At 42.9% G+C, this 72089-nt stretch overlaps 1 protein-coding gene across 1 annotated transcript; it reads left to right on the top strand.

Annotated features, from left to right (window-relative positions):
* Positions 1-40577: 40577 nt before the first annotated feature.
* Positions 40578-55064, top strand: LOC126203872 (endocuticle structural glycoprotein ABD-4-like). The gene is made up of 3 exons (XM_049938251.1): positions 40578-40706; positions 45970-46103; positions 53296-55064. The coding sequence occupies exons 1-3, from the start codon at positions 40692-40694 to the stop codon at positions 53606-53608; spliced, it is 462 nt and encodes a 153-aa protein (XP_049794208.1). The 5' UTR covers positions 40578-40691; the 3' UTR covers positions 53609-55064.
* Positions 55065-72089: the final 17025 nt, after the last annotated feature.

Genomic DNA, 72089 nt, shown 5'->3' with positions numbered 1-72089 from the left:
GATCAAAAATCGCCACAGAGCCGGAGGAGCCATTTTGTTTCATAACCACTACCAGGGGTGAGGCCCAAGCACTGGTTTTGACAGGTTCAACTACCCCACCTTCGTGAAGGTGATATAATTCGAGTGTAACAGCCCTCTGTAGAGAGATCGGAGGCAGATGTGCCCATTAGAAACGCAGTACTACATCTGCACGTATAGAAATATGCGCCTCGAAATTTGTGGCACACCCCAGACCAGGTTCGAACGGAGGCATGAGGCACATATTTGGATCATCAAGGTCCTGGAAGGGAACCATACTCTAGATTGCGTGAACTACCTCAGCGATGGAGAAATGAAACAGCAAGTATAGCTCATTCTCCTGTAAGTCTTGAACGAAGTATTCGATATTACTAGCTAATAATTATTACAAAACTCAGTCAGTCTTTCTCCTCTCTCATTCCTTGTCCGAAGTCCATATTCTTCCGTAACCCTTTCTAGTCCTTCCCTTATAACCGAATTCCATTCCCCTTGACAATTATATTTTCAGCTCCTTTTACATACTTAATTACTCATTCAATGCCGTCATCGTCATATATTTCCTTTATGTCTCCACCGTTAGCCTGAACTATCGTTGTCGGTGTTGGTTAGCTGTCGATTCTGATTTCAACAACCCAATCACTGAAATGTTTACAGTAAATCACTCTCTGGCCCACCTTCCTATTAACAACGAATCCTACCCCGTATTATATTATTTTCCGCTGCTGATGATACTACCGTACAATCCTTCGATCATAAATGTCGCCTTTCCATTTCACTTCACTGACCTTTTCAGATTTTCTAGTTTCTCTACCACGTTCAAACTTCAAACATTCCACGCCTCGACTCGTAAAACGCAATCCTTTCGTTGGTAATTCAATCTCGGGCAGTCACCTCTCCATTGGCACACCCTCTTGGAGATTCGAATGAGAGTCCATAATCTTTTGCCAAAGAATAGATCTCATACACTTTGTCATTTACAGGCAGCATGTCCTATGGCTACATATTGTGTGTCTTTAAATGAAGTGGTTTCCATTGCCTTCTGCTATTCTTCTGCCTTCTTCCGTCATGTTACTGCCAACGGAAACAATGAGGTTTCTTGTAAGCTATTGACCTCTCTGGTCGGCAGTTGCTGGTTTAACACCTCAGTGTTTCAGAATTACGTCGCAACATCTATCGCAATATGACTTTGTTCAAATTATAGTATGTTTTGGCGAAAGGAGCTAAATTAAATATTTCAAGAGAAAAGTAGCCGTTTTCATAATTGGTGATGTTGCTTCAGATGAGAAAAGTATAGTAATTCAGACAAAAGAGCTCTCCTATTCTGTTTCACTTCTAATAGAATCCCATTACTCATTGTATATTTAATAGTGAGCAACTGGGAAGGAAACTTAGTTACTGAATCCCTTCCTGTCCTTCATCTAATAAATATGTAAGCAGTTCGCAGGAAATAGTGTTTCACCTTTTTGTTCCTATCCCATTCAGAGTGAAGTGGTGACCTTCTTCACTTTAATTGTCTTTTGATGTGTTAAAGATAGATATATGTATAATGTTATTGTTTATTTATTTATAACCTATTTTTACTTGAATGAGTAGCCTAAGGTGGTTCATAATGTAATGACTATCAAGTTTTTGTAACCCTGTTATACACAGATATACAGCCAGTAAATGTATTATTTCTAGAAGAACGACGCTGCATTTTTGCTGCAGGATAGAACTGATTTCACTAAAAGTCCTTCGTAACTCTGGAGCTGTGAACACAATGGCGACATATAGAATCTTGCCAACTTTTCGTGAGAGTCAATACCACTAACTGATTGAAAGACAACTTTGTAAGAAGAGTCACTCCCTCACTCTTTACGGGGACAGGAATGAAAAGATTTTACGTTATTTGCTGTAATTTTTCATATGTCAAATATAACTGAGCTGTAGAATGAGAATCACTAGGGAAGTGGCAGATCAGATTAAAGATACACTGGATTACAGGATTCCCCTGAAATTGTAACATAATAGGCGATTCGTTTTCATGTGAGTAACGCATGCGTTCATCTAAATGACACATTAATTTCTTTCCGAAATACAATATAAATTACAAAAGTTCACCTTGCAATAGCTATTGCGACTTAATCTCGAAACACAGTGTCTTATTAAACAAGCTATAGGTTATCAGAGAAGTAAATACCTTATGAAAAATGTCATCGTGTCGGTTTTCTGTAACATAAGAGAATATATTCCATGTTTATTTTTGTACTAACAAATTTGCTTTACACTAGCTATCAATAACGTCTCAAAAATTAAATAATAAAATTAAATACAAACTGTAGTTTTGGCTACATCGAGATAAATAAGGACGTTCCGTATGTTAACCATGTGGTAAAATACTCTCTGCAATGTGTGCTCTCATTTGCCAAAATCTCGTTTGAACACACTGACCAGTTTAGGACATATATTATGAATATTTCATGCTCGCACCAGTGCAGTAGGGTATGAACTTGCTACATGAATTCCATTTTCTCGAGATTGTAGACAAATACAGACCTCCCACGTCTAAAGAAAAATTCTGTATGAAGGTAAGTTTCATTTGCTACAACATATGGTGTAATATGCACCAAACGCAAAATCATAACGGCCCATTTTTTCATTGCAAACTTCTTCGAATTTCGGGCAGTGCGTTACTTAAATACATATTTCACAATAATATAACCATTAGCAAAATGATGGGCGCTTCGCCACGAACCTTACAGGTAAAGCTCTACGTAACGTACAGGTGTTTTTTTTTTAATGAGTAGTTTCTGCAGAATCGCGTGAGACAGACTATAAAGCCAATGGGGTGCGTATGACGTTCTTCTGGTAAAACACATATTCACATTTAAATATCATCTAAGAGAACAAATCTGAGGTTCTCTTCACAGTTCTGAATTGTGCATTGTTGTCGCAACATTGGTACTGTGACTTACGAAAGGAAACCAAAAGAAACCTCACGGCCGACCTTTGAAAATTACTGTGAAAACCGGTGACCGTGTCTGAGTGACCTTTGTATTGCGCTGTATGGAGGGTTAGCCAATCAACTGTGTGGGCGGCTCGTGAATATGAGTTGCGGACAACGCGTCACCCGTAGCGAAAGCCGTACGGAGAAATTGAAGCCCTGTTGCAAAACACGTAAGTCCCTCGGCTTCGGCAGCGCCAAACGTTCGCTCATTCATTATCACAATGGTGCAGGTGTGAAGTAACAAGCAGCTTCCTTTCGTAAGCCAAACTTTTCTATTCAGCTCTGGAAAGGAGTTGGAAGACCAGCAGAAAAGAATGGCTAGTCCCCTGACAGGAGTTTATGAGTTAATCGTCAACAAATATAAATCTTTAGTAATGGAGAGTAGATTTACTAAATCAGGCGAACCTGGCGATAATAGATCAGGATACGAGGCAAACAACTTTTAGATTTGCCGTTTTGGTAGCTAATTATTTAAAACTTTCGTTGTTTTTTTATTTTTTTTCCCCCGTAAATAACTTGCCTGTACTGTACTGGAACAAAGCTGAATGAGCGCGCCCCACGACTAGTGACTAAGATCCTTGACTCAGTGTTATCTTTGGTTCAATTGGTCGCCAGTTAGTTGTGCAACGTTGTGGCATTCTATTGGAGGCATAGTAGTGAGCAGCTGGTTTTTAGAGAGGGAGATTTGATGTTTGTGAATCTATAGAAATTAGCTGGAATACTGTATTACGGAGATGAGCATTTGTTTAAAAATGTTTTTTTTTTTGTCATCAGTCTACTGACTGGTTTGATGCTGCCCGCCACGAATTCCTTTCCTGTGCTAACCTCTTCATCTCACAGTAGCACTTGCAACCAACGTCCTCAATTATTTGCTTGACGTATTCCAATCTCTGTCTTCCTCTACAGTTTTTGCCCTCTACAGCTCCCTCTACTACCATGGAAGTCATTCCCTCATGTCTTAGCAGATGTCCTATCATCCTGTCCCTTCTCCTCATCAGTGTTTTCCACATATTCCTTTCCTCTCCGATTCTGCATAGAACCTCCTCATTCCTTACCTTATCAGTCCACCTAATTTTCAACATTCGTCGATAGCACCACATCTCAAATGCTTCGATTCTCTTCTGTTCCGGTTTTCCCACAGTCCATGTTTCACTACCATACAATGCTGTACTCCAGACGTACATCCTCAGAAATTTCTTCCTCAAATTAAGGCCGGTATTTGATATTAGTAGACTTATCTTGGCCAGAAATGCCTTTTTTGCCATAGCGAGTCTGCTTTTGATGTCCTCCTTGCTCCGTCCGTCATTGGTTATGTTACTGCCTAGGTAGCAGAATTCCTTAACTTCATTGACTTCGTGCCCATCAATCCTGATGTTAAGTTTCTCGCTGTTCTCATTTCTACTACTTCTCATTACCTTCGTGTTTCTCCGATTTACTCTCAAACCATACTGAGTACTCATTAGACTGTTCATTCCGTTCAGAAGATCATTTAATTCTCCTTCACTTTCACTCAGGATAGCAATGTCATCGGCAAATCGTATCATTGATATCCTTTCACCTTGTATTGTAATTCCACTCCTGAACCTTTCTTTTATTTCCATCATTGCTTCCTCGATGTACAGATTGAAGAGTAGGGGCGAAAGGCTACAGCCTTGTCTTACACCCTTCTTAATACAAGCACTTCGTTCTTGATCGCCCACTATTATTATTCCCTCTTGGTTGTTGTACATATTGTATATGACCCGTCTCTCCCTATAGCTTACCCCTACTTTTTTCAGAATCTCGAACAGCTTGCACCATTTTATATAGTCGAACGCTTTTTCCAGGTTGACAAATCCTATGAAAGTGTCTTGATTTTTCTGTAGTCTTGCTTCCATTATTAGCCGTAACGTCAGAATTGCCTCTCTCGTCCCTTTACTTTTCCTAAAGCCAAACTGATCGTCACCTAGCGCATTCTCAATTTTCTTTTCCATTCTTCTGTATATTATTCTTGTAAGCAGCTTCGATGCATGAGCTGTTAAGCTGATTGTGCGATAATTCTCGCACTTGTCAGCTATTGCCGTCTTCGGAATTGTGTGGATGATGCTTTTCCGAAAGTCAGATGGTATGTCGCCAGACTCATATATTCTACACACCAACGTTAATAGTCGTTTTGTTGCCACTTCCCCCAATGATTTTAGAAATTCTGATGGAATGTTATCTATCCCTTCTGCCTTATTTGACCGTAAGTCCTCCAAAGCTCTTTTAAATTCCGATTCCAATACTGGATCCCCTATCTCTTCTAAATCGACTCCTGTTTCTTCTTCTATCACATCAGACAAATCTTCACCCTCATAGAGGTTTTCAATGTATTCTTTCCACCTATCTGCTCTCTCCTCTGCATTTAACAGTGGAATTCCCGTTGCACTCTTAATGTTACCACCGTTGCTTTTAATGTCCCCAAAGGTTGTTTTGACTTTCCTGTATGCTGAGTCTGTCCTTCCGACAAACATATCTTCTTCGATGTCTTCACATTTTTCCTGCAGCCATTTCGTCTTAGCTCCCCTGCACTTCCTATTTATTTCATTCCTCAGCGACTTGTATTTCTGTATTCCTGATTTTCCCGGAACATGTTTGTGCTTCCTCCTTTCATCAATCAACTGAAATATATCTTCTGTTACCCATGGGTTCTTCGCAGCTACCTTCTTTGTACCTATGTTTTCCTTCCCAAATTCTGTGATGGCCCTTTTTAGAGATGTCCATTCCTCTTCAACTGTACTGCCTACTGCATTATTGCTTGTTGCTTTATCTATAGCGTTAGAGGACTTCAAACGTATCTCGTCATTCCTTAGTACTTCCGTATCCCAATTCTTTGCGTATTGATTCTTCCTGACTAATGTCTTGAACTTCAGCCTACTCATCATCACTACTATATTGTGATCTGAGTCTATATCTGCTCCTGGGTACGCCTTACAATCCAGTATCTGATTTCGGAATCTCTGTCTGACCATGATGTAATCTAATTGAAATCTTCCCGTATATCCCGGCCAAGTATACCTCCTCCTCTTGTGGTTCTTGAACAGGGTATTCGCTATTACTAGGTGAAACTTGTTACAGAACTCAGTTAGTCTTTCTCCTCTTTCATTCCTTGTCCCAAGCCCATATTCTCCTGTAACCTTTTCTTCTATTCCTTCCCCTACAACTGTATTCCAGTCGCCCATGACTATTAGATTTTCGTCCCCCTTTACATACTGCATTACCCTTTCAATATCCTCATACACTTTCTCTATCTGTTCATCTTCAGCTTGCGACGTCGGCATGTATACCTGAACTATCGTTGTCGGTGTTGGTCTGCTGTCGATTCCGATTAGAACAACCCGGTCACTGAACTGTTCACAGTAACACACGCTCTGACGTACCTTCCCATTCATAGCGAATCCTACACCTGTTATACCATTTTCTGCTGCTGTTGATATTACCCGATACTCTTCTGACCAGATATCCTTGTCTTCCTTCCACTTCACTTCACTGACCCCTACTATATCTAGATTGAGCCTTTGCATTTCCCTTTTCAGATTTTCTAGTTTCCCTACCACGTTCAAGCTTCTGACATTCCACGCCCCGACTCGTAGAACGTTATCCTTTCGTTGATTATTCAATCTTTTTCTCATGGTAACCTCCCCCTTGGCAGTCCCCTCCCGGAGATCCGAATGGGGGACTATTCCGGAAACTTTTGCCAATGGAGAGATCATCATGACACTTCTTCAATTACAGGCCACATGTCCTGTGGATACACATTACGTGACTTTAATGCAATGGTTTCCATTGCCTTCTGCATCCTCATGTCGTTGATCATTGCTGATTCTTCCGCCTTTAGGGGCAATTTCCCACCCTCAGGACAAGAGAGTGCCCTGAACCTCTATCCGCTCCTCCGCCCTCTTTGATAAGGCCGTTGGCAGAATGAGGCTGACTTCTTATGCCGGAAGTCAAAATTTAGGCAGGGGCGGGGATCGAACACGAGACCGAAGACGTTTCGATTATGAGTCAAAGACGCCACCCCCCCCCTTTTTTTTTTTTTTTTTTTTAGGTTGAAATGATGATGAAAGACCCACAACACCCAGTCATTTTTTTTGTAGTGTAATTGCCGCGCGGGATTAGCCGAGCGGTCTTTTGTTTTGTTTTTTTTTTAATAAAGAAAGAAAATTACCTCTTCCACTTCAGGCGTTGGCCCCTATCACCCATACTACCCCCAAAAACCTATCTAGCCTATAAACAAAAACAAATTTATTTATTTATTTATGCATTTATTTTACCTGGCAAGATTAGGGCCTTCAGGCCCTCTCTTACACCTAACCAGGCATACTCAGATTCAACAAATTTCAGTTTCTACAGAACATTAAGGACATATTACATGTTATACAGTATTAATGTTAAGAAAAAAAATAGAGATTATAAACGTAGTACAATGATAATTATAACAATCATAAATTAATTATAACAATCAAGAATAATAATAATAGTAATAATAATAATAATAATAATGACTATGTATATGAAAGTAAACATATTTTTCTTTTATGAATGTCAGTCCTATTGCTAGTTGGGAATTTTCTCGTTATATTCTTGCAGCTTGTGAGTTATTCTCATCAAGCAGAGACATAAGACGATAGAATGGGGTGAAAGAGATATAGAAGAGGTAGATAGGTTAGAGGAAGAGAAATAGAATGGTAAAATTCGAAGCTATGGTGGAGAGGAGAAAGAAAGAGAGGGGCCCAACAATGGTGGCTATACCGTCCCTAATATGTAAGTCTTGAGTTCCCTCTTGAATGTTGAGTGGTTCCGGATAAGACGCAGATCACAGGGGAGCGCGTTCCACAGTCGTATGGCTGAGATGGAGAATGAAATGGAGAAAGATTTTGTGTTATGTAAAGGTACAGCCAAGATGCTAGACGTATCCGATCTGGTATTGCGGTTGTGGAATGATGATAGGTGTTTAATGTGAGAAGATAAGTATTGGGGGCACCAGTGGCTAAGAAATCGATGAAGTAAGCACATCGTGTGGAGATCGCGTGCCTTATGTGGGCGTATCCAACCTAGCTGGGAGTATGAAGGACTGATATGATCATACAACCGTATATTGCATACGTATCTAACGCAAGCGTTCATCGCTAGCTCGAGGCGTCTCGAATTTTCACTATTTGTGCCGTGTTGAACTACATCACAGTAGTAAAGATTAGGCAAGACTAGTGTTTGGACTAATTTTTGTTTAACATGGGTTGGAAATATTTTTCTAAATTTCTGAATTGCATGTAGGGAGGAGAGCGATTTCCGGCAAGCTGTAACTGTTTGTTCTTCCCAGTTTAGGTGTTCATCCAAGATTATTCCAAGGTCTTTTACTGTTTTTTGGTATGGTAGTTGGGTACCATTGAGGTGTATTTGAGGGACTGTTTCGTGAAAGTGCCGACTGATTAACTTTGGATGAGATATAAGTATGACCTGGGATTTCTTGGGGTTTAGTTTCAGACCTAGGTTCTGTGCCCATCGAGAAACAGAGCAAAGATCCGCGTTCATACTCGCTACTGCGTCAGCAATGTTCTTGGGGCTTGCACTTATGTACAGTTGGATGTCGTCGGCATATAGATGGTAGTTGCAGGAGTGAATCACTGAAGAAATATCATTAATGTACAGTGAGAAGAGTAATGGACCAAGGACGGAGCCTTGGGGAACTCCAGAGCGCACGTTTTTCCATGATGACTTTTCCGACCCACAAATGACTTGTTGACTTCTGTTTTTGAGGTAGCTGTCGAACCAGTGTATTGCGCTGTTTGAGAAATTCAGCTGCTTCATTTTAATTAGTAATATATCAAAGTCAACTGTATCAAAAGCCTTGCTAAAGTCAAGCAGTGTTAGGATGGTAGCTTCACGTCTGTCCATAGCATGTTTAATGTCATCAGTTACTTTGATTAGTGCAGTTGCTGTACTATGGTGCTTTCGAAAGCCTGACTGATATTTGTCATGGATGTTATGAGTTTTGAGGTAATCCGTCAGCTGTTCATGGACGATGTATTCTAGGGCTTTAGATATTGCAGGTAGTATGCTGATCGGCCTGTAGTCACCTGGCGACTTAGGGTTGTCAGTCTTGGGTATAGGTTGAACTAAACTTTGCTTCCACTCAGTAGGATATGTACTACTGACAAGAGACAGGTTGAAGATGTCTGTGATAACTGGGGTAATAGTGTCTACGACGTTCTTGATCATGCCAATGCTCACTCCATCATTTCCTACTGCCTCGGAAGAGATTCTCGTAATTGCCTTGTGTACTGTGCCGGTAGTGACATGTTTTAGGAAAAACTTGTCTCTCGAGAGATTGATATCTTGGGGCTGGTAATTTGTCGCTGCGTTGCAGTTTACAGCTGTTGAGAAGAAATCGTTTAATTCTTCTGCAGACACTTGATAAACAGCGTCAGATCTTCGCTTCCCTATACCGAAACTGCGCAGCTTTTTCCACAGTGCAGCAGGTTTAGATATGCCGCATACGACAGAGCGGGCATGTCTGATTTTGGCATTCCTCACGCTCTGCTTGGTTCTATTTCGGAGTTTTCTATAAGCTTCGTACGCCTCGGGAGTTGGGTTACGCTTGAAGGCCCTATGTGCAGCATCACGTTTATTCATTAACTGGCGTAATGCAGTGGTGAGCCACGGAGCGGGAGCTCTCTTTACCTTGACAGTGCGTTGAGGAGCATGTTTATCATACAGTGCAATGATTTTGCGACATAATTCCCGAATTTTTCCGTCTAAAGTCGGTTCATTGCTTATATCATACCAAGGGATGTCTGAGCAATCCTTTTGAAGAGCGTCATGGTTAACATTTTTTAGGTTTCTGTAGGTTACCAGGTGAGATTTTTCTTTGGTAGTATGCACTGAGTAATTTATGAATATCACGTCATGAGCAGAGAGTCCTGGAGCGGATGTCTGATTGGCGCGAATTATTTTATCTGGTCGCTTTGTTGCCATTATATCTATGAGTGTATGGCTGTGTGGCGTGTGATGAGTTGGGTCCAGCGGTGTTAAACTCATATCATTGGAGTGGAACAGTCTCCTTAGTTTTTCTGCAGAGGGAGATTTTAACTGTAAGTCGATGTTTGTGTCGCCCATAATGATTATGTGTTCATACAGTGTCACGAGCGAGGACAGGGCAGACTGAAAGGAGGACATAGCACCGACGTTTGGAGGTTTATAGATTACTCCAATTAGCAGTTTCTGATTTGATGTATTTATTTCGAAAAACAAGAACTCTGCTTCTCCTTCGCACTTTGCATCCGATGTGCATAGTATAGTAGGTCTCAGATCAGAGCGAACATAGGCACCCACACCACCCCCGCGTCGTGTTTCACGATCTGCCCTTAGGAGAGTGTAACCAGTGATTCGGATAGCGTCGGAAGAGATGTTTGGTTTCAACCAAGTTTCAGAGACGAGGATAATATGGAACAGCGATTGGCAGAACAGGTTACAGAACTCGTCGAAGTGAGCCGTTAGCGACTGAGCGTTCGCGTGGGCCACAAAGAGCCCGCCGCCGGAACCGGTCCGTCCCATTGTGGCCGCCTGTAGGACCGAGCGCGCTCCGTCTACCTGCTGGCCGGAAGAGGGACAAAAGCTGGATTTCGCGGGGGAAGACATATTTACAGGTGTGTCCAAGGTCGTGACTGACTCAAGCGTCTGTGGGCTAAAGGTGAAAGACAAGCTGGAGGTATCGGAGAAGGGAGCGAAAAGAAAGATGGAAAGTGGCAGTGGTGCTTACGAAAAAGATAATAGTAGTAGTAGTGGTAGCGACGAGGATGAAAATAACAGATATAGAAAGGCGGTTTTAGGGAGATTCCTGTTAAAGGTGAATGTTAATTCCCGTTTGACTGACAATATGAATATACATGAGCACTTATGATACACAAATAAAGAAGCAATATCTATGTGAAACAATTGACTGATTTTAAATAGAGTACTTATGGTACTTATAGAATTAACGAAGCAATATTTACGTAAAAAAAATGAAAATAAAGAATACTAATTAACTTATATTAGACAGAGTACAATATGAGACTTTGTGTCTCGCGAGATTTCGCTCAGTCTTTCAGTTCGGACATGTTCGTCACCGTTTTCCTCCCTCCTTCCATCTTGACTACGATCCTGCCATCCTGGGTCCATACATTTTGAAGGCCGAACTGTGTGATCGCAGTGTTCAAAATTTTTAGTCTTTCGCGCGTCAGATCTTCCCTCAGGGTAACCCCACTCTTGGCGAGTTTTCTTTTCTGAGCAAACACTTCAGCTCTTTTCCGATATGACACAAATTTAATTATTATGGGCCTGGGTTTCATGACACCTGGTATCCTGCGCCCAACACGGTGGCTTCTGTCAATATCGGTCACGTCGATTCGCACGCCAAGTTTTTCACGCACGAGGCTAATGACCAGGTCGTCGGTGTTTTCGCGATCGTTTTCAGCTACCCCGAACAAGCGCAAGCTGTTCCTTCGCTGATACTGCTCAAGTTCATCGGTGGCCGCAGACAGTTTGGCTTCTAGGTCGGCGGCTTTTTTCTCTTGTGCGGCCAGGGACTTTTTGAGAGACTGGATTTCGGTGCCAAAGGTAGTGCCACCGCCACTTTCATCCTAAAGCTAACTAGGACGGCCGTTCGCCGCCACTTCAGGTTTCGCCAACGAACAAAAATTAAATATGCCTCTGAACTTTGTATGAAAAAATAAAATAAAAGGAGAAAGGAAAGGGTATAATACTTTATTAAATTTTATTTGTTGTTCATTTTGTTCTTTTTTTGTTCTTGTATATTTATTTGGATTCGAACGCAGGTCTCCTGCCCACGTCTTAATATTTTTGTTTTTTGTTTTTTTGTTTTTATATCAATGTGCGAACAGTCACAGTTAACTAAGCCTGGAAAACTAAAACAGAATGAAGACGCCATCGTAGATATGAAACATAAATAGCATGAAAAGAAAGCTACCACGTCGTAGTGAGGCTTCCCAGCGACTGCGCCCACTGATAAGATTGTTCAATATATGGTCGTTTGCAGTTCGTTCTGACCTCATCTGCCACTGCCTGGAACATTCCAGCTACACGGCGGCCTGTGAAAGGCACTCCATAGGTAGTTTGCGAAGCACTGTCGATATCTGGTATGCCCGGAAATAGCATGATGTCTTTCTTGCAAATAGAGCCAGAAGTCAAGGAAATCCTTGTGTCCGTCACGACAGAGGTAATGGACTGCATGTCCACGTATCCAGGTGACAGAGTTGGTTCGAGTCTTGGGGTAAAATGTCTCATCCGGAAACAATAACGTGCGTGCAGATATATGCTCCGGCCTAACTCGCAAGAGATAAGCCAGCATCTGCCGCACTAGGTGCTAAACCGGTTCCGCCTCTCCACAGCTGAGGCGCTTCTCGTCAGAATCTACTGTATTACAACCCACACAATTGGGAGATTCTGCCATGTGAATATTGTAGAGACGTTCTTGCGTCACGAGCTTCCCATTAACGACGACGTAGCATTGAGAAACAATATCGGAATCAAGCATGGCATCGTGTACAGTCTTCCACACCACGCGCCACCGTACGTCAGGATATTTTGGTTCGACCACATTTAGGGGGCGGCGTTGCAACATGTCATGATATAGGCGTCGAGTTGTGGCCATTTGTGGTGTCGTGAGCGCGACACTGCAATAACTTTGTTCTAAATAGAAACGTCCTATATAAAAGAGGGGCGCTGGGATGTCCTGTAGTGGCACCGGCGCTCTTAGTGAAGCAGGGCGTAGCGCCGTCAGAAGCAGACTCGTGAGGCTCGTAGGACAATGGCGCAGCAGACATAAATGTGATCTAACATAGAGGGCAATGGCCCTATCATGGACGTTAACTAGGCCGAGACCACCTTTTTCCTTGGGGATGGTAAGAGATGCGTATCTGATCTTCAGTAACATACCAGCGGTGACAAAGTATCCCAGCGCTGCCATAATGCTACGAGCCAAGGGCTTCGGAATGGGTAGCGTTTGGGCGACATGCGGTATGCGGGACGCAAGGTATACATTGGCATAATACGCCCGCTGAACGATGTTGAGGGATCGCAAGCACTGATTTGCAATTCCGGCCCTAATTTGGTTAAGAAGGCGTCGATAATTGAGCGTCGTCGCGCATCGCGTGTCGTTCATGAAATCTAAGCCCAAGCAGCGTACAGTATCACTGAATCGTAAGGGGGCAATGTGTTCCTGCGGTAGCCCAATCCCGATGCTCAAGGCGACGGACTTGTCAACGTTGATTTGGCTACCAGAAGCTGTACGTAGGTTTCAATCCAGTCCAAAGCCACGGCCATATCGTCAGCTCCTCGTATGACGATCATCAAATCATCCGCATATGCGGTGCAGCGATAGATGGAGCCGCCGAACTGTATCCCAGTGAGCCTGTCTCGGAGACCACACAACAAGGGTTCTAAGGCCAATGCAAATAACAATGTTGATAATGGACATCCCTGTCGTACTGATCGGCGGATCGGCATGGGTGCCGTCAGTCTTCCATTGACAAGAACTCGAGAAGTTGCACCATGTAGTAGGCGTGTCAACACTGTGATAAAGGGGTCGGGGTATTCCATGCGCCGTAGAACGGCCGTGAGGAAAGTGTGGCCCACACGGTCAAAAGCCTGGCTAAAGTCGATAGACGCGAGGTCTGCCGGCAAACGTCTCACCCGTGCAAGGGAGATGAGATCTCTGTAACGACATAACGCAGTTCTGATGTTGTTGGGTCCCCCCAAGGACGTCTGATCGCCAGACAAGACGTGCAATAGTGTGCCGCGAATACGTTCCGATAGCAGCCTCGAAAAGATCTTGAAGTCGCTGTTCAATAACGTTAAGGGACGAAAGTCGCGGACACGATTCCGTCCCTTCGGCTTATGGATGGGGACAATCATACCTTCTAAGAATGGGGCAGGCAATGTTATACCCGGGGACATCAATTCCTGGCAAATTTCAATCAAACACGGTAGCAACAGTTGTTTAAAGGCTCGATAGAACTCTAATGGTAACCCATCGATTCCTGGTGATTTATGGGGAGCACCTTTACCAATGGCGTCGATCACTTCCTCTTCTGTCACTTCTCCCAGTAAAGTCTGTACCATGTATGGTGGAACTGTACCGTGGACATGTGCTGTAACGGTGTCTACCGTCGCCATATCAGGGAGCACTCCTGAATAAAGTTGAGCGTAATGCCCATAGAAGGCTTCTGCTATATCTGCTTGTTCTACCACGTGTCGACCGTCGTCGGTTATCATGTCGGTTACCAGTGCCCTACGGCGCCTCCTGCGTTCTATGAGCACGTGGTGCATAGATGGCCTTTCTGATTGTATCATGTCTGGAGCACGCGACCGTATAACAGCGCCTTGTAAATGATGGCGTGCTAAGGAGAAGAGCTGCGCTTTCGCGCGATTGACTGTGATCTGCCTGTCAGGTGAGGGCTCCATAGCAAGACATTCCCGTAGGACGGTGTAATAAAAGTTTCCCGTGCTTCTCCTCCATGCCGCTGCTTCCCGGCCGTAAGCCATGAAGGTGCGTCTAAGAGCAGGCTTCGCACATTCAATCCACCAACTGAGAGTCGATCGGTAACGACCACGACGCCGTAAGGACGCATTCCACGACTCTTCGACACCACCTTTACATGCTGGCTCGTCCAGATGGGCGACGTTCAGTTTCCAGGGGGGCCTACTGCGCCACACACGTGCAGGTTGGAGGGCAATGGTGCAAATATAGGCTGTGTGGTCGGTGAATGCAGTGGGCCAGAGCTCTGCTCCTCTCGTCGCCGTCGAAAGGGTGCTTGTCACGTAAATCCTGTCCAACCGACTTGATGAATGGCTTGTATAATGGGTGTAACCAGGAGCTGGGCCATGGATGTGGCGCCACGTGTCAATCAGGTGGAGGTCACGCACTAGCATTTCCAATTCCGCACACGGGACGTGATGTGGCTGCTGATCAGATGGAGATAATGTACAGTTAAAATCTCCTCCGATCACCATATCGTCTATGTGGGCCATAAATAGACGCGTAATATCTTCCGAAAAAAAGCGGGCCCGATCTCTCCGTCTCCCTGATCCTGAAGGGCATATACATTGATGAGTCGTACACCGTTGACAGTTAGTGCCATGGCTCTTGCACTCGGTAAGTACAGTACGTCCGTAGCCGCCAAACCGTCCCGTAGCAGAACAGCCACACCACAATCGATAGAAAAGGCGTGGGAGATGTGGGCGGTATATCCGTAGAAGTCAGGGAAACTAGCGACACATACTTCCTGTAAGAGGGCCACGTCGATGTCCACCGCATCAAGCATGCGTTGGAGCATTGTCAGTTTGTGTGGTGCCCTTATCGCGTTGATATTGATTGTGGCAAGGCGAAAGGTGTGCTGCCTAGCCTCTTCACCTAGGGTAGACGCCATGGCAATAAAAGCTAACCGCAAGAGATGCCGGACTCACCAAACCCGTTACAAATTATGAGTCTTTCACGCTAGGAGTGGCATCCCCAATGCCGCCCCCTCCCCTGTCACCCGTGCCCTCGTCAGGAAGTTCCTCAACATCGTCCGACCACAGTGGGTGCAACACGATGCTGTGTAGCTGATCGGCACCTAAATCTCTCTCACGTACGTCGTCTTTGGTAGAGGTAGACGGAGCGCCATCCATCGACGCGACCTGCCGCGTTTGTGGTGCAAGAAGTAACTGGGCACTCGTAGTATGGGCAAGTGAACCGTCTACACCACTTAGATCCTCAGCAGGCGCAGCATCCATGCTGTCTGATGAGATGTCACCTTCTTGACCGGCCGTGTGTAGGAGGCAATCGTCAGAAGGGGTCCACCGACGTCGCTTGCGTCGTCGGGGCGAACGTTGCTTTCGAACGTGGACATCCGTATCCGAATGTGGGAGGCAATCCAGCGTCGTATCACCTTCCGCTAGGAAAGCCGCGGTCGGGACAGTGTTCGCGTCCACGTCCATCGCGTTCTGAATGTTATGTTGCGTCTGGAGTCCGTGGGACTGTTGCTGCTGTTGTTGCTGTGGAGGGGGCGACAGATGGGTTGGCACCGAGGGTCCTTCCTCTTCCTCCCTTGGTACTTCTGGCGTCGATGGATGTGTCTGATCGCCCGTTTCGTCCTCAACTATGGTGCGCATCGTCGTCTGAGCGTACGTGAGGGGCAGGATTGTCGTCCCCGCCGGGGAAACGGAGTCTCCCACTGGTATCTGCGTAATTCTACGTTGTAAGCAGCTCGATCGAACATGGCCTTCCTGCCCACATCCGGAACAGGTACGCGGTTGACCGTCGTACATGATGATTGCACGACAGCCACCGATGTTCAAATAGGACGGCACATGTTTCTTGAGCTCAAGTTTAATTTGGCGCACACCGTTGTAGACCTTATACGTCGAGAAAGTTTGCCACTTTTCTGCAACGTGGCTGATAACATTGCCATATGGTCGGAAGGCGTCCTTGACAACTTCCTCTGGGACCTCGAAAGGGAGCTCAAAAACTCTTACAGTCCTTAGGCCCATGTCTGCATGATCCACCGTCACTGCACCGATATGCCCGTCAGAATGTTTGAATCGGAGAGAGTTTGAGTATTTAGAAACCACTGTCGCGCAGACCTCTGCACTGGTCATTTTAACATAAACCACGCTCGCCGTTATAGAAAAATGTATTTCGACGACAGTCGCCGGATCTAAACGTAGATCGTCGCGAATGAACTGTTCTATTTCATAGGCTCGAGGACGCGCGTGATCTGGTTGGAAAGTAACTTTGATCGTATCGTGGCGCCATGTGTGTGCCATAATCGCACTGAACTTGGAACAAATACAACTCGCGCCGCGAGAAGGTAAACACAAGGAAGCGCTCACGGTCGCGCACGGCGGGGCGCAGCGGACGTCCTCGCCCCACCGCAGCCGAAAGCAGACTGATAGACCACGGGTAAACATGTGTTTTTGATTCTATTGACGGAATAGATTTTTTGGAGGATTTTTTCAAGGTAACCAGCGCATGCGCAAGAATGAAATGTTTGTCAGAACTATTAATTCAAGAAAATCTTTGTTCCTCAGATAACTAATAATATTCACGATTAGTGTTAATTTGGTCTCTTTCTGTTCATTATGTCACAAATAACGCAATCACTGTAAGTCAGTATATTGAGAGAATCTCGACATTGTTAGGGTATTCTTACGTTGCACCGTCATTTTTGCCAATAATCACAGATTTATTTAAAGTAAAGGACGATTTTCTTTAAAGTAAAGCCCACATTCATCAATCTTAGTAAAGTATTCAAATATTTTGTCGTGTGTGTATTGCATCCTGCGACACACGCAGTCACAGATTGTTTGTGACAAGCATAAACAAATTTTGTAATGAGTAATTTATTTTTCTTTACTTGCTGCATCTGCCTATTTCTTTTTGCGCTTCTGCTCTTCTGAGCAGAGCAGTATTTTATTTTTGAGAGTATTTCCAGTCGACATCGCAGTTCATGTTATGCAACTTGCATAACAAACTTCAGTATTGAGCTTCAGTTGGTATTTAGTGAGCACAGGATTTGTTTCTTTTGGAATTTAGTTAGATTCATTTTCATTATTTTAAATTCATTATTTCAATAAGCTTAAAGTTTTGTTTCACGACACTGTTCACACGCGTAACGTAAGGTCAATGAATAATTAGTACTGCTCCGCAGTTGAAATATCTGAATTACACGTTACACGAAGAGAAAGTGTTTGAGAAAAGAATATTCAGCATTTTCATATACAGGTAAAATTTTTATAGAAAGACTACAAGTAAATCAATTGATACTCAAACCTAGTTCCAGACTAGAACTCGATCTCCAAAATGTTAAAGGTATCCGTAAATTTTTGAAAGTAGGAGTCAGGTGCTGACAGAAGTGAAGAAGGACTGTTAGCGGTACTTGGATAGCTGAGTCGGTGGAGCATTTGCCCTCGAAAGTCGAGGGTTTTGGGTTCGAGTTCCGGCCGAGATGCAGTTTTAGTCCACCAATACGTTTCCGCTCCAGAGTGAAACTTCATCCAAGAAAATAATTGACAAAGGCTGAAGAAGAGTGGCGCGTAAAATGCAGACAGAGAAGAAAATCATTTCTTAACAAAGAAAGTTGTTAACATCTAATTAAATTTAGTGTTACTGTCTTTCCTGAAGTCTTTGGTGCGTACCTTTTCACGGAAGTGAAACGTGGAGCGTAAATAGTTCAGACAAAAACGGTTTTGAGATTCTTGAATTGTGGCGTTACAGAAGCGTACTGAATATGGGTAGAAGTGCTAACTCGAATTCTGGAGAAAAGACATTTATGCTACTTGCTCTGAGGCATGAAGTGATCGTTAATTCGAGAATGGAGGGAAGTGTGTAGGAGTAGGAGTGTGGTATCAACCACATGTAAGAGGATCATGGCTTGACAACCAATAAGCAGATTCAGCTGGGTTTAGTTATGAAGATACTCGAACAAAATAGACGAGCGTGAAAAGCTAAGTATAAAGCGAATCACGAATCTTGTCATTTACCAAAGCAGTAATGCAGGCATTTAGAGCTATTGAACTATATCCCGTAGACGTAACCATGTCTTCTGTTGGCGCTCGTCCACCACCGATCATACATGGACGGATAGTATCATGTTTCCACCTTGACTGTAAGGAAAAAATTGGCCAATCATGCGAAACTTAATGACACTGTCCTTTAACATATCCACAGCTGTAGTACTCTACATGAATAAAATGATTGGTAAATGTCTCATTTCCATAGCCGTTACGGACGTTTCAAATCGCTAGAGTACATCGTAATATTAAGTTTTATCTCTAGAGGCAACACATACTTCATTTCACATTCAGTTTGCTCTTAGAATTGCAGTTATGACCGTGCATAGTGGTAAAGTGGCTAATGTACACCACAGCAAATAAACTTTATTCCGTGAATGAATAGTATTTGTAACGCATAATATTACAACGTAAGCCTGAATCCGAAGGTCATTGCGTGAACATATGCGATGATAAAAAAAAATTTAACTGTTATGTTCGAATGAATTAAGAATTACTCAGCAGCCGAGTAGTACTTCATTCAAACACACACGAAGTTTTACATAGCTGACTGCTATATTTCAGCAGATATCACGAACATTATCAGTAATTCAGTATTCATTACTTACCACAAATTTCGAATTTTTTTTTCACTGACGCTTGTACATTTTCGAGGGAAAATGTCTCGTTTCTCGTATGTTAGTGTGTTATCTCATTATTCCTCCTGTATGTTATATCTGAAGTTTATTTTAAAAAAGAAAAGAACTATCAGGAGCTTTGTACAGGGTGGTCCAATGATCGTGACTGGGCAAAATATCTCACAAAATAAGCGTCAAACGAAAAAACTACAAAAAACGAAAGTTGTCTAGCTTGAAGAGGGAAACCAGATGGCGCTATGGTTGGCCCACTAGATGGCGCTGTCATAGGTCAAACGGATATCAACTGCGTTTTTTTTTTAAATAGGAACCCCCATGTTCGTGTAGTACGTAAAGAAATATGAATGTTTTAGTTGGGCCACTTTTATGCTTTGTGATAGATGGCGCTGTAATAGTCACAAACGTATAAGTATATGGTATCACGTAACATTCCGCCATTGCGGACGGTATTTGCTTCGTGATACGTTACCCGCGTTAAAATTGAACGTTTACCAATTGCGGAAAAGGTCGATATCGTGTTGATGTATGGCTGTTGTGATCAAAATGCCCAACGGGCGTGTGCTATGTATGCTGCTCGGTATCCGTTCGCCGGATAGTTACGCCATTTAAGGAAACAGGAGGTGTTGAGCTACATGTGAAACGTCAACCACGACCTGCAACAAATGATGATGGCCAAGTAGGTGTTTTAGCTGCTGTCGCGGCTAATCCGCAGATCAGTAGCCGACAAATTGCGCGAGAATCGGTAATTTCATAAATGTCGGTGTTGATAATGCACCACGAATTACATTACGACGACTTTGAACGCCTTGTACAGTTCTGCCACTGGGCACAATAGAAATTACGGGACGATGACAGATTTTTTGCACTTTTTCTATTTAGCCACGAAGCGTCATTCACCAACAGCGGTAATGTAAACCGGCATAAAATGCACTATTGGGCAACGGAAAATCCACGATGGCTGCGACAAGTGGAACATCAGCGACCTTGGCGGGTTAATGACTGGCACATATCTGGCGTGCTGTTGAAGCGGTATTGAATAGCATATTTCATGACAGGTGGATCGGTCGTAGAAGCATCATACTACGGCCCGTACGTTCACCGCGTCTGACGTCCCCAGATTTCTTTCTGTGGGGATATTTGCTGTCGTGATCCACCGACAATGCCTGACAACATGCGTCAGCGCATTATCAATGCATGTGCGAACATTACGGAAGGCGAACTACTCGCTGTTGAGAGGAATGTCGTTACACGTATTGCCAAATGCATTGAGGTTGACGGACATCATTTTGAGCATTTATTGCATTAATGTGGTATTTACAGGTAATCACACTGTAACAGCGTGCGTTCTCAGAAATGATAAGTTCACAAAGGTACTTGTATGAAATTGGAACAACCGAAATAAAATGTTCAAACGTACCTACGTTCTGTATTTTAATTTAAAAAACCTACCTGTTACCAACTGTTCGTCTAAAATTGTGAGCCATAAGTTTGTGACTATTACAGCGCCATCTATTACAAAGCGAAAAAAGTGGTCCAACTAAAACATTCATATTTCTTTACGTACTACACGAATATGTAACAAATATGGGGGTTCCTATTTAAAGAAAACGCAGTTGATATCCGTTTGACCTATGGCAGCGACATCTAGCGGTCCAGCCATAGCGCCATCTAGTTTCCCCCTTCAAGCTAGACAATTTTCGTTCTTTGTAGTTCTTTCGTTTGATGCTTATTTCGTGAGATATTTGGTCCGGTCATGATCAATGGACCACCCTGTAGTTTGAATTGTGAGGAAGTCTTTTCTGAAAGGATTTGTATGGAATATGGCCCGGTATGGAAGTGAAATATGGACGATTAACAGTCTAAACAAAAAGAGAAAAGAACCTTTTGAAATTTGGTCCTTCAAATCATACGGGATAACGCTGAAGATAAAAGGTATTTGTGGGGCAACCTGACAAGAAGAAGGGATCGATTGGCGGCACACATTGTGAAACATCGAGGATCACCAATTTAGTACTGGGGGGGGGGGGGGGGGTGGAAGGCAAAAATCGTATAGGGAGCCCAAGTGATATGGTTCAAACGGTTCAAATGGCTCTGAGCACTAAGGGATTTAACATCTGAGGTCATCAGTCCACTAGAACTTAGAACAACTTAAACCTAACTAACCTAAGGACATCACACATCCTGTCCGAGGCAGGATTCGAAGCTGCGACTGTAGCGGTGTCGTGGTTCCATACTGAAGCGCCTAGAACCGCTTGGCCACACCGGCAGGCCCCCAAGAGATAAATACAGTACGCAGATTCAGAAGGATGTATGTTGCAGAGGAGATAAATACAGCACGCTGATTCAGAAAACGTGTAGGTTGCAGTAGTTATTCGGAGATGAAGAGATTTGGACAGGATAGAGTAGCATAGGGAGCTGCGTCAAACTCCGATGCCACTATATGGCAGAACCACAGACCGAGCCTTTACCCCTGCAGCTGTGAAATTTCAGTGATCTGAAATGCTCCTCGTACCTGCTGCTTATTCACATTGCCTAGTGTGCTAAGCACCACAGTTCACGATATTATTGTCAGAACGGTAATCGTAGGAAAAAATTATTCATCCTTAGTGCTTCTGCATCTTGAGGGCAGTATGGGTGGAATTTTTAGTGATTGCGGAGATTTTCAGCGAACACACTCCCAAGAAAAGCTGACTGTAGCATCTCCCTTGTTATTATAAATATCCTGAAAGGGAAACATTACGTCTCCGCGCTCTGAGGAGTACATGCCCGCTTCTCAGTCGTTCTGTTAGATAGATTTTCACACTTGAAGTAGTCGATATCCCTCATGTGTTATTCCAGATTCTCCAGCCTTGTCATTTTAACAGAAAACAAACATTCACACTCTCTTCGTTTCTCGTAACATATGAATAGTGCCAGCACGTTTTTGTTTGATGCTATGCTCAAAGGTCACTAAAAGGCGATGTTGTAAGTATCGCACGTTCCATGTTTCACAATAACTGCCACAAACACATCTCAAGTACTCCTTCCTGCGTCACATTCTATAAGCCTACCATATCTTGGAACAATTTAACTGAATGTTCAGATGTAATGTTGACAAGTTTCAACCTGATTTATACACTTAATTTTTGAATATGAATCCTTGGATCCTCGGAAAAAGCTCTGCTGGCGTGATAGAACCTTCGCCAGCGTAATAGAGTTTTTTTCATTAAGCATTTCAGACTAGCATAGATTATACATTAAATACTCGCACTGCTAAACCACTAATATTGCAAAGAACCTTCCTTTATAGATGCAGCTCATGCAGGGCAAATGGGTTCCTCATCCGTTAAATTTGCTACTTGAAAAATTAATAAACAGTGAGCTGTGGCGGTGGAACTGAAATTCATCAAACTACTGCTCCGAGCTGCATCTCAGGAATTGCGTCACGTCGTTCTTACATGACTACCTAAAATTAGTAAGAATGGCAGCTGGCGGACGCACTACGAAGTTTAATAGGTGCCTCTGTAAGCAAAAAGTATATGCCAATGCGGCCAAATCCCACAAGTTAACCCATTATGAACGGGAGTGCACAAGACCATGATGTTGACGTGTGGTCAAAGGATATTCTCAAATATAAGCAGTATGTGTACACAAAATGTTATACAAGAACGTCATAATGTTTGAAATAGCTGTACAGAAATAGTAGTCCCACTTGGACAACGTAAGTAGTCACTACCGGTGCCGCACAAGATGGGGTGATAAGACAGGAGATGTTGAGAGAGAGAGAGGGAACGGGAAAGGGAGAGGGAGGGAAAGGAAGAGAGAGAGAGAGAGAGAGAGAGAGAGAGAGAGAGAGAGAGTGATGTTGCAAGCCACCGTTATTCACAGATGGATTGCTTATGTGTGCACGTGGATTCGAACAGATCACAAAAGAATATCGTAGTCCCGCTGCGAATGGAACAAATACTCGACCAGAAGGCGCCCTGAATAAACACTGCTTGAAAATACACTTGAAATGTAAGAAACGTAACTGGAACGCGAGTGAGGGTTGGGTTGTTTGGGGAAGGAGACCAGACAGCAAAGGCATCGGTCTCATCGGATTAGGGAAGTACGGGGAAGGAAGTCGGCCACGCCCTTTCAACGGAACCATCCCGGCATTTGCCTGGAGCGATGTAGGGAAATCAAGGAAAACCTAAATCAGGATGGTCGGACGCGGGATTGAACCGTCGTCCTCCCGAATGCGAGTACGCGAGTGACATGCACAGATAAAACTGAAAGCAGGCATAAATCTGATCCATTTATAACAAGCAGCGAGCTCAGACAATGGAACAGTCACGTCGTCCACACAAAGCAAGAGCAGCGCCAGAATCTGCTATAGCACACGAATTTCACAGAGGGAATTTCCTGGTTCAGGGCATAATGGTTCAACTGAATTTTGGCGGTCTGTGCTCTCACTGAGTCATGGAGGTCACAGTCGCTAAAGTGTCCAAGGTACGTTGCACCAGAAGACACATAGACTGCGTGCTCCGCTCTGGCGATGCGTGTTTGCGCGCAGTTTGTACCAGGGAGGCGCGCTCTGTGCTGACCTGTTCCAGCTCTTAACTTTAATACGGAACATAAATCAAAAGCTTTGTACGAAGTTACTATAAGTCAGCTCAACCAAACGAAGAATATCACAAAAATGTGGGTGATCACTCACAAATCCGTATAAATTATAAAAATGGTTGTATGTATGTATGTCTTTATGTATGTATGTCTGTTCCACATCTCCCCTTAAGCCAATGGACCGATTTCAGGCAAATTTGAAGCACATATCATTTATTACCTGGAAAGAATATTTGTGGGGTAGGAACCACATATCTAACAAAGGGATGAGGGTGGGGGTGATAAAACCGTGTAGCCAGTGACGGAAGAATACTCACACTTTAGTTATCCAGTATCTGAAAATGAGGGCACTTAGGAACTTGCAACAAACTTTACACATGGTTTCGAACATTAACGAAACTTTCTCTTGCTGATGACTCCTAAAAATGAGGAAAGGAGAAAAGTTAATCGTTTACTACACTTTCGCTGTTCAAACCGTAAAACTGCCGCTTTTACTGCTAAACGTAATTGCGATACATTTTGCAGAGAGTATTCACATATACCACTGAAAGTACCAATAAGTTACATCATTGTTCGACACTTAGTTCAGGAGGTATGACATCACTGAGATCGTGAGAAACTGCAAGACGTTTTGTTTTATTACTTATTTACTACTAACTCTATTCACAACGCATTTCGCAGACAGTAGGCACCACTAGATATACCTGCAAAATTACATTACATGATAGTACATAGTTCAGCAGGACGTCATAAATAATAAGCTGTGTGAATACGCCTGGCATTTGTTGAATATGTGTGGAATATATCTGACGTGTGCATAGTCACGGGTAAAGAACTCATCCTAAAGTCCTGCAACGATTTCAATCAGATTTGCTAGGCACTATTGTTGTGGTCTTCAGTCCGAAGATTGAGTTGATGAATCTCTAGTGTGAAAGCCTCTTCATCTCCGAATATCTGCTGCAGCCTAAAGCCTTCTGAGTATGTTTACTGTATTCTTATCTTGGTCTTCTCTATGATTTAACCCCCGCCCACACCTACTCCAGTTCTAAATTAGTGACCCCTTAGGGTCTCAATAGTGTGTAGAGCCAATCCCTTCTTTCAGTCAACCTGTGCCACGAATTTCTTTTCTCCCAAATTCCATTTAGTACTTCCTCAGAAGTTATGTGGTATACCCATCTAATTTTCAGCATTTCCCTTGGCACCAGTTTTCAAAAGTTCTGCTCTCCTTATGTCTGAAATGTTTATCATCAACGTTTCACTTCTACACATGGCTACATTACCGACAAATAGCTTCAGAAAAGGCTTTCTAGAATGCAAGTGAGTTTTCGATGTTAACAAATTTCTCTTCTTAATAAACACTTTTCTTGCCATTGCGAGTCTACATTTTATATCTGCTATATTTCTGACGCCATCAGTTATTTTTCTGATGAAATAGCAAAACTCATGAGTTACAATATGGAAAAAATACTGTGGGGATAAGAACCGTCAACTTCCTGCTGAAGTGAATACGGTAATGTGGAGAAAGAAGAGAGGACGAGAGATGGACAAACAGCAAGAAGGAAGGAGGAGATAGGCACAGATAGGAGAAGGAGGAGAAGGAGATAGACAGAGGCAGGGGGGTGGGATGAAATGGGATAAAGTGAGGGAAGAGGAGGAAGTGGAAAGCATGAGGGAAGAGGAGGATTTGGAAACAGAGAAGAATGGGAGGTGATAAAAGGGAGAAATAGATGATCAGAGAAAGGGGATCGGAGGAGATGAGCAGACAGCGGGGAGCACGAAAAGTACAGAGAAAGAAAAGAAGAGGAAATGGGCAAGGACAGGGGAGCGGAGAAAATTACCACAGAAAGACAAGAAAAGGAAGAGAAGGACGCACAGATGAGGAGGAGATGAACAGAGAGAGGGGGAGGAGTAGTAACTGGAATAACAGGGGGGAGGAGGAGGAGACAGAGGGGTAAGAAGCAAATGGGCAGAGGGGAGGAAGAGCAGATCGACAGTGAGTGGGGGGAAGGAGGTGAACACAGAGAGAGGCAGGAGGAGGTAGACAGCGAGTTGAGGGCTGGAGGAGGTGGACAGAGAAAGGGGTTGGTGGAAATGATCAGAGAGATGTGGAAGGAGGAGAAGGACTGATAGATGATTAGAATAAATTTGTACTTGGGCAACACCAGGTACTTAGTGAGGATGATTTCACAGTCTCGAATTCCTGCTGTTGAACAACATATTTCAGTATCAACTAATAATGACTCTCACTAAACATTATCATTTCTGGAAGATTCTTGAAGTGTCTTACATTTGTACCATTTTCATTTTGTGGAACATTTGATTTTTGTATAAACAGCAGTACTCTTCGTCCAATAGCTCAATGCTATCTGGTCACTGATGTCAGCTTCGTGATGGCCCTGCTTTTGTATTTTGTAGTTATGACGCGATATTTTTTGTTGGAGACTTCAACTAGTAAGAAAAGAGATGCAGTAGTTTATGGAAGCCTGAAATACAGCACCGAGTCGGTAAGATACAACAGACATGACTGTCGTTTCCGTACGTCATGCGGTAACAGAGAATTTTGAAGAAGAAGTGTACCGACATTTAGCATCAGTCTCCATCTTTAGTGCAACCCGCTTGAAGAACGGAATCGGTCAATTCAGACTTGTGCCGCAGACGTCAAACGGCAACCTGAATGCGACAAACGCAACTACAATCAATTCATTCGCCAAGTATACAGCCCCGCAGAAGGACAGACATTTGGAGGATAGAGAACAAACTGCCAGTCTGTTTTCACTGAAGTCGGCCTTTACACTTTGTAAGCTACTGCAGAGAAAGAAGAAGAATGTTTTGCTAACCCTCTAGATTGTTTAAAAAGAGGCAAAGTATTTCTCAACTATTTGCACATATACAGACTAGTGACAAATCGAGATCAACGAGACCAACCGGGGAAAGATTGCCTTAGAACACCTGGCGGTGTCTACGAGTTCAAAGATATGTCGTTTGGACAATGCAACGCTCCATTTATCTCAAGGATATGACGGACAACCTGATTCAGCACGTAAATTGGATGAAGTATATTTGGTATCTGAATTACACTGTTGTGTTTCTAAGACATTTGAAGAACATCTAAACCATCTGACAACCGTATTGGTGATGTCCAGGCTGCAAATCTCCACCTTAATTACAAAAAAATACCCCTTCGTTGCCAAAAGAAATACATATTTTGAGCCACCTACATAATGGGCATGGAATCCGTCCCATTCTAGAGAAAACAGGAGAAGTCACCAATTTCACGACGGAATGTGCTCATAGTGCATCAATTCATAAGCAAGTTAAGTGCCTAGGCATAATCTTTTCAATAATTGCTGCCAGGCAACGCCAAAATTTACTGGAACGAGTGGCGAGAAAGGTTTTTCCCTGTTCATAAGGAGGTCCTGGCAGTCCTGACACTGTGTGATGAGAATTCCGTAACAGAACATCATACTGACAGTAGCAGCTGTGGGATGGATCCAGTAGAGTAGCAAATTCAGTATGTGCTGAAATGATGACATTTTATTTTGCCAGAGCACTCTTCAAGTTTGAGACGAATCACTTTGCAACTGAGGAAGAGTGACATGCAGTTTCTTGCGCCATAAAAAATTCTGGCCCTGTTTATTTAGCAAACCCATTAATTCCAATATTGTAGGAAATAGGATTTCATAGGACAAACCAATTACTTCCAGTTAACTCCTGTTAATAAATGGAGTACCGTATCAGAGTAAGTGAGATTTTATGAGTCAGAAATGCTTTACCGTGATCTCAGCTCGTTTGTAGCCAGTTCTCTTGAATCATTTCCATGACTCCCTAACATCTAGCCACACGGGACTCGTGAGGACTCTATACAGGAAACTGATGTTCGTATCACCGGCCTGGATTCTACCGATTCATCAGAGGCTATTTATCAGAGACAGGGCACAAACAAAGTATGTTTTCCCGAAGAAATTTGTAGTTGGATGTCATAAAAGAAAATATTTCTTAGTCAAACGTAAGGAGTCTTCATTATTGGTTGTATTTACAAGCACTGCAATGAGGGTTTTTCAAATAGTTGTTCAAAATAATTTTGACTAGATGTAGGATATTTTGTTGCATTTCGCTGTGTAATTATTATTAAGAGATTATAAGGATATTTGTTCGTTTTGTATTGGCTTAAGTTGGTTTTCAAGTTGGAGTATCGTATCAGTATTCTATTACTACAGCCTACCACCCAGTCTCAACTACTTGTTAGTATATCCCGCATATATCTTTCCTGACTTGTTCTGAGAACAGTCACCTAATTTACTATCTTATCAATTCACTTAACTTTCAAAATTCTTGCTTAATTCTACATTTCGAACGCTTCGGCTCTCTTCTTTTCTGTTTTTCCTTATGTGCATCCTTCATTTCCGTACAATTTTTTGCACCACACGACGTCTTATTGCTCCCCTGTGCTCTGAATCTATATCGGTTTCATGATATTCTTTACAGTCCAATACATGATTTCCTAGTATCTTTTTCACAGTGATATGATGGAATTGTTATTTACCTGTGTCTTTTGATGTTTTCCACCCATGCATCCGCCTCTTATGGTTTCTCGACACTTTACTTGCGACCCTGTAACTAAAAAATTTTTATTCCCTTATTCTATCGTTGCAACCTTCCATTAGATTTTCAACTCTCTTTACATACTGAATTACCAAGCAGTTACCTATCTCATCGTCTTCTGTTTGTGACGTCGGTTTACGGGCCTTTAATTTAGTGGATTTTGTGGGTGTGGTTTCGATGTTAATCCTATCACTGAACTGCCGTAAGCAGTACACTTTTTGCCCAGTCTTCCTACGCATGATGATTCCTACTTCTGGTATACTGTTTTCTACTACTTTTGATTCTAAATTTTCACCTGACCGGACGCCTTTAGGTCTTTTACATTTAATTTTACTAACTCTTCGTTTATCTACAACGCGCAACACAACTAAAGGATTAATTTTCCGAAACCCCTTAATTGTCTCCCATTGCGACACATAAGTTTGAAATTTTGTTCAAAAGTGCCCACAACCTACTTCTGTAATGATTAAGCAACAATATAATGCCCATAGAGAAGGCATCAGTCGTTCGTGGAGTGTCGGCAGACTCGAATAATGTCAAGAACGTCGTACAGTTGCTCATCGCACTTCGATCTGTCGTTTTCGACCGCTAGATTATGGGAATCTATGTCCCAATTCAAGGATTTCATTGACGCCCTTTATTCCATCTCCTGGGCTCTTTCATTGTCGATTCTGTGTTTTGATGAAATGCTTTTCTCGGCCACCAACAAAGAAAACCGCGTGATTTAAACGCCAGGCGTCATGGTTCTGACCATAGCGGCGTCAAAAGAAGGGGTGAAATGTGGGTATGAAGGGTTCTGACGATCTTCGCATTATGTGAGACTTCCACGATGGCGTAGAGCAGAATTTTGGTGAAATTCGGCGCCAATGTCACATCATTATCTCACTTTTCACGGCGCAGCCTTTTTTGGGGTTTCGTGGCTCAGTTCGTAAAAGCAGAACATTTGTTGGATCACTTTTTGTCCATCTGTCTGACCGACTGTTAAAAACCCTTTTTCCAAAGAACGGGTCGAGGTATCAGTTTGAAATTTGTAGCACATACGGAGTTCTATGGTCCGTTGGCGGTGTAAAAAACTGAAGCCAATGCAGTCTAGAGATACGATCATTTATCTCACATTTTTTAACACTCGCAAACTCACTCATCAAAACATATAGGCTAGTTCCCGCTTATCTACAATGATGAAATTTGGGAAGAAGGAAGCTTTCACGTTACAAGCAAAGGAATAAATCTGAAAACTGTTAATTTGTAATTATATCACACGAGAAAGATTACTTTTGTCATCTTATATGCGAAGTCAAAGTTGAAATTAAAACAAACAGTACTCATGCATTCCGGTTGACTGGGTCGTATTGGTAAAAACCAAACATCAGGTAACAAATGACTTTACTGCTCATGTGACGCTTTTCGGAATTTATCCATCATCAGATTTCCAGGAGCGATAACTGCTCACAGACATGCCGTTTAAAGCTGCATGTGAAACAAGTGTTCACATGTGTCGACACATTGTTGTTTGAAGCGTCGCAGAACCCGAGGGTGACGTCATAAGGCTCCAAACTCTTTCAGCATTACTGAGGAAGGTAGTAGGCACTTTTGACACATATTTCAAAGTTTAGCGTCGCAATGGGAGACGATTACGGGGTTTCTAAAAAGTGATATTTTAATTGTTTTGCGCAGTGCGGTTTCAGCTTTTCCGTTCCAGATTTTTTAGTTTCTGTAACACATTCAAACTTCTAACATTCCCCACTGTCGCTCGTAGACTCTTACTCTTTCGTTTGTTTCATTGTTTTTCTCACGGTCACTTCTTCCTGGTAGTTCCTTGCCGGAAATACAACGAGTGACTAATCCGAAATCAGTTACCGATGGGGATCGTAACCACACTTTTCCAATTGGAGGGCACAGTTCTCTTGGAGGCTCTATTCACGTCTTTAATGAATTTCCGAAACCGGCTTCTGAATCCTCGTGACTTTGACCATCGCTGATTCTTCGGTCTTCACAGACCGCTAATAGAACGAAAAGGGTGCCTTTTTATATTAGAAGCGTTCGGCCACTGCACCTGATGATTTTTATTCTAAGTGGCATTGATCGAATCCGAGACCCCGGATCTTTTATTTAATAGCCATAACCGCTGACCCTACAAACAGAATACTGCCACAAAAATTTGAGTAAATCAAAAAACAACGTAATTTACACTTGACCAAACAGCACAAGTTGCGTTTGAGCATCAGTTGTAAACTTTCAACACTACACAACATATCATGAAGCACAAAATTTTAATGCGATCAGAGAAAGATAGTGACGAATGGCCAATGCGTTGTAATGAGAAGCTTAGAAATTAAATTATCTGACACAAAATGTTGTCGCTTGTACACAGAAGAAGGACAGAAGTGGGCTTACACGTGTAAATGAATATGTGAAATGCAAAAATTATTATCTAACAACACCTTGTGTACTGGCATGCCAAAAATGATCACTGTCACTTAAAATAGCAAAAACTACGAATCGCTATAGCAGTACATCTTTCGCTTGACCCATCATTAGATATCGTTGACAATTTCGCCTTGAACTACCGTTCAAGGTACTACAAGCATAAGTAAGAAAAGACACGCTGGTCTCCAACACAAAGTTTTAACGCAGCTCAGTGGTCAAGCGTGTATGGAAATCAGGTGGCGAGGGAAATAGATAACCTCGTGGTGAAAAAACAAGCAACCACTTGTATCAGTTACGAAGCAAAAAAGTCTCGTCCGGTGAAGCATACGCAGTGCGCGATGCCTAACGAAGCAGACAGTTCAGTAACCTCGTGTTTTTTGCATACCCGATAGTAGCAGCTGCTAGTTGTTTCTCTCTTACTCGAGCGGTTCGCACATTTAGCGGGCATAAATGTCGACCGGTTCGCTGAGATACGGACGTAACTGCTGAAATACATTTTCTTAATTGAGAGTGCAAGGGAACGCTGATCGCGGGCGTCGCATCGTTAGTACAATGTCTGCTGTTTCTCACACGAAACAGAAATGGGTGCGTTGGCCCTGCGGTGCGCTCTCATGTTGCAGACGCACTGCGTCTGGCGAGTAACCGAGCAACACAATAAAGATTAACAAGGCACACGAAAGATGCATTAAAAATTCACAGTCACATACCTTCAGTGGGTGCATCTTAAACACAACAAAACATTTTCGTCGACGTAAGCTAGGCACCGTAAAGAGTGCTTACGAAGATGCAGCTATTAAACACAATGTCTGAGAAATCAGATCTTTCTCGAAAATCGTGGCCATTAACGTCTACTTTTTTATTGAGTTGAACCCGTACTTGGTTCTCGGAAGAGACAGTACTGATAAATGCAGATGTTACAATTTTGTAGCAATTTTAGCTTACTGAATGTACTGATGTTGTGTGTAGGGGCCTGTGGAAGGTTTAAAAACGATGTTAGTGCAGTACGAAGATAGTGAGAGTATATCTGTTCGGTACGTCTTAAAGTGAAATGCTTATATTAAAAGAAAACTGGCGATTAAATAATACCTGTAGGTACGCGTCAACAATATTTTAGGAATTCAATAAAGAAAGTGCGACTTACGTTCGAAGAGACTTAGACTTAGTTTGCCACCTGACCTGAGGCTTTCACCCCACATTTGGCTTTAGAGTCGAAGTCTGAAAGGTTAACCTCGAATGCAATACATAACTCCCTGCAGGGAGTCTTCGCGGCAAATCAGGTCTTTGTACTGGAACGGCATTCCGTGCTCTATCCCTGCCTTTTCGGGTAATGCTCGTCCGGGACGATCACTCTTCTCATCTCTGACTCAGTAAGTAACAGTATGCCGCTGAAGCTATCCAAATATCAGATCTCACTGGTAGTTATATAACTTCTCAATTACATTCTCGTACTTTCAATCACTTATAGACTTCCGAGATGGAAAATCTCCACTCTCTGTTAAATAAGGTGTTTCCTGAAAGGCAATTCATTGCAAGTATAACTTTCTGTCTTTCTAATAACCAGACTCTCGACTGGTGTGACGTTGTACTTCGTCGTTCTACGTGCCGCGGTAATCTTCTTATTTCCACAGGGGCTCTTCTTTTGTCCCATGTTATCATTTTGCCCATCCTCGTTATTGCCGCTTCCACAGTGAGCTTAGCTAAGTATAGCTCCTCATTCTTTCTATCAACATCTCGCATAATTTGGTAATTATTGTGTTCCTTTCTCACTTACGTTGTGTTGCACAATATCTCAAATTCTTGCATCTACTCCCACAGTTCTCGCAACTATGGGAGTGAATTTCAGTCGCTGAAGAACTTCCGTAAGTGGGATTTGGATGGAAAAATTTCTATGTATTATCATCTTAAACCTGTGTGCAGTGTCAAAGATTGACAGCATGTGACTTCGTGTACACTGACTCGTGCAACTGCAGAAGGCTAAGTGCTGGCGATGCGTCTCTCTCGTGACAATCTATACGTCAGTATGCTCTACTAGCATTCATCGGAGGTACATGCTCAAAACCTGTTGATTTAAAATCCACAAATGGTGAAAAAATATATAAATATACAAGGTAAACGAAAGGGAGGTGAATAAATACTATTAACAACGTGAAGTAAAAGTTAACCTGTTCCATACTTCCTTATTATCAACTCTTCTCGCTGACGATGCTTCAGTTCATTGTCTTACCTCACCGTTTTGAAAGTCTCGGTTCAAGGTTTATTAATACAAACTGTACTTTGTCGAAGTGAAATACATCTATGTTAGTCTGAGTCCGCCTAATGCAGCAAATTTTTTACAGATTCGTGGATTCTCAATGCTTACAGAAAACCAAAATCAGAACACACCTCGTCGACATGCTCAGACTGAATAATGATTGCCAAAGAAATCAACCATAGACGTTAGACTGACACATTACCACAAGACTCAAATGAAGATGGCCTAAGAAGGACTTCATCTCCTTTCCTCCCGAACTCCAGGTCTGTTTCTGCGTTAGATTTCGAAACAAGGGTAAGTTTGGTAGAAACGTGCCTACAGTACAACGGTAACATCTCCAGACTAGTCTACGGAGTAACAGAAAGTAAGTCAGTTTTGTTTTCAGTTTGATGCTGGCTTTTTTTCTTTTACAGTTCATAGGAAATAACTACGGTCTAGTAGTGATAGAATGAAATATCCAAAGATAACAGCACAACTATAGGAACAACTTTTGGCAGAGACAAAATGTTCGTTGCCGTTCACAAGCCCTGGGAGAGAGAGATTTCACCGAACTAGTCTGGTCTGCTAGCCAAGTGTGCTACATACTACACACCCCAGTGATTTGACAGTAATTTTCAACACGGAAGCCTTAAGAGTTAGTGTTTCTAGGTGGAGAAGGATATTTTAAAACCAACTCAGGAACTTTAATTTTTCATCCGGGGCTTATGACAGTATTATAGGGAACACACTATGGATAGACAAGCTGCACAGAGACTATATACCCTGTCGCCTCTTAAGGGCATAACAATACCAAATAACACCTGGTGTCGTCGGCCAGTGCCAGTGAACATTTTGTCTCAAACGTTGTGTCTAATGATGTGATCTATCTCTCCTAGACGTCTGACGCAAGGATTCTGAAAAATCATGTACAAGTGCGTGCGTGTGTATGATTCTGTGTGTGCGTACTAAACAAACGTGAATTCGGTTTGTCTATCACGTTTCGTGAGACCATTTGTGGCAAACCTTTTAGGTCCTGCAATTCATAGCTCCATGAAACGAAAATTGAAAATAGCTACTTAACAACTGAAAACCACAAAAATGATTAACAGTAGCATTTACGACACATGATACGTCAATGAAAGGTTACAAGCTACTGCGAGTAATTTCTGTGTAGAACACAAGGAGTGAGCCACAAAGCAGCCTTTCAATTTTAATTAGAAATTTAGATATTTCAGTTCCACTACAAACTTACTGAAAATGAAACGCTCAGCACTATTAATATCTGTCTATATAGTGGTAAGTGAAGTGTTTTCCCGCGCCAATAGATTTTTTGTCTACTGTCTTTCTGTGAATGGGCATGTTTCTCTTGAGTGAGTCCCTACTATTAAACCACATGTTCCATAAAAGCACATATTTATATACAAGGCAGAGTCAGAATTGCGAGGCGCTTGAAAAATTATCTGCTCAGCCTTCCTCAGATGATAACACAGATCGTTCTGAGAGTTCTTCTGGGCTAAGATATTCTTAGTGAATGCACACAGTTGCCACAGAATGTGATAACGTAGAACATAATTGAATTAAGCGTACGTAATGTAAACTAGCTATCACTTTTCAGTGAAACAGCCGGCCGTTGTAACCAAGCTGTTCTAGGCGCTTCAGTCCGGAACCGCGTTGCTTATACGGTCGCAGGTTCGAATCCTGCCTCGGGCATGGATGTCTGTGACGTCCTTAGGTTAGTTAGGTTTAAGTGGTTCTGAGTCTAGGGGACTAATGACCTCAGATGTTCAAATGGCTCTGAGCACTATGGGACTTAACATCCGAGGTCATCAGTCCCCTATAACTCAGAATTACTTAAACCTAACTACCCTAAGGACATCACACACATCCATGCCCGAAGCAGGATTCTAACCTGCGACCGTAGCGGTCGCGCTGTTCCTGACTGAAGCGCCTAGAACCGCTCGGCCACACCGGCCGGCACCTCAGATGTTAAGTCCCATATTGCTTAGAACCATGTGAACCATTTTTCAGTGTAAGAGGTAATTCAGATTAATCTATTTGAAGATGGCAGCACTCAGAGCCTAATTTCTGAACGTGTGAACTCATAGAGAGTTTGCCACATGTCTTCACTCCTAAGAGTTTAACGTGCTCGACTTCACTAGAACAAGAACTACTTGCGAGAAACTACAGTATATTCGTTTTATTTCTGCAGTTAAAGGTGGTTTCTGTTAGCCCCGGGACAATTTTGTCCACTGCTCTACTTGCGAAATAATTTAAGGTGCATTCCACATACTTTCGAAACCAGTGACATGTGCATGGTAGACGGAAGGTTGCAAGGTACCACATGTTAAGATTTTTCCACATTCAAATCACGTTTGGCGCATTCGGAGAATGACAGTTTTCACCTCTCTGTGCGTGCTGTAATTAGGCTAGAATTATTTTCATCGTCACTACTCGACCGATATGTAAGGGGCTTAGTACTTGCACTTTATATTTTTAAGTAGGTTTTTGTGGGTTAATTGATACAAACTTTAAGACTTTGCCAGTTTATGCCTTTCAACACATCCGTGGCGCACTGAAGTAAGTCATGCAAACCTAGTACCTTTCTTGTTGCCCTTCTTCGTAGTCTTATATTTCCTGTTAATATTATTTGATGTGGGCCCCACAGGCTTCAGCAATTTGACGCACAAGTGATTTTTCCTTATATAGAGAGGGTAGCTGAGTATGTGACATTACCCAAATACGTAATTATTGCCATATTCTATTAGTCCACCTCCTCCTTCCCCTTCTCTCTATCTATCTCGTCTCTCTATCCATCTCCTACTCCCTCCATCTATCCATCTGCTCCTTCCCTCTAACCTTCTGATTCTCCAATCTTCTCTCTGTCCATCTGTTCCTCCAACAACTTCCTCCACTTTCTCCTCCCTCTTAGTACGTCTCTTCCCATCTCTTTTATCCATCTCCTCCTGCCCCTCTCTATACCTCCTGCTCCACCTCTTGTCTTTGCCCATTTCCTCTACCCTTTCTTGTCCACCTCCTTCTCTCTACCTCCTTCTCTTCGCTCTCTCTCTTCGTCTCTTCTTTTCCTTTGTCTCTTTCGTTATTTCTGTGCTCCATCCACTATCCATCTCGTCCTCTCCTCACTCCTTGCCCATCACCTTTCCCTCCATTTCCCGCACCCACTATCTCTGTCCATCTCCTCGTCCCCCTGTCTGTCTCCATTTCCTTCATCCCCCTCTCTGTCCGTCCATGTTCTCCTACCCCTTTCTCTCTCCATATAATCACCGTTACTATTATCACCGTTACCCGAATAGTATGTGGTATGCGTAACAAGGTAAGCTGATATCAATCCAGAGATTTAAGGGGAGCTTTTTACCTTTGGCTCTGCACGCACATGTCACATGTATTCCACATATATTTAACATATTTCACACATGTTACACATAGTCCATCAGTATATCTAGCGAGTTTCGCCTTGCAGTTTCTTTTTGATGTAGCTCACAGTATACGAGGTCAAATCTCCTGAACTATGTGTCGTACAACCGTATAATTTTGTAGGTAAATTCAGCAAAATCGAATCATATAAATTAAACATCGTACACCAATGAGACTAATATAGTAATACACAACACACAATCTGCGGACAGTAGTAAATTGTTGGAATAAGGTCGTGGTTCATAGATCTAAGTATGATGTCGTTCCAACGATTTAGAAATTTCCAAAGGGTGGATGTTGCGTATTATTATATTATTGTCGTACTGAATCTTTGGAACAACTCTTATATTCCATGTATTGAGCTATATTGACGAATTCATGAGTATCAAATTGCATGGAATCAGGTCAAAGTTGACGACTACGAAAAGTCGAAGAGTAGGAAATCTATATAGGACGCAAAATTACGTTTTACCGATGGAGCAAGGAGGATATAAGGAACAGAAGAGTACAGGCAAAGAGGGCATTGCTCACAAAAGAAGTCCTGCAGTACAAAACATTGACGTTAATTTGAGGAAGAAATTTCGGTAACTGTACGCTTGGAGCACAGGATTGTATAGCAGCGCGTCATGGACTGTGGAGAAACCGGGAAATGAGACACACAGTGTATCTGCAGAGTAGTCTCGCATAATGTCTACATCTACATCTGCATCTACATGATTACTCTGCAATTCACATTTAAGGGCTTGGCAGAGGGTTCATCGAACCACAATCATACTATCTCTCTACCATTCCACTCCCGAACCTCGCGCGGGAAATACGAACTCCTAAACCTTTCTGTTCGAGCTCTGATTTCTCTTATTTTATTTTGATGATCATTCCTACCTATGTAGGTTGGGCTCAACAAAATATTTTCGCATTCGGAAGAGAAAGTTGATGACTGAAATTTCGTAAATAGATCTCGCCGCGACGAAAAACGTCTTTGCTTTAATGACTTCCATCCCAACTCGCATATCATATCTGCCACACTCTCTCCCCTATCACGTGATAATACAAAACGAGCTGCCCTTTTTTGCACCCTCTCGATGTCCTCCGTCAATCCCACATGGTAAGGATCCCACACCGCGCAGCAATATTCTAACGAACGAGTGTAGTGTAAGCTGTCTCTTTAGTGGACTTGTTGCATCTTCTGTCCTGCCAATGAAACGCAACCTTTGGCTCGCCTTCCCCACAATACTATCTATGTGGTCTTTCCAACTGAAGTTGTTCGTAATTTTAACACCCAGGTACTTAGTTGAATTCACTGCCTTGAGAATTGTACCATTTATCGAGTAATCGAATTCCAACGGATTTCTTTTGGAACTCATGTGGATCACCTCACACTTTTCGTTATTTAGTGTCAACTGCCACCTGCCACACCATACAGCAATCTTTTCTAAATCGCTTTGCAACTGATACTGGTCTTCGGATGACCTTACTAGACGGTAAATTACAGCATCATCTGCGAACAACCTAAGAGAACTGCTCAGATTGTCACCGAGGTCATTTATATAGATCAGGAACAGCAGATGTCCCAGGACGCTTCCCTGGGGAACACCTGATATCACTTCAATTTTACTCGATGATTTGGAGTCTATTACTACGAACTGTGACCTTCCTGACAGGAAATCACGAATCCAGTAGCACAATTGAGACGATACCCCATAGGTCCGCAACTTGATTAGAAGTCGCTTGTGAGGAACGGTGTCAAAGGCTTTCCGGAAATCTAGAAATACGGGAACAACTTGAGATCCCCTGTCGATAGCGGCCATTACTTCGTGCGAATAAAGAGCTAGCTGCGTTGCACAAGAACGATGTTTTCTGAAACCAGGCTGATTACGTATCAATAGATCGTTCCCTTCGAGGTGATTCATAATGTTTGAATACAATATATGCTCCAAAACCCTACTGCAAACCGACGTCAATGATATAGGTCTGTAGTTCGATGGATTACTCCTACTACCCTTCTTAAACATTGGTGTGACCTGCGCAATTTTCCAATCTGTAGGTACAGATTTATCGGTGAGCGAGCGGTTGTATATGATTGCTAAGTAGGGAGCTATTGTATCAGCGTAATCTGGAAGGAACCTAATCGGTATACAATCTGGACCTGAAGACTTGCCCGTATCAAGCGATTTGAGTTGCTTCGCTACCCATAAGGTATCTACCTCTAATAAACTCATGCTAGCAGCAGTTCGTGTTTCAAATTCTGGAATATTCCATTCGTCTTCCTGGTGAAGGAATTTCGGAAAACTGCGTTCAATAATTCCGCTTTAGCGGCACAGTCGTCGGTAACAGTACCATCGGCACTGCGCAGCGAAGGTATTGACTGCGTCTTGCCGCTTGTGTACTTTACATACGACCAGAATTTCTTTCCGCGCAATATGCGTGATGTATGGTTAATCACTTTTGCGGCAGCCATGATCTATTGAGCCAGATCTTTCTCTGATTGGACAGAGTTCTCGTAAACAAGACTCTTGATCTAGCCCCACAAGAAAAAAGTCTAAAGGGTTTAAATCCCGGAATCTTGGTAGCCCAGCATGTTGTCCACCTCGACCGATCCACCTGTTCCTGTAGACTACGCTGAGATGGTTTTGGACGCAAACTGCAAAATATACTGCCGCGCCATCATGCAGGAACCACAACTCGTGACGAATGACCAGTGGCACATCTTCCAAGGACTTGTTGCAGGAATTTGAAGTACATGTCGGCACCCATTAGGTTGGGAGGCAGGATGTGCGGCCCAGTCATGCGACCGTCGCAAAAACATGCCCATACACTAATGCCGAAGGTGTGCTGAAATTTTCGCGTACACGTAGCTTCGGTGTTTTCTTCACCCCAATTTGGGTATTTCGACCGTTCAAAACACCTTCCCTGTTCGAATGCGCTTCGTCGGTGAACAAAATTCGGCTTGCAAACTGAGAAAAATCCACGTAGTGGTATAAAAACTAACAACAGAAATTGACACGTGGCACAAAATCCACCGGGAGCATGGCGTGTACCTTCGTGGCAATGTGAAATTTCTGTTCACACGCCAGACGAGCGAGACACAAGCAAGTGACGTGCAGTGGCTCGAGAACTCGTCGATGGATTTTCTGCAACTTGATAAAGCACTACCCCTTCCCATACGACAGCGCGCCGCCTTCTTGGAGCACCACAGTTTGCTCTATCGGTTGTGAATTTCCCACTTTCCCGCAGGCGTTGCTCTATTCTGGCAAACATCGGATGAGATAAGAATCACACGATTTAGAAAGCACTCAGACTGTGAGCTTCTCTTACACTATGGCGAGCTTCAAGTTAAATTGACAATATTTGGTGTACTACGACGTCCTGTTACTGCAGTGCTAGTCACCGTAATGTCAACTGACGCCTCACTAGGAAGTATGAAAACAAGCAGATGGAGGATATCACATGACATCGTGTCATTGTACCATTCATGACTGTGGGTAGGCTACAATAACAGGCAAACTCCACAAGAAGCATCTAACAAGCGACTGCATACCTCTTGTTTCCCTTGCAGCACGGAAACGAAATGTTTCAAGACATGGGTCACCTTGTAAAACTTGTCTCTTCCGTAACCTCTAGAAGTGTGTAACATGAATTGTGAAACACCCTGAATATCCAACAAATAATAGAGGGCGTTACGTGTAAGTGCTGCTTTGAGACGAACTCGTTAGTACAAGAGAGTAATCCGCATTAAATCACTCAGATCTACACAGATCTGTAACTGATGAACTCTTTGTGCCTCATGATCATTGGTAAATATGGTAACTGACAGCAGCTAACAGCGGGACCATACGAGTTTCCAAAAGAACTGATATTCCACTTTTCTTCGGCTTTACTTCTGGATCACCGGTGCTTAGCAGGGCAGGCGATGAAAGGCTGATAAGAGCAGTGTGTTCTGTAATAAGAGAGGCGAGTAGTGGACTAATTGTGAGGTGTCAGGAAGCGGGGCTGGTGGCGGCGGCCCGCCCCCGGTGGCGGCCGCGGGATGACCTTTGGGTGCCTCGTCTTCTCTCCGCTCCTCACACACACGCTGCACGCACTCACCTGAGACGCGACGGGTGGGGTGGCCGCGCCGCCGGTATAAATAGCAGGCTGCGACGGAGCACGCCATCCTCTGCGCAGACCCGGGCAGCAGACCACCACCAACGCCTTCTCCTCCACCAGCATGCTGTTCTCTCAGGTAAGCACTGGACACTTGCTCGGCTACTTGCCTCGGTGCATGTTTCAAAAGTTGTCTAGGGTGATACAAGTATAATCTCTGTTGCGAAGGGACCAAGTGTCCAATTCATTGACAATAATTTCAATTACTCTTCCAAAAATTTCCTTTCATATTTTGTGGTAGTACTCAACTTTCTGGAGTTGGAGGCAGTTTATCATCGTTCGTTCAGTCGAGAATTAATGGTTAATGCTCTAGAACACGTTATAAGGGGAGCATCCGCCAAATGATATTATATATGTAGCTGTTATATCTAATTGGTCATTTTACATTATGGTAGTGCGTTCAATTTATACTAGGCACCTAGCTTGAGACTTTACATTAATATTATTCTTCAAATTCTGCGTGGTGTATTTCGTAGAAAAATATTTTAAGAAGCTGAGAATTACGGTAATTCCCGAGCACGTACTTTCGGATCTGAATGTGCATTTCCGTCAGTCTGTATCTAGCCTCAAGCGTAGCAGCAGACTGTATGCTGTGCCATTTTTGCAGATGACAACAGAACGGCACTGCATAGAGCTTACAATAAAATGTTAATGCTTACGGTCTTAAGGTATTTGAAATACTATTAAATTACCCGAAAACTTAAATAAAATGTATGTAATGGTAATTCTGCATATATATATTGAGGGGGGGGGTGCGGGGGAGGGATGTATTTGTAGGGATGGTAACAATGAAAAATCAGATAAAATCTTTATTAAATTTTTGGCAGTGGAAAAAGTATGCTACACATTTTGTCTATTTCTTTAAGTTTTCGTCAACCTTAGAAATATACTCCCAGAAACGGAAAAGAAAATGGAAGAATTTGAGATGTGGTGCGATGCAACTATGTTGAAGATTTGGGAATTGGTAAGATAATAATTGAAGAGCTTCTCTGCATAACTAGCAAGGAAGGGCAAATATGGAGGACACTGAGAAGAAGGGACAGGACAATATGACATGCGTTGCACCATCACGGAATTATGTACTTGGTTCTAGAGGGACCTGTATGGGGTAAAAACTGCAGGTGAAGACTGGGATTGCAATATATCCAACAAGTAACTGAGGGCGTAGGCTAGAAGTGCTGCTCAAAGCCGGCCCGTGTGGCCGAGCGGTTCTAGGCGCTACAGTCTAGAACCGCGCGACCGCTACGTTCGCAGGTTCGAATCCTGCGTCGGGCATGGATGTGTGTGATGTCCTTAGGCTGGTTAGGTATAAGTAGTTCTAAGTTCTAGGGGACTGATGACCTAAACAGTCAAGTCCCATAGTGCTCAGAGCCATTTGAATCATTTTTGCTGCTCAAATATCACTGATTTGACACTGGAGAGAAATTCGTGGCACACAACATCGAGCCAGACAGACTACTGCTCATCCTCCCCCTCACCTCGCCACCCACCACAAAATAAATAATTTTGCAGTAAGAAGGAGTGGAGTTCTATCTTATCTACAAGATGGATTTCATTTTTCTGTTTCTATTCAAGGAGCCTTTTGTTTTAATTTCATTTGTGAGAACAGATAATGGTCACTGGAGCCACTGATGGAAGGAACGTATTATTCTAGAGAGAAACCACTTTAATTATAGGTAATTCTGTCTTTTTTGCCTGTGCCAACAGTGTGTTTACAGTAAAACAGGTTTCAAGATGCTCTCTGATCTTGTTTTACATATTAGTTACGAGAAAGGAGACGGTGATCGTTCTTATAGTAATGGCAGCCGAAGCATCAGTTATATTGCGTGAAAGCAAACCACATCTAGCGTTGTGAGGCGGCAGTCGTTTGGAGGAAAGAATCGTGAGTCTGTAGCAGGATTAAATGTTACTAGGAGCTCTGGAGTAGGTGGTACGATTCTGAGTTCTGAAAGAGTTTTGTCTGCCAAGTTTGGGATCCTAGTACAATTGATCTATATCTATTTCTAAAATCTCGAATCTTACTCCATTTAAGATTTCATGTTGTACATTATATTTGCTAAGTAATAAAGGTATTTAAACAACACTGGGAGACGTAAAGCACTTTGACTATCAATGGCCTGCCGGAGTGGCCGTGCGGTTCTAGGCGCTACAGTCTGGAACCGAGCGACCGCTACGGTCGCAGGTTCGAATCCTGCCTCGGGCATGGATGTGTGTGTGATGTCCTTAGGTTAGTTAGGTTTAATTAGTTCTAAGTTCTAGGCGACTGATGACGTCAGAAGTTAAGTCGCATAGTGCTCAGAGCCAGCCATTGACTATCAATGTCTTAAGTACGTTGTGTCAATAACTGTCGGAATCCACCAAAGAGTGTATTATGTACATACGCTCCAATACATGTTTCACTACTGCGGCATAAGGAATTAAGGTAACTGAAACTCCTTGATATGAAAAACTGCACAAAGAACCAGCTATGTTATTGAACCTATGTAGCCATACTAGTGTTAGTAATCGCAACCGTCATCAGGAATGTATTGTTCTGATCCATGCAGCTAACTTCTGTTGAAGACCACCAACAATTTTGAAATTAGACCTCGATATTCCGAGACATTTGTAACTCAACACAAGCCCCAAAGGCTTTTTTCGTAATAAGAGAGGAATATGGAGAAGTAACGCGGTCCTCTGTGGTTAACAATCGAGTGGAAGCATCTTTTGAAGCAAAGTTTCACCGCGATTTCTACTACTCATATTCGGGTCATGTTCTCTTCCGCTGAAAACCTTAGAAAATTTCGTTTGTGCGATTTTCCGAGAATTTATTCCTGTAGGGACAGGGAAAATTTAAGAGCAAATGTTATTCCAGGTCGTATTTAACGCATTACAGCGAGGCCACCGATGACGGAATGTATGGGGAAGGCTCCATCCCTGTAGAGTGTAGTCAACAAAAAAGAGAAAAAAACGAGATTGCCTACGAGTCTTACGCCAGACAGTAGTTGGTGGAAAACTCTTGAGGTGGATGGAAGTCCTTCTCATTATATACCGCAAACTAGTAGATACACAGATACGTGGTAATAATATGAAATCTTAGGTGTTGTACAGTAAGGGTCAGTGGCCCCTTCAAAAGGTGTGGCGTAATACGAGCGAGAGCAGACTGCCCTTGACAGAGCATTCTCCGGCAAGGTTGAGAGGCTTTCGCTTGGAGATCACGTCGGAAGATCCACCGCCGACGCACGACATTGGCACGGGTCGCGAATTTCTTATGGCTTTTACCGAGATGGGAGTCCCATCTGACCTTGGTGCACTGCATCTCTATCATCAGTCTTCGGACTCCTCCTCTCAACTTTGTCCATTTAGTTTATTGTATCCACACATTTGTTTCCTCTCCATTTCTGTGGAAACACCAATATCTCAGTCTGATCAGTTCACTTAGTTTCCATCATCTATCTGTTCCGCCTTACGTCAAACGCTTTGATTGTTTCTTTGATGATTAACACCAGTGGTCGTGGTTCACTTCCGTACAATAGTGTGCAACAGACATGCAGTCTCCCAAATTCCTTTCCGCCCTTAAGTACCTCCCTGGCGAGAAATTTTCTCTGTGTCTTTTATATCCTGATTCTTATGGCCTCTATGCGTAGTCCGGCATACATTAATTTACTTCTTAATATTTTCACCTTATTTACTTTGCTACTTAACTTTCAGTCTACATTATGATTTCAGCAATCTGTTCATTCCTTTTAATGAGTTCAATAATCCTTCCTCATTTTCTTTAAGGAAACATAGTACTGGACGTATGTGAAATTAATTGGAAGTGAGGAGTAGAAAACTTTGCAGTCAAGAAATCACTGAAGGATATTTCGTGGAACACTGTTTCCTGTATCAAAAATTGTGAGTTCTCAAGTAAAACAAAGAAAGCGCAGTCAGTTTCGCAGACTTTCCCCATGTAATCAAGACATTGCCACAAAATTTCCGTCCGTTCATGTTAATTCTAAGATGGGTTTAGTCATCTTTAGGTGAAAATTTGAAGAATAAACTACCGTATTTCGTACTTATCAGAGAAAAATATCGATAGGATTGCCAATCGAAAGTAGTTCCGAGAAAAAGGGACTGTACACGTACGAGTGGCACAGACTGTAGTTACAATACTCGACTAAAAGTTTCGAAACGTCACACCTTCTTGATAGTAAAATAGCTAGGCAGATCGTCAGGAGATCTAATTCATTCCTCACACTTAACATATATCGTGAGAATTACAACTTCGAAATGTTAACGCGACGCGTCTGTTTGTTCGAGTAGCCTCAGCAACATGGGCTTTAACACGCAGTGACTGAACCCAGTACGTTGTCCTCGATGGTGAGTGTTCATCGGAGATGGGAGTATCATCTGGAGTGCCCCAGGGAAGTGTGTTGGGTCCGCTGCTGTTTTCTATCTACTTAAATGATCTTTTGGATAGGGTGGATACCAATGTGCGGCTGTTTGCTGATGACGCTGTGGTGTACGGAAAAGTGTCGTCGTTGAGTGACTGTAGGAGGATACAAGATGACTTGGACAGGATTTGTGATTGGTGTAAAGAATGGCAGCTAACTCTAAATATAGATAAATACAAATTAATGCAGATTAATAGGAAAAAGAATCCCGTAATGTTTGAATACTCCATTAGTAGTGTAGCGCTTGACACAGTGACGCCGATTAAATATTTGGGCGTAACACTGCAGAGCGACATGAAGTGGGACAAGCATGTAATGGCAGTTGTGGGGAAGGCGGATAGTCATATTCGGTTCATTGGTCGAATTTTGGGAAGGTGTGATTCATCTGTAAAGGAGACCGCTTATAAAACATTAATACGACCTATTCTTGAGTACTGCTCGAGCGTTTGGGATCCCTATCAGGTCGGATTGAGGGAGGACATAGAAGCAATTCAGAGGCGGACTGCTAGATTTATTACTGGTAGGTTTCATCATCACGCGAGTGTTAGGAAATGCTTCAGGAACTCGGGTGGGAGTCTCTGGAGGAAAGGAGGCGTTCTTTTCGTGAATCGCTACTGAGGAAATTTAGAGAACCAGCATTTGAGGCTGACTGCAGTACAATTTTACTGCCGCCAACTTACGTTTCGCGGAAAAACCACAAAGATAAGAGAGATTAGGGCTCGTACAGAGGCATATAGGCAGTCATTTTTCCTTCGTTCTGTTTGGGAGTGGGACAAGGAGAGAAGATGTTAGTTGGGGTACGAGGTACCCTCCGCCAAGCACCGTATGGTGGATTGCGGAGTATGTATGTAGATGAAATCGAAGTTTCACGTATAATGCCAGGAAGAATGGCAGATTTCAGGATCCGTGTCTGCCCTTTTGTTCCAGATCGTCGCCCTGTCTCTGGTGTGCCTGACGGCCGCGGCACCTCAGTTCCGCCAGGCACCAGGCGCACCAAACGAGCCCATCCCCATATTGAGCCAGGAGCAGGAGGTCAACTTCGATGGCTCCTACAAATACAGGTGAGTCACAATGGAAGGCAGAACCAACTGCCATACACTCTAACCATAGGTCAATAATATCTGGAAATCCACTGGATGGCGCTAAACGGAACTTGATTTGTCACAATGGTCCGTAATATATTGACACAGTATGAAGTGAGTGAGCGGAAAAATGGCTGATCAGAAAATATTTGCAGGTTTACTGGAGGAACTTGTAAGCACCACATTTCACACTTGCCAAGTCTGCTTCTGTTCTTCGATTTACACTATATGGCAGGCCGCTGTGGCCGAGCGGTTCTAAGCGCTTCAGTCCGGAACCGCGCTGCCGCAACGGTCGCAGGTTCGGATCCCGCCTCGGGCATGGATGTGTGTGAAGTCCTTAGGTTAGTTAGGTTTAAGTAGTTCTGTCTAGGGGACTGATGACCTCATATATTAAGTCCCATAGCACTTAGAACCTTTTGAACCATTTTACACTAGCATGTCTTCTAATAATATTTTATTATCGACTCCTGTTGACGATTTAGTTAAGCAAATTTTAGTTGAGATGAATCTTTCACAACTGTCAATCGTTTTAAAACACCGAGTCTGGTAAGCTAGGAATGTAGTTCTTGGATTATAGAAATAATTTTTACACGAATCATAAACAAGAAAAAGCATTTTCTAATATTTTAATTCAGGAGAACCCGACTCCTTAGCCGAGGTCGCTAACGCATGACTGTGTGGTGACGCTTGACTGGAAGATAAATGCGGTTCGGATGCTGTTGGCGCGAAAGTTTTCACTGCCAGTATTTGGCAGGCAGGGGCAAGAGAGGTGGTGCAGTAACTTTCCTTATCGCGACTCTTAACATCAATATTCCGGATTATGTTCCAAACCTCTCTGCAGTCTCTCAAGGAGTGAGGGCATGTGACACTTGATGGTAAACCTTCCGTGTATACCAAGTTTTATTGAGCCTTAACTGCAACAGAATTATTCTTCTTCAATGGAAACCTGAGGTACACATTTGTAAATGTTTGAGTCTTTCACCGTGCGCAAATGCTGCCAACTATTGGGGCATCGCTATGAAAATATTAGCAAGTAAATGAAGCGCTGCACAGTAGCTCGTGACCACCGTCCGCAGCTGGTGGTCTCGGGGTCGCTGTGTCGCTTCCCGAGCACAGGGTCCCGGGTTCGATTCCCGGTAGGGTCAGGCAGTTTCACTTGCATCGAGATCACTGGGTGTCTGTCTTGTCCTCATCATTTCATCATCATTCATAAAAGTGGTGAGACTGGACTGAGCAAAGGTTGGCAATTTGTACCGGCGCTGCTAACCGCGCAGTTGAGCTTCCCACAATCCAAACATCATCATCATCATCATCATCGTGACCACCAGAATACACTGCTATGGTTGGTTCGCTGTGTTCTACTATGTAATGGAATATTGTTATCTTACATGGGAACTACTGAATGATCATTTTATTTATTACAGTAGAGTATTTCATAATTAGTTATTTTAGTCCATAAAATGTAGCCGAGTGTGCTATGTAAACTTGAAGCACGAGTACGCATTTTTGTATAAATCTTGCATCTAAAGCAATTAAAAATCACCTAAGAAAGGAAACTTTTCCCTCCTCCAGAAAAAATACAAGTCTCAAAGGGTTAAACTCGACGGCTCCCTTGGTGCTTTTCGAGAGGAGCGGGTTATGTATCGGCATCGGGTTTCACCCTCTCCCTTCCCTTCATTCATTACAAAAATATCTACTCCCTATGTTAGTGTCATGCAGGCAGCCGTTACAGACTTCTGCTCGACACAGGCACACACTTGCGACTTCGTAACAGGCCATAGGACGGCAACAGAAAACAACCTCCACTAGGACCTTGCTTAGATCGGCGATGCAGGATTCCTGCACCTCCTCTCCTAGCTTTTCCTCAGTATGGATCTACTTTGACTATAATTCTGTGAGAGTTTGTCTATGTAGCCAGCGAAACTCATAACAGATTTGGGTCTATAGTGTTTTTCCGGTTACATAACCGCCTAAAACGTATGTAAATCGGTACGCTCGTGTTAGCTTCGTACAGCCTTTGGCGGTCAAAACAGACCATGCATCTTCGCATCAACTTGGGACAGCCTGTTACGTAATCTAGGCTCACAGCATCAAGGCTAGCAGGACCTCTGCGTAATCACTTCCCATAGGGCGATTAGGCACGTGAGACACATTAAATCATGCGAGAGAAAGCAGAGGAGTAAGAGTAACGACGCAGCTCTGTTCTTGACGTACAAGGCAGGCGTGCCAGTACCGAAGCTACGGCAGACACTGAGTGAACTACTGTGACCTGAAGTTCAGCAGTTAATCAGAAATGGCTAAGGACGTTCTGAGTGTTGGTTACGGCATTACACTAATGGTCACGCAGAGTGTTACAACAACAACAACAACAAACAAACAAAAATCCGGCAAAACAATCACTGTCTTCGTTTAACTGAAACAATTTTTTATTATTCAGTCGTATGATTATGTCTTTGTCACTAAGGATCATTAGTTTCCTGTTCTTTTGATGCGTCCTGTCAAGGTTTGCTGAGCTGTTGACGAATATCTTCATCTCGTAATGGCCATTGCACACTACGTCCGCAATTATTTGTAGTACACATTCCAGTTTCCGGGATTCTATATAACACTGGCCCTCTGCACATATCTCTGGTACCAGTAACATTATTATTTGATGCCTTACCTCATATCATGTCATTCTATACTATTAGTGTTTCTCACGTATTCCCTTGCTCACGTATTCTATGATAAAATGTACTCAAAATCTTCAATTCTCTCGTTTTCCACTATGGGCACCGTCCGTGGTTACATCTGAACTCTACTGTCACTGAAACATATGATACAGCACAGTAAGCTCCACAGCTCTAATTACATCTTTTATTCTGATTTTTAGCAACATCCATACTAAGACTACTGTAATTTACCTCGTTTGGGAACAATAGTAATTTTGTTGTGTACTGAATACATGCATTTGATGTACGTAGTGAAATGTAAGTATTTTAAGGCGCTGCATAATTTGTGACTGCACAAACTGCCGCGTAATTTATTCAGTAGTTGATGCTGTGAGAAAAGGCAGGAAGAGAGATTAGCGTTAAGCATTTCAACGTAATCAAAATGCAGTACTGGCTCAACTGTATGAAGATGATGTGAAAGAATCGGCCATTGTATTAACCAAATAATCCTGGTATCAGTGTGCATCTATGCTGGAAATTCGCTGGCAATGTAAAGTAAATGTGGCTTGTAGCACATCCGATTCCATTACCCGATTTAGAAGATTGTAAGTACGCTTAAAATGACCTATGAAAATCTGTCTCTTTGCACAACGTGGTGCGACGTGGTTTTTCCACTTAACTGAATACTTCAGGATTTTGTGGTAAGTCATTAGGCAGCGAAATAAATACTCTATGTAATAGGCATTCTGTTGGATTTTCTGTTACAACATGATATCGCTTGCTCTGCATAACGCTCAGAGTAGTAAACATAACGTTGCTCTTACAGAAGATCTGGAAGGCAAATGTATTAGCGGTATATACCGCAGGTGTCGTCAGTAATGAGAAATTCGAGGTTTTTAGGTTTATCCAAAGACATGGCTGAGTGTTTAACGTACTAACAGGGTTGCGTCCATGTACCCTCAATTATGCTTTTATGTGACTTGCGAATTATTTCAGCTGATTGCTGCACTGGATCTTGCAATCACTGTGCGATATTGATCCAAGTGAGCTACAGTTGGATCAATAATGATTTCATTTTAGAGGAGCGTTTACATTCTGACCCTCATCCTGTTCTATGACTTGTAAAAGAAGATTAGACTGTTTATGAGGCACACGGCAAAATAATCAGTTATCAGGAGTAAGTGCAAGTATCACGGATTAGACGAAAGAAGATTTATGTGTAAGGTCCCTTGAGATCGCGGTCATTAGTGGCAGAGCACAAGCTTGGATCAGCCAAGGTTGCTTGGTTGGTTGGTTGGTTGGTTGTTTACTTTGGGGGAAGGGAGCAAACAGCGAGGCCATCGGTTCCATCGGATTAGGAAAGAATGGGCAGGGTAATCGGTTGTGCTCTTTCAAAGGAACCATCCTGGCATTTACCTGAAGCGATTTAGGGAAACCACGGAAAATCAGGATGGCCGAACGCGGGTTTGAGCCATCGTCCTCCCAAATGCGAGTCCAGTGTGCTAACTACTGCGCCACCGGGCTCGCTATCACGGATCAAAGAAAGGCTGACTGCAGCGCCTTAAAGCTATTGATGTCCCGTGCGGTTCGCCTAAGCCATTAAATTCACGAGATACGACCACCAACGACGTCAGCTACGGCCACTTTGCGGTCGCGATGCCTCTGGCGAACTGTTGCCGACGCGGCTCCTGTGGTCATGCAACGACGTGGCCGCACATTAGCGGCGTGTTAGGACGAAATGTCAGACCGGAGACCGCGGGTGACCGACTGCTTTCCCCTGCCTGACCTCTGCCTCCGACAGCCACTCAGCAGCCAACAGCTGACCCACTGACGGCGCCGGGGGACGTAACGCACGTAAGGCTTGACTCACCGTGGACGGGTGCGTCCTGTATTACCGTACAAGTCCTCCTTTCTGAGGACATTGCGTAACGTAGCAATGCCGTCTTTTACGCAGCCTCACACGTACAACACGGTGCTACAAGACGGCAAATTCGACACAGAAAGGAAAACTATAGTGTACGCTCACAAGAAAAGTATTGTTCACTGCCTTAACAGAGCACAATCGTTGCTTCGGATGTATACATGGTCTAGAACTGGGGTCAGACCATCGTGTGATCCAGTGGTGAAGTAGTGTCTTTATCTCAGGGCAGAAGGGGCAGAAGTGAGTACGAGACAGAATTCCTGAACGGGGTTGTCGTGTTTGGACGCGACCACGCCGTGAATGAGGTTTACCAGTTTTTGGTGCGTTAAAGTGGGCAGTCCAACGTATCTACAAGTAATGGTTTTCCATTCGCAGCCTCGAAATACGGCGAACCGTGTAAATTCTGCCTTGTAAAAAACCATTACTCTTAGCCGCATTTAATGTTACACACATTCAGTGACCCGCGCGGGGTAGCCGTGCGATCTAGGGCGCCTAGTCACGGTTCGCGCCGCTACCCCCGTCGGAGTTTCGAGTCCTCCCTCGGGCATGGGTTCTTGGCATAGGTAGATTAAGTAGTGTGCAAGCCCAAGGACCAATGACCTCAACAGTTTGGTCCCATAGTAACTTACCACAAATTTCCAAATCTCCACAGCACAGAATGGGACATCAGTTGACGAGAGGCATGTAGTGTAATCGCACGAGCCACTAATCTACTTTTCAAACTATGCGAAGCGAAGTGTTTACCGACAGCCCAGCGAGGTTACCTTCAGGGTATGGAGGGTATAATGCAGCGCGGAGGTGATTCTGTGATGTTTTAGGGGTTTATCGTACCATGAGTTACACCCATTTGAGCTAAAGTCGGCATGAACTAGGATTTTGGTTCCTTCCAGATAATAGGTGTTGCTTTTTCTTCTTCAGATTCGCGACGAGTGTGCTATGGTCACTTCCAAGATGACCCCAGCCGTGTTCGTAGTGCCCAGCTCACACGTTTGTGGTTTGACCAACACTCAGATTTGATATCGGACCTCGACTTGTCCGCTACATCAACCTAATATAAACCCATAGAAAACGTCCTGAAGAACTCGAGACAGCTGGTGAAACTTAACAATCAATACCTCCACAATTTGGCAGTTCTGCGGGATATAATCGCCAACAAATAGCTTCAACTCGATGAGGTATTCCTGAAGAGACATGTGAACCCTCTTCCTCGCCGGATTTAGGTCATTATCTATGCTAGATTTTACACTACATTAGCGAGATGCTCCTGGGTGGAGAGGGGTTTTCTTATATTGATGAAATAGTCAGCTACGTGAATGGTTTACTGCAACTCTCCTCGATAGCCTATGTTGCGCAAAAGTGTTCAACTCAGCATTACTGCACCCTTGACACGTTTGAGCCTGCTAAATGTATTCGAGTTTCTGTCTCCCTCTCTGCAATTTTTACCCATCACATCCATCTCCATTTCCAAATTATTTTGTGATAGCTCTCAATGTGCTACATACAAAACTTTCAGTCAAAATGTGGAATAAAGCTCTTTTCCTCACAGTTTGATTCAGTACTTCTTTCCTGGTTACTCGAACTACCTGTCTACTCTTCAGCACTCTATACGTGTTACTCGTAATTCGGCGTAAAATATGACAAGACGAACTGACGAATTTTTATGAGTATGAACAATATTTTTGTCCCGTTCGTTTAAAGTAAAGATTCGAAGAGAGCTTTTAGTAGTCGCTCTAACGTCAGCTAGGTTTAGTTCTTTAATTTTACACGTGGTATTCAAAAGGATGTAATTAAGTTAACCAAATTCAACCACTTGTTAATTAAATAGGGGAATAGTTTATGTAATATAGTGCAGAATTCTGGAAAGAGCTTGAAACATGTCTAGCCCAAAGAAGATAAGCACGAGGGATTAAATGTGTTTGGGTAGTTTTGCTGTTAGTACCGATAGGTTTATTGATGAAGATTTGATAGATATGCAACTTTTATGGAAAATGCAAGGATCTGCCAGACTGACTCGTGTTTCAGAAGATCGCTAATACCTGGTACTTCATGTTCAGCTGATTCCACGTAGCATTAGAAACTTTGTACACAGAGGGCATTTCCAGACCGTGTGCTAAGGCGTTCTCCCTAGGCAGGGACTTTTTTTTTTATTTATTTCCTCCTGAGTCGGTGTAAGTACTTTGGTTAGCCCTCCAGAGGGAATTTCTTGTTTGGGAACACAATGTCGGTCCCTCTCCTTTTAAACAGACCGCACCTGCCAAAGAAGGAGATCCGTGTGCAATAACACTACTGTTTCATGTTTCTCCTCACAGTTGCTTCTCATTGTTTCAGCCCTCCAGAGAGATTTTACTTTTTGGAAACAGGATGTCAATTCTTCTCCTTTTAATCAGACCGCACCTGCTAATGAATGAGGATCCGTGGTACAACAATACTAATGTCTCATGTCCTTCCTCACACTTTCTCCCCACAGTTTCAGCCCTTCCGAGTGATTTTATTGTTCGGTAACAGGGTATTAGTTCATTTCCATTTAATCAGACCGCGCCTGCCAAAGAAGCAGGACCCCTGGTACGATAATATTAATGTTTCATGTTTCTCCTCACAGCTTCGAGACGGGCAATGGCATCGTCCAGGAGGAGCAGGGCTTCCTGAAGAACGCCGGCAACCCTGAGGCTGAAGCGCAGGTGGCGCAGGGGTCCGCGTCGTACACGTCGCCGGAGGGCGTGCAGATCCGGCTGGTGTACACGGCCGACGAGAACGGCTTCGTCCCGCAGGGCGAGCACCTGCCCACGCCGCCTCCCATCCCTCCGGCGATCCAGCGCGCCCTCGAGTACCTCGCCACCCTCCCGCCTCAGCCCGACGAGCAGGGAGGGCAGCCACAGCCAGGAGTCTTCCGTGCCCCCGCGCGCCGATTCTAGGTCCTCCGTCAATCCAGCACCACCCCTCCGAAATATCGTACGAGGCCGCGGTCTCCTACAGGCGATGATCCCTGTGCGGTGATCGGGGATTCATTTAACTGACCAATCAAACCACAGCAGTCGTAGTGGCGAACCGAAACTGAATGTCAGACCTAGGACTTTAAACTGAAACAGATGATACTGCGGTCTGGCACCCAGTTTCCTTGCGGCACTAAGTGTTGCGTACACTTCACGTGTTTGTGACGAGTCGAAAGATTCCGCTTTAAACGGAGTGTCTCCAAATACGTTAAATGTAACGAGTTGCACAACGTTCATCTGAGAATACTGATTCTGTTACATTCGACTGATCTAAATGCACTAAACTATACCGAAATTTCACGTAGTGTGAGGATTATCTGAAGAAGATGTTAGAATGTAGTGTAAAGCCACGAGTAAAATGTAAAGACTTTACTTCAAAGCGCAGACTGTAACAGTGAAAGCTGGAAGGTAGTGCTTGCTGATAACTAAATAGAGATGTGTCTTCTGGGGACCAAACCATACAGTAAAAACTGCTAGCACCGGGGTAGTATATTGATCTTTTAGATTAATTTGTCAGAATAAAGATATTCGCTTTCCAGTCAAAGCTAGCATCAGTCTTCGTAACATTCAGGCAAAATTACTTCACCTAAAAGGTAGTTTATTATTATACAACAATATCTCTCAATTTGCTAGAACTCCCGTAAACCTTCGAACGTCCCAACAGGTTTCTGAAGCCTTCATTTTGCAGTGAGATTCAAAATAATGTGCAGCACTAAATAGGAATAGAAAGTTGTAAATTGAAGCTGGATGTTAAAATCGTTCGATATGTATTAATATTAGGTGTTGAAGCTAATAAAGTTGCTTCAGTTTTACTTCGCCTACGGTATGTGACTAACACGTTCGTGAAGTAGGAGATTTTTTTCTAAGGTAGTAATTCTACGTGCCATATTAAAATATAGTAATTCGACTTAAAACTCCAGCACTCGATTTTTATACAGGCTTTCTTGAGCCGATGGATGTTTCAACATCTCGTATTTCCAGGCAAGATTCCGATGTCCTCGGTAGAGCACAGATTCAGTTCAAGACTGATTAAATGTACGCGGATACAGTATAGATTAGTGGTTGTTTGCTATTTAGAACATTAACGTGTCTTTACGAGTACGGTATTTATCGATACTAAAGCTTTACGTTAGAAGACGAATTATTTAAGATAAATGAAATACACGGTATTGTTGGAGTAACCTAGTTATAGATACAGCCGCGATCACCTGTAGAATTAACATACAACTGAAATTTCGGTAACTGAAAATTTTCCTCTTATGTTCGCTCACTACAGCTTTGAGATAATTCATTTGCCTTTCTTATCTAAATAGTATGGTAAATAATTGTATTTTTGTTGTATTACCGACGAGATTTCTAAATAAATAATTTTATATAATTTCCTGTGTTTTCCTTTTTCAAACTTACGTACTTTAATCGCTCAATTCCATTTACTGTACACAACTGACAAACACGATATTTGATTTTACGTTAAATAACCATGAACTACATTCACAACATGAGATATAGGTCTTCAAAAGTCCGAGTGAAATCTTTACTCACAAACTGAGGGCGGGACGTGGGTGTCTGCAACTCTGTGCACCTTCGAACAATTTTTTTTTGCAGTACGTGCAAAATATTTTAATCAGTCAGAAACAAAAGGAAATTTTACAGACCACTATTTGAAGAGAGTAAAATTTGAAACCACAATGTGCAAAGTATGAGGAGCTACAGTTGACACTGTAAAGATTTGTTCAGGTATCTACGTACTCGTGTTCCACAGGAAATTTTCAGCTCAAGTCATCTGCACACATAAGAATGACACTGAAAGAATTCATCACAGAGAGTAAGTGTATGTAAGAATACTTTTTACGTCAAATATTTTTTGTATCCTTCGCTATTCTCACTCTCTCCCATCTACTACTTCTCTAGTATCTTTCCCTCTTCCTTCGTCTCCCTAATCTCTCCACCCATATTATCTAAATACAACGGTCAAGGAGGATATCGCGGCTTGCCCCTGGGTTTCATACAGAAGTGAAGACGACATGCAACTACGAAACGTGGAAGCTTTGAGAAGAGCATTTAAACACACTGGAATACCTTTAAACACACGAGAATACATGTTACAGTTGGCTGGTCGTTTATGAACGTGTGCGATGAGCAGTCGGTTCACTTTAGTTTGCCTTTTTGTTATTAGACAACGGTAGTGCTCACAGCAGACTGCGCTGTATCATTAGACTCGAAAAGCAGCTACGTAAAACTGGGCTGAGGAATAGCACAGATCCCTACAGAATTCCCGGCAGCTGGTGGTAAAAATCAAAGTTTTTACTAAAAAGCTGCTGAGGAGGTGATTCACATACCTTAAAATGTTAACAGCAACTGAGGTCTGTTACAGAACATAGATCCAATCTGACACAGATGTATATATCTCCTCCCCCCCCGCCCCCCTGAACCAACCTAGTTTTTCCAAGAATCTATCATCACTGACGGAAAAATGTTCCACAAGTTTGCAAAACGTGAGAAAGCTATTGGTACAAGGACGCTTTCACCGGCGCGTAATGCGTTAACGGGTGCTTGCTTTTCGGGACGATGTTCACAAAATGTCAACGTGTAGTAATGTAGTACTGTAGGAATGTGGTATACCGATATAATTTTTCCATATTTTTGTGCTTCTTTGTCCAGAAACAAAGTAGAACTGTACCATCAATTCACATCATATTATACTGAGTTCATCCTGCGTCACTAAAACGCCTATATAATACCTGTACTGTGGACTGTGTTACATTGTACGATGCACTGCTCTGTACTTGGTAGAGAGTAAATCAAAAGGAGGAAATGCGCATTCCATTACATGCTGAAGGTGTGCATGGGGTTAAACCCCCACGATAAATATTTCCTATGTCGCTCTAATGTGTGTAGCGAAAAGTCACGGAATGTTTTTTCTCATTTGAAGGTTTGCTATGTGTGACGCCCGAATCTTGTGACTAGATTATCTCTATGGAGCGAGCGTAGAGACAATATGAAGACCTTGGATGTTATCAGTGCAAGGGATTAGTTGATTGTTTTGAAATACTCGAAATTTCAAAAAAATCTCATGCATATGTCAGGTACATGCACCATTATTTTTGATTCAGGAAGTTATGTATATCTCCAGGAAGGTAAATATATATACAATAAGGTAAATATATCTACAGTAATGACATGTTTTTTTAAACTGGTGCCTGGCCGCTGTCACCGAGCGGTTCTAGGCGCTTCAGTCCTGAACCGCGCTGCTGCTACGGTCGCAGGTTCGAAGCCTGCCTCGGGCCTGGATGTGTGTGATGTCCTTAGATTAGTTAGGTTTAAGTAGTTCTAAGTCTAGGGGACTGATGAACCATTTTTTAAACTGATAAATTGTGCTCAAGATATCATTCTTAATAATTTGCAAATGAGTAGTTACGTTTGTTTACTTGCAAACGGCGTGCACTTACCGTGGGTTACCATTGACTTATCACTGTTTATTTACTGGGATAATTAGCGAAAGATCACTGCAAAATCGCCGGCCGAAGTGGCCGTGCGGTTAAAGGCGCTGCAGTCTGGAACCGCAAGACCACTACGGTCGCAGGTTCGAATCCTGCCTCGGGCATGGATGTTTGTGATGTCCTTAGGTTAGTTAGGTTTAACTAGTTCTAAGTTCTAGGGGACTAATGACCTCAGCAGTTGAGTCCCATAGTACTCAGAGCCATTTGAACCATTTTTGAACTGCAAAATCACTCAAAAACAGAAATGACCGAATCGTATCGGTTTTTGATATCTAGATCTACATTAGCAATGTTTGAAATAAGAGCGTTTAACAATCTCCAAAATTAATCTATGATTCAGCACAAAATATAATTAATTTTAGCAATCCTCATAGCACACAATATAAATTAAGATGACCCTTGACATTCCTGCCGTCATTTTGTCATGTGCGTGTAAATTCTCCTGAATTATGATGACGGTCACAATATTGTTTACTCAGTTACATAAACATTCACATTTACCTGATTTTCAGCTGCCGGCCACCGACTCATCGTGCAACATTATGTGCTATCGCTCACTTCTCTCTCATTAGACCATTCAATAGCGAGGTCTCCGGTTCGACTACCAGTGGGCAGGTTCATAACACTTAAATACATTTAGTGGCTCGACTAGCAGTCTAGGAACTGGTTGTGCGCCGTTGTATTGTGATCTATACAGATTCGATGGTAATAATCCAGTAATAATTTAAAGCAGAAATATGAAACTTCAAATAAGAGACTGGGAACCGAGCGAGGTGGCGCAGTGGTTAGACATTGGACTTGCATTCGGGAGGACGACGGTTCAATCCCGCGTCCAGCCATCCTGATTTAGGTTTTCCGTGATTTCCCTAAATCGCTCCAGGCAAATGCCGGGAGGGTTCCTTTGAAAGGGCACGGCCGACTTCCTTCCCCATCCTTCCCTAATCCGATGAGACCGATGACCTCGCTGTCTGGTCTCCTTTCCCAAAACCAACCAACCAAGAGACTGGGAATGGTCCGTGGGGGCAATCATTTATGCGGACACAGGTTGTGACTCAATTTTAGTTTAATTACAGTCAACAAACACGTTCCATTAATTGGTGGGCGCACAAATGCTAATATGTCATATGAAGATCAGTGCTAACTCACAACAAATACAACGCATCTCCACAGTAGCAAATTGGTTTGACCGAAAATGAATAAGCTCAAACTGTCTACCACATTGTCACAAGCTAATACCAGCTGCTCTAAGACCGCACTGTTCTTACTACAAACAAGGACGCGACAAAAGACCGTAGAACCTGCCCAGATCTTCTCCTCCTCCGTCTCCTCCTCCTCCTCTTCTTCAACTTAATCAAGTGATCACTACTTCAGTTATGTTAGGCCTCTTAATTTCTAGACACTTCGTATTAAAGAAATAAGATACATTTTTATGTTACATTTGCATTCCAATATTACACAGCTTAATTTTGTATATAGCTGAAATTATGTCTTTCGAATAAGTATTGTAGACTATGAGTCGGAACTACAAAAATCTACTAAAGTCCAGAACTTAATTATACAACCCACCCACACCCCCGCCCCCAATTACTGCTACTGTCAAATGACACCCTCACAACATTACCAAAAATTTTTCTAATACATGTAAATCAAAGATATTAATATAGGCTTTTCGTCCTTAGATTAATCGTTTTGTGTAATTGTGGTGGACTTCCTGCTTTGACATACTACAATTTTAGTACGATGTTTTTGTTTGTAATAAATTCCTCTTTTGATGTAACAGTATTTGATATAGGCGGTTTCTATAGCTGTCTTCATTATCCTTTATATGAGAAATACTTTGTTTGTGAAAACGGTGTAGCCATGAATATTTCTTATTAGCCGGCCGGGGTGGCCAAGCGGTTCTAGGCACTACAGTCTGAAACCGCGTGACCGCTACGGTCGCAGGTTCGAATCCTGCCTCGGGCATGGATGTGTGTGATGTCCTTAGGTTAGTTAGGTTTAAGTAGTTCTAAGTTCTAGCAGACTGATGACCTCAGAAGTTAAGTCCCATAGTGCTCAGTGCCATTTGAACCATTTTTGATTTATTATTAGAAACAAAACACGGAGTGCTCAGAAAGAATCTGAAAAGCTTGTAATGTTGTTGCAGTGTAGGATGTAGTGGGAAATAGTTTTTAAGGAAACCAGCCGATACGCTTTGCCGTTAGTTAGCATTGCAATTAGCCAGTCAGGCCGTTGCGCCCGCAGACTTAAACGGCGTGTCAGAGACTGTTTCGCCAAACGTGTTCCTCGTTTGGTTTCCTAAAGCCGAACAACTGTGGGATACAAAAAAATGGAAAATGCGACAGTGATAAGGATCGAACCAAAGGTTGAGCAGCGTAGTGCACTATCATCTATGCTATGAGAACAACTGATCCTAATTTCATACGGCAGACCGTTCGAATGAGACCGCAACGGCCTAATTGCCTAACTTCAATGCTAACGAAATCGACGACGCCGCAAAGTGTTCTTCCATTAATATATAATATTATGTTAGATACACCCCAGAACCTTGCCATGTTAAGAGCGCTGCGTGCTAGCGTTCGGCCATGTGGTATACTTCCCAACGCGGGATTTCCTACAAGCAGTTGCACAGTCGCCTGTGTTTCGGTTAGCCTAACCTCCCTTCCGGCATACATGTTACTTAACTTATACAGCCTACTAGATCGTCACCTATACGTCACGTTACCCAGCCTGCGCTCTCCATGATCAGTTTAAAGATATAAAACCCAGGGCTTCCAACGTTACGGTGTCACAGTAACTTACCACGACGTTTGGTAATTAAGTGATCAATAACCGTTTGCTATACATACGGTGGCACTGTATTCGTATTTAAGATTTTCGACACTGTTTACTCATTCAGTTCTTCGTTAATGGTTTTCCCGCCTCTTGAGGCATCAACGGAATGGCCGGTAGTTCGGCTTAAGAGGCAATACATGAACGTGATAACCGCAGTAGTCTGAGAGAAGGCATGTCAGGAAAAGAACTTCACTAAACAGCAGAAGAAACGAACGAACACTCTACTGTCAAAATTAATCGTTCTGTAAAAGACCAACAGCAGCAAATACGGAGTGTGAAGCACTTTCCGTTATGCAGGCAGCGACCTGAAGTTCTGCTTGAGAATAAACGCACAACATTTCAAAATACCTGCATACGTTATTCATATTATGCAACTTAGGAAGACTGCACTCGTTACTGGTGTTTTCTAGAGGAACTCTCCTAAGAGATTTATAATTGTGGTTGATTTTTATTGTTAATTGATTGTATGACTATGTTTATGGCTGGTTTGGGGGCTAATTTTGAGTTCGATTTAAGAAAAATTATTGCTCTTTCTACTTGAAGATAACTTGGTTTAATAATGAGAATTTTGGCAATGGACTGTGAGTTCAGTTAACATATCCTTGATGAATCAGTTTTAGCTCCATGGCCGTGGATGAAATTACCTGAAGAGATACAATGAGTTGTTCTTTTTCCTGTGAAGTGACATCGTACTTCTGTTGGTTTGTAACAACCTAAATTTCCCCTACGACGAAATAATTACTGTAGAAAATACACTTTTTTGGTGTGGAAGAGTGATAAAAGATGTAGTATTTTAGTCATGAAGTAGATACTTATGTAGGAAGCACCTGCCTTCGACCACAAGGATGAGAACATCTTATCTCAGGCACCACATTACAGGCGGTAGTGTGGTCGCCCTCGAAGGCTACTTAAATGTGAATATAAAAACAATATGCAATTATAGACATATCACTAAATATTTATTTATAATAACAGTTGTACCTAAGTTTATAATATTGTGTTACTTTGCTTGTTCCCGTAACCATAACTGAATGACAGAGTAGTTATCTCTGCAATGAGGAGATGTGTTACAGCCTGGAACATTTTACAGGTTTTCAGCACAATATAGAATCAACGATATCAGCGTAGCTGCGTACATGTGTGGCCAGAATACTCACAGGAGACGAAACATATATCCAACGGCTGTCGGTTATTACGCGCTAATATGCTACAGCACATTATAAATATCGCACTAAAACTATATCTTCTCTTCGAATGTGACCCGGAAATCGCACTAAAATTACACATTTCTCTTTGAACGCATGCAAGAAATTAGTATCGAATGCTGCGTTACGGTCGGTAGTTTTCTTTTTAAGTGCAAGCGTAGAGTGTGAGGGTTTTTTGAAGAAGAGTTAATGTAGTGGTGCTGTGGTCGCACTCGCTTCGGCGGTATATGTACTAAAATTTGAAGGATACGGAGAAGATTAGCGTGGTATGGACCCTGTGTAAGTACGGCACACAAAATCGTGAAGGAAGGAAGTAAAAATGGCTACGCACATTGGCTGGGAATTCGTTGGCTTAGTTTCAGTCCCACTGCCATCATCTTGTTTTCGTTTTAATGTACTCCTTTTAATATTAAACTATTAATCATAAAATTTAAATACATTTGAATAGTTCATATTACATACGTCGGATTTACATATTCAGTTTACTTACGATTACTAACCTTGTAAGTGAAAGGCTATCGCGCCACATCGGTAAAATTTTGCACGAGTCGCCACTGCATATATATACAGTATTATGAGCCAGAGTCAAAACGTGTGAATGTGTCACGCAAACAGTGATTATTGCCAACGAAGAAGAAATTGTGACCTTACTTTCTATGGGCTTGGTAATGCTAGTGGTCGCTTGCAACTCGAAAGTACCTAGCTGGAAAGATTGGCAAAAGAAGGGGAAGCAGGTCAAGAAATGGGGGGCGTAAATGTGCGCTCCACAAAAAAGTTGTAGTTTTCTACGATGCATGACATCTTACCGTGGTACGACGATTTTGAAACACCACACCGGGATGTGTTACACTAAGGCCTAAGAGTTTTTTTTCTTCTGCGATAATTAACTCGTACATCAGGTGCCTATCTCTATATCGTTCTGAAGATATATCCCTTTAATTTCGATGGTCTTAATTTCGTGTTCCGCCGAGGAAGGGTTAAGTTTTTTTCTTATTTATTAAAGCAGTCAATAAATTGAATCTACGAAATGCAAGTATACTTTATCGTGAAATGTTTTCAAGTTAGCGTATTATTAACGTCCTTTCGTACGCGCTACCATATACAGCATTAACAACTCATTTACCGTAATGTAAAGGAACCAGCGAAATTAATAGCCTTGTTGACCTCAGCTCATCTCAATACACAATGATTCTGTTGTTTTAAATCGCTGTTATCACTTCAATAGTTTTTCCACCACTAACGAAACACCTTTTATTTCAAAATTAATAGAATATCAACTTATATTTTGGAAAACAAGCTCCATAAACTTTTTGATCAAAATTTGAGAAAAAAGGGCACACGTAATTCCGTAGCGTACTTTCCCTAATTTCAGAGATACTTTACTGATGACTCAGTTCTTTCGCGTTATATTTCAAACTTCAATTTCGAGTAGCCAACTTCAATACATCTCAAATCATCACGTAATCACAATTATTAAGGAAATTGGTTTTCAAGCAGTTAATAAAATCTTTTGAATAACTTTTCACATAGAATGAAATTTTCACTCTACAGCGGAGTCTGCGCTGATATGAAACTTCCTGGCAGATTAAAACTGTGTGCCGGACCGAGACTCGAACTCGGCACCTTTGCCTTTCGCGGGCAAGTGCTCTACCGACTGGGCTACCCAAGCACAACTCACGCCCCGTCCTCACAGCTTTACTTCTGACAGTTCCTCGTTTGGAAGGCAGGAGACGAGGTACTGGCAGAAGTGAAGCTGTGAGGACGGGGCGTGAGTCGAGGTTGGGTAGCCAGTCGGAGCCGGCACGGTAGCTCAGCGTGTTCGGTCAGAGGGTTACCTCCGTCTGTAATAAAAAGACTGAGTTAATCGATCAACAACGAACTTAAACGGATGTATTACGACGTCCGCCCCGAGCAGATGCAACGAACAAAATCGAACAAAATGAGATTTAAAAAAATAATAATAATAAAAATAAAAAAAAGGTTGGTAGAGCACTTGCCCGCGAAAGGCAAAGGTCCCGAGTTCGAGTCTCGGTCCGGCACACAGTTTTAATCTGCCAGGAACTTTCAACTTTTCACATCTTCTAAAAATATTTATTACACAGTCCTTTTTACGCAATGACAAGATTGCCACGTCTAAAGCCTCACTGCATTTCCTTAGTAGTATTCATCTAACAGTGGCTAAGGTTTAACTGAACAGATTTCACAATTTTTACAGTTCTTAATGGATTTGTGCTCTTGTCTTCATTGTTCGTTTAGGGTCTGACGAGTTGCTTCGGTAGTCTTCTCTGGCAGGTGGCTGTCGATTCGGTGTCATGAGAGTCCAGCAACGGCTTTTTGGTCTGGACATGAAGACTGGTGCTTCGAAATCCGCCTAGCCCCACGCGAGGGATATAAAATAAAAGAAATAAAATACATTTCAAATCATCAAAAATATAACTGAAACACATCCCAGTTCGCGTATTAATATTACACCATTCATTAAGACTTTCTTTCCAAAAATCGTCTAGCAGAAAATTGTCGATGATACCGCCTAGGAACCACAGTTTCATCACTGCCTACAGCTGAGAAGCCAAAATTAGCACAGTGGGTTATGAGGTTCGGGACTACGATACCTTCATCCCATACAACAGCTCTTCTTGCAAGGGTCACCCCAAAAGAAATGCACACTATTTTTGTAAAAATACAGTTTTCATTCTGCATGTCTGAAAGTTTTACAGTGTGTAGATACATCCTCGCCGCTTGTTTTTAAACTTAGTTCAACCTGTTCCCATGAGCGACGCCGTCACAGCATGTCTGCAATATGGCTGCTACACTTGACGTTCGTCAGAAGCAACGTGCTGTCATTGAATTCCTGTGCTGTGAAAACGAGACATTGGGAAATATCCACAAGAGATTGACATAGCTGTATGGCGATGCTGCCGTCGATCGCAGTACAGTTAGTCGGTGGGCAAGCAGGTTACGTGATGAAAGCGGGCACGGCAATATTGAGGATTGTCCTCGCAGCGGCAGGCCTCGTACTGCACACACTCCAGACTATGTGCAGAGAGTTAACGAATGGGTGACTGCTGACACGCATCATAGTGAACGAATTGTCACGCTACGTTGGGATAGGGGAAGGAAGTTTTTGCAGAATAGTGAAAGTGCTGGTGTTAAAAAAGGTGTGTGCCAGGTGGGTTCCCAGGCTGTTGACAGTGGCTCACAAAGAAAAAAGAAAAACGGTATGCAGTGAACTTTTGGAACAGTTCGAGAATGGTGGAGATAAATTTCTTGGAAGAATTGTGACAGGTGATGAAACATGGCTCCATCATTTTTCACCAAAGACGAAGAGGCAATCAGTGGAGTGGCAGCATGCAAATTCACCCAAGAAAATAGTTTTCAAAACCATACCTTCTTCTGGAAAAGTTGTTTTCCGATTACGAAGGTCTCTTGCTTGTGTACATCATGCCAAGTGGAACCACCATAAATTCTGATACATATGTGACGACACTGAAGAAATTTCAAGCTCGACTGAGTCGTGTTCGACCACATCGGCAAAAGCAGGATGTTTTACTGTTGCACGACAATGCATGGCCACATGTCAGTCAAAAAACCATGGAAGCGATCACAAAACTCGGATGGACAACACTGAAACACCTGCCTTACAGTCCTGACCTGGCTCCATGTGACTATCATCTCTTTGGGAAACAGAAAGACTCTCTTCGTGGAACAAGGTTTGAAGATGATGACTCCCTTGTGCACGCTGCCAAACAGTGGTTCCAACAGGTTGGTCCAGAATTTTAACGCGCGGGTATACAGGCGCTGGTTCCAAGATGGCGGAGGGCAGTTGAGAGGGATGGAAATTATGTGGAGAAATGAAAATATTGTTCCTAAAGGATGTATCTACACACGGCTAAACTTTCTAACATGTAGAATAAAAGATGGATTTAAAAAAAATAGTGTGTATTTCTTTTGGACTGACCCTCGCACAAATCTCTTTTGATAGCACTCAAACGAAACATTTCGAGAAAGTATATTTCCTATAGATACTGTCGTACTAGAAGTGGCTGCTAGATCAATAGTGTAACTTCTTTAGGTTATGTTACATGTGCACTACTGAATCAAATCCATTGAAAGAGAGACGTTTGTGCAAATATGTTTAGAAATTACGACATATTTTTAAGTACACATCGCGTGTTAGTTAACCACACAGAATGGAAAACTGTGCGCTGAAGCAGAAGTAGAACAACGAAATCTGATTCAAGAGAAAACGGACTAAAAAAAAAACCTACTCTGACAGTGTGGAATTGCATATTCTTCAATAATCGTACATAGCGATAGAAAACTAACGAAACTATATGAAAGAGAAAATTTTTTTGCTACTGTTTCAGTAGTTATTAACTATAAAAACAAGGCCTAGGTTCCTGATTATTAGCCCATTTTGTAGCATTTCTGGGGAAGATTTGTGAGACCTGCCTGACAAGCGTTCTCAATCATTATTTTTTTTATATCAGTGTTGGCACTAGGTAAAACAGAATGGTTACGAGATATACTCTCGACAGAAAAAAATGAAGCATTTTCCTTGCAAGTGTTATATTTAACGAAGTACCAACAGTGTAGATGACAGAAATTGAAGGCAGTCAGTCAAGCTATTCATTGAAGATCTCATTCAGAGTCCGTCGCCCGCCTGTAATTAACTTGGAAAAACTAGTGAAGTATTGCACATACCTCAATAGTCCCTGTAAAAACTTTCAGTGACAAACTGAAGAGACAAATAATGACCACTTGTGTGATCATGTGATATCATACGTTCATCAGTATCGCTCTTACACAGCAAGCGAAGATTAACAGGAAACAGTAAAATACGTCTTTGCATGTGAAGCAAATTGGGTATGAACTAGGGAAAGATAGTAACTATTTAACGAAACCACTACAGACTGTCGTATAGTAAATCAGTTTACTACAGCAGCCTTGAACGCTGTACCAGAGGTCGGTGGATACGCTTGAAAATTCTGCAGCCGTCCCGAAGTCAGAGATACTCGCGTGGCCAGCATGATCTTCGGACTGCTTATCGGTATGTAAGGGGACGCTCCGTGGCAACTCATGAGAATTCTCGGAAATTCCAAGGCCACGGTCCCTGGCATGACCTCCGACTATTCCGTTGTCTTTTCATCGTCCCCAGAAGTGGGGAAACTGTTGTGATATTTGAAATTATGGTTCTAAACAAGACTTAGGTTAGAAGATAGGTTACAGAAAGGCAAATCTGTAACATTTTTAGATTTTCAACAGACTTTTGACGGTTTGACTGAAATACATTATTTGAAATTCTGAAGGTAGCAGGGCCAAAGGATTTTTGAAACTCGTGTGGAAACGAGAATGAAGTTCTAAATTCAGAGGATCTGTAGAGAAACTGTGGTTTAGAAGGGAGTGAGACAGGGCTGTAACCTATCCACAACATTATTCATTTTGAACACTGAGCAAGCAATACTGGAAACCGAAATGACCTTGGGGAATAGAATTAAAGTTCAAGGAAAAGAAATAAATATTTCTGGGATTATCAGAATTCGTCAGCTATGAATTCTAATCCAACCCAAGTGAGCTCGATTCATAAACCAAGTGAGCAGGAAAATTCACGTTCGACGTCGTCTGCCTTTTTCTCGTCTATTCGGGTTGTAACTTCTCTTCATATACGGTAACCTAACCGAGTTGATAGAAAAAAAAATGTTCTAGCTTTTATCTGCGTTTGTGCAGTTTGCATAGCTTTTTAATTGCAATTTTATTCTTATATGAAATCGGCGATCAAAATTAAAATATTTTTTTATTGCCTGACATCCAAATATCTGATGTCAAAGCAGTATGTTCCATCTACTGTAATTTATTTTTTACAAGCTATGCATTAAATATTATTATAGATCATGTAACGTATCACTCTTTTTTTTTACTTGACGGCAGTTCATAATCGGTGATTCTGTAGCCAAATACCCCGCCATAAGTACGGGTGGCTACTGCGCTTTAATCCAAAAATTTAAATCTTAATAGTGATGTCCATTTCTACAATGAATATAAAAGCCGATGTTCTGACTGATTCACTTACTCACTGACTAATCATCGCCCAGACGAAACTACTAAGGATAGAAACTTAAAATTTGCGGAGGGTGTTGATCTTCCACTGTGGGCGTCGTTTAAGAAGTCGTATTTTGAAATTCCATCCCTGAGAGGGTGAGATATAGGATGGAAGCTTTTTGGAAAACTTGTCGTTCTTAAGGCAATTTTGAAGCTAGGCCCTCCAAAAATCGGTATTTGGAATCTCGCCAGAAATAAAGAAAAACTTTTTTCAGCATTTATGTAATTATTTTTATTTTTAAATTAGCCCCTATGGGGGTAAAATAGTTGGCGAAAGATTTTTTGAAAACAAAACATTATTAAAGAGCTATTAAAACATTTTTAAAGCTAGAGCTACGAAAATTGGTATTTGACTTTCCAGTTATAAGTAAATGTTTCAGTGTTTTGGGAATGGGGCCAGACTGGTTCACTCACTTATCATCAACCAGCCCATACCGCTAAGGATAAGTACTTGAACTTAGAGATGATGTGTATCTTACACCGTAGGCATCGTTTAAGAAGGGATTCTTCGAAATTGTGCTCATAAGGGGGTGAAATAGCGGTAAAGGTTTTTTAAATATGTCGCTATCAAGGCAATCTTGAAGCTAGACCTACGAAAATTGGTATATGGTCTCTCAGTCAGAACCAAAAAATTACGTGTTCAGCAATTTTGGAAATTCAGCAGCTAATGGGGTAAAATAGGGGACAAAATTTTATAAGAACATATTTCGTTGTATAAATGATAAACAACTGAAACCCTCAGCTGCCGACAGGTGTTGTTGATATACCTCGATGTGGACAGGTGAAAATGTGTGCCCCGACCGGGACTCGAACCCGGGATCTCCTGCTTACATGGCAGACGCGCTATCCATTTTTTTTTTTTTTTTTTTTTTTAAGTGGCGACGGCGGGGGCTCGTGGGGCACAGTCGGCAGGGGTCGAAACCTGAGGCCTGGCCACAGTGTCCCCCTCATCACCACCGATCCTGTGGTGCTTAGGGAAATAGGAGACACAGGAATCAACAGTAGTGGAAGGCGTTGTTATTTATTTATTTGCATGTGTTTTTGTAAGATTCACTAATATCATGAAATTATGGGAACACATCGGCAAAAAAGAAAAGAAATATAAATTCTGGGTAAAGAAAAAGAAAGGAAAAAGGAAAAGCAAAAAGAAATAAAATCCACGCGATCTGCGACGCGCTCTCCCATCCGCGGAGGTCAGAAGTAGAATAGATCGTAGGTGGTTGAAACTCAGACACCGCCGGGGGAGGAGGGGTGGGTGCCCTCTGAGTCAGGCACCCCCCAACTCAGTGGAGGTCTAACAAAGACCGCTCGAAGATAGTTAGCAAATAATGTTCGGTAACGTGGCGTGTTTTCGAGAGCTGCATGGGCTGTTCGTAAATAGGTCCAAAAGTCGAGGCGGGATTTAGGTCCCTCATGAAAGAGATAAGCGACCGCCCATCCTTTGACCCACGTAATAGCATGACATTTGGCGGCGGGAAAATGTCGGTCCTCCGGGTATAGAAACATTCTAGGTTCGATTGTGTCTGATGGCACCCGGAGATAGCAGGCAATGATTTGCTGCACGAAGCGCCATACATCTTGCGGTGAGGCGCATGCCAGACGGTGTTCATCAGTGTCCAGTTGCTGGCAAAGGAGACAAAGAGGGGATTCTGACAAGCCAATGTTGTGCAGGCGCTGCTTCGTGGCAAATTTCCTGTTGACTATGTGATAGCACAGTGCCCGGACGTTCGTAGGGAGGAAGGGCTGGTGGACGGTAGTCCACACTTTGGGCCACTGGATGGAGGGATGTTTGGTCTCCATCACATTCCGGGGACCACAGCGCAGTAACAGGCTGTAAAAATCCTTAGTCCTAGATGGGCGTGTATCTGGGAGACTGGTATGTATGTAACTGTAGTCGACGAAAAAGGTCGAAATATGGGACAAATAAGGCACGATATGGGCGACAGACACCGGTGGTGAGGTGGAAGCAGGTAGGAGGACCTCAGGCAAGCTGCGTGTTAGAGATGTACCCTGGCCCATCCACTGTTTTCTCATGGTACTCATGTACAAGGCTGCAACTTGCATACGGACATTGACGAGCCCGACGCCACCATACCGTGAGGGCAGGGTGTCTCATAACGGAATTTAAACATTGAACCAGCCGTGAAATAATAACCAAAATCCGCCTGAAGGTTGCGCCCAATTGCAGTTGTCAGAGGGAGAACTTGCGCGATGTGAACCAATTTTGATGCCACATAAAGATTAATAAACTCAACCCGTTGAAGTGTGTCCTGGCGGCGCAAGAGGTTCTGGCGGACGTCGTTGCGGATGACGTGTAACAGGCGACGGAAATTCGTTGCCGCTGTGCGTGTGACCGTGGGGGTAAAGGTAATGCCCAGGTACCGGAAAGTCCGCACAAGCGGCAGGGGTGCTACTTCACCCTCCTGGAGGGCTCGTCCTATGTGCATTGCAGAAGATTTGGCGACATTCATGGCACTGCCAGCGACAGCCCCATAACGGGTAATCAATTCGAGGACTTCCCGAATCTCAGAGCCGGAGCGAATGAGGAGGAGGAGGTCATCAGCATATGCCCGACAGCGAAAAGTGTGTTGGTGTAGGGTGAGGCCAGAGAGCTTGGTCGTCAAGCCACCAATAAGGGGCTTAAGGGCAATGGCATACAGGAGGGTAAAGAGGGGGCACCCCTGCCGTATCGAACGGCAGATAGGTACCGGCCCTGCTAAACGTCCATTGACTTGCACACGTGAACTGGCACTGTGATAAAGACGCCGGATGACGTCGAGAAACGGAGCGGGGATGCCCATTCGGGCTGCCACCGAAAACAGGAAACGATGACGCACTTTATCGAAGGCGCTGTCGAAGTCTATAGCGACGACCGCTGATAAGAATAACTTGCTCCGCCGTCTCGTACTACATCGCCCAACAGGTGGAATCGAAGTCCATCTGAGCCACCGAGGACGCAGATGAATAGCGCGACTGCAGGGACTTATCCCTTGCACGCTTCCCGTGAGACTCACATTCCCAACCGTCCACAATTCTACTTATGTAATGCACCTTATAGACATTTGCCCATTCACTCATTACTCGCGCACGCTTTGGCGATTCCCGTAAGAGTTTGGGCAACCTGTGCGCATTCGCACAGACGAAAGTCAATGGCTGGGTAGCCTTTAACTATGGCCAAATGTCTATAAGGTACATTACATATGTAGAATTGTGGACAGTTGGGAATGTGTGTCTCAGGGGGAAGCGTGCAAGGTATAAGTCCCTGCAGTCGCGCTGTTCATCTGCGTCCTCGGTGGCTCAGATGGATAGAGCGTCTGCCATGTCAGTAGGAGATCCCGGGTTCGAGTCCCGGTCGGGGCACACATTTTCAGCTGTCCACATCGAGGTATATCAACAACACCTGTCGGCAGCTGAGGGTTTCAGTTAGTCATCATTTATTCCAGGGAAAAGCTGCTCGGTCAACAACAGTAATGTGTTATTTCGAGAACAGTTACTGTATTCATATGTATATTTCGTTGTACTCAAACTTTTTTGACAGTAAATCTATGTAAACTAGTATCTCACTTCTCGGTGTATTAGGTGATTAAGTTTGTTTGGAAATACCACCACAAGAATACGAAAGGCATGTTTAACAAAAATCTAGGACTCCAGCCACCAGATACGCTTTTTGGTCGGAAGTTCATTATGCAAACCCCATGCTTCTACGACCTTATTTAGCGAGAAAAGTTCAGAATGTGTACCAACTTGGAAACGACATAAAAATTAGATTAAAGATAAACAAAAAGAAAAATCTGTGCAGACCATACATTCCACACGAGCGAAGCAGCGAGCACTATGTTAGTATTCAATATTTTTCTGGTTAAGGAACTTACTTACACATCATTACCTATTTAAAAGGTATGTTGTTAATATATGTCTGCAACAATTAACAGTTGTTTCTTTTAACATTTTTTAAGATGGGCTTAAGGTGTAACATTCTCTGGTAACGCGCTTTGTGGAAAATGAGTTGGTATTCCTCAGGTTAAAGAATGCCACACTATAGAATGAAATTTTAATACACCAATGAGCTACTTCGAATTTCCTGTAAGATCGGACGACTATCGGACGATCTTAATCCCCTTGAAAATAACACTTGCAAATGCTTCACGAATTTCGACCAAACAAATCACAGTACTACACTGCACTTTTAAAGAGCACAGTGAGTGATTTCTCGCTGTGTAGGGTCGGCGCGACGCCGGTAAACTCCAACCTTGCACAAAAGCGTCATCGCTAGGAGCGGCCACCGGGCACCGCGTGATCACAACTCGAGTTAGCAACAATCGAAATCGAGACTCAAAACGCCCTTAACTCAAATTAACACGGTTTGGTAGCTCGAGTTGACCCACCTCTACTTTGGCTGAGTTCTTCCGTCGGAAGTACACAGTCAACAGTGGAAACTTTGACGAATTCAGGAGTGTTACGGCCTCTGCTGTTACTGTACAGGGACTTGTTTCGGAAGTAAAAAATATTTATCCAACAGTGGACAGTGGGTTCAACATGGCGTTCGCCAGCTTCATAGTTTACGGTTTGTGTGGTGTCACCGCTAGACACCACACTTGCTAGGTGGTAGCTTAAATCGGCCGCGGTCCATTAGTACATGTCGGACCCGCGTGTCGCCACTGTCAGGATCGCTGACCGAGCGCCACCACAAGGCAGGTCTCGAGAGACGTACTAGCACTCGCCCCAGTTGTACGGACGACATTGCTAGCGACTACACGTACGAAG

Source organism: Schistocerca nitens, chromosome 9 (assembly GCF_023898315.1).
Source record: "Schistocerca nitens isolate TAMUIC-IGC-003100 chromosome 9, iqSchNite1.1, whole genome shotgun sequence".
In the NCBI taxonomy this organism is placed as follows: Eukaryota; Metazoa; Arthropoda; class Insecta; order Orthoptera; family Acrididae; genus Schistocerca; species Schistocerca nitens.
Note: the sequence above shows the minus strand (reverse complement) of the source record. Positions and strands in the feature narration are given on the sequence as shown.

Coding starts and splice junctions, on each gene's coding strand:
- LOC126203872 (XM_049938251.1), top strand. Junction 46,104..53,295: donor GATGGCTCCTACAAATACAG/GTGAGTCACAAT, acceptor TTCTCCTCACAG/CTTCGAGACGGGCAATGGCA.